We start from the raw sequence: 72,089 nt of genomic DNA on the forward strand, positions 1-72,089 counted from the left end.
CAGGCCCCAGATCAACACACTAGTTCTGCGCTGACTGGTGGTGGTTGTTGGTTTTGTAAATTGTTTTCATCATGGTATCAATGGATGATAATATTTTAGCGGCTGTCGGTTGTGTGATTGCAGTGCACCACGATACATATTTACATCAGCTTCTTTTATTGGTCACCCCTTTTGTCGCTAAAGAAGATACGATAATGACAACACATATACGCAACAAGAGACTGGGAAAATCCAGCCTCAGGGAGGAAATTTTGTTTGGGATTTTTGTGTCTCTCCCATCCACCGCGGCCTCAAGGACGCCGCCACACACGTTGAGGAATTCCTCAAGACTTGGACTGTTCAGGTCGAACCTTGAGGAAATCTCACTCGTATATGGCTACCTTAATCGAAATCTTTCGTTGAATTCATATTCAGCATGGAAATGCAAAATATTTCTTAATCGAAAATTTCTTGGTCTTAAAACTAATATTATTTCTTGAACTTCCTCTTCGCTGCTGCTGTCATACATTATTTTTTATATTTATGTTTATTTTATTCATTTCATCCTATTTTATTTATTTAAGCACAATTGCAAATTAAATATGACAATTTATTTAAGTTAGAATATTTAGTAAATTGTGGATGATTATTTTACAAGATTAGTGACAATTTAATTGTCATTTGTTGTTTGTCGTTTGTAAATTGTATATAATCTGTTTCAAAATCAAAAATCCACCAACAGTCCATTCTACCTCGAAAATACAACCGACAACGTGGCAGACTTTTGTTTTTAGTGTGTCTGCAAGTGTCAGAAAAATGTGGGGTTATGAAAGTAAACTATTGGACAGTCGTTTTGGTCGTAGTTCATCGTGTTTTTTATTCTTATTTTATTATTTCACTCAAAAAGTATGATATGGTAGCTAAAACCTTTTTGTACATAATAATTATTTTGTGTTTCGTAAATAAACTCAACAGTTCAATGTCAAATTTTGGCGGAAGGTTGAGGCAACCCAAAAAAATTAAACATTTTCTAGGGCTTTCTTTTTTTCTGCCAACATAATTCAACAGGTGGTGGATTTTTGATTTTGAAACAGATTATATTTGTCAATTGTAGATTTATGAAACGAAACTTTTGACAAATCCAACAAATTTGTCGATTTGTAATTGTCATTTGTGAATTGTAATTTTTATGAAACGGGCCCCAGAAAGTTGTTTGGAAAATGACAATTACAAATTATACGGGGTGATCAAGAAGGACTGTTTAAGTTGGTAACACTGGATCGTATTTTAAATCGTATAACAGGAGTAACTTCCGGTTGTTGGTGGCTTGTCGTTGTTCATAATATACCTGTATCAGATATTTGTCAAATAAACCAACAAAACATATCCAGTTGCAGTGTTATAAATAACCGAATTAAAAAATTTTCTTAATTGTACTGCCAACTTAAACAGTCCTTTTTGATCACCCGGTATTATATAGACACTGACAGATATATTGACAATTCAATGGTCTGATTTACACAGATTAAATTTTAAGTGTCCCAGTTTTATTTGTCCACCGACCGTACATTGTTGCCGGATCTCTTAAATCTGATCTATTCTTTTTAAATTGGCAATTTTCACTTTTTCTTTGGCCAAAATTAATTATTTTTACACACTTAATACATTATTTACTTTCTTACGAATATTATAATAATAAATCTGGCAATACGGTGCCAAGAAAATGTCGAACAGACACTGACAGAAAAAAAGTTGCATTCGTTGCATCACTGAATCAGTTAGTCCAACATGAAAAGAAAAAATCATAGCCAACTCGGTCCCAAAAAGATCGTGAATGCCTTATACCTATGTAATTTTTAATAAAAACACCTCACTCTTTAACTAAAACAACTCTACACGTGGGTTAAATACTGTCACAGCTGACAGCAAACCTGTCCGCTACGGGTGGCTACGAGTTTTTCAAATATGTCTGCCGAAAGCACTCCCAACATTAAGAAAAAGTTGGTTAGATAGTTTAACCCGTAACTAAGCACTGAAATACGCATACAAAATTAAAAATTGGATTAAAATTTAAGAGCGGTTTGTAAACCCAAATGTTAACCCTGCACTGAAATACTGGGCCTTAGAAATACGAAGATTATCACCGCATAGGGTTAATTTGAGTGGGAGACAATTCGCCTCTTGTTGGGAGACAACTCACCTCTTGAAAAAACTGCCTGTGCCGTTCTGGGAGACAATTCGCCTCGTCCGAAAAAAAAGAAGACAAACAAACAAAAATCCGACTTAAAACTAAAACTAACTTGAGATACCTGCTTTTGAATTCAAACCAATCGCCAACAAAAGCCATGATAGTACCGATGTCGGTACCGTCAGCGACCGCTAGGGGCGGGGGTGAAAGTCGACAGGGGATGAACGGTCATGTTTTTTTTTAGGGACACTTTTGTCTTGACTGCAGAGGAGTGCAGAAGTACGGTGTATTTTTCTGTGTTCAAATTGTGCGTTTTTAGTTGTTTTGTTTTTGATTATTGAACTGTGCTAAATGTTGCTGTCCAGCTTCTGTTTTTGAACTGGGTATGTGTTTGGGGTACTAAAATTATTTCTGTCGCGCGAAATGTAGTTTAACAATAATAAGACACAGATGGGTCGCACGTGGTTTTGTGATGCTTCCACCATGTTTTAAAAAAAATCTACAATTATCTCGACCATCCCCATGTATTACGCTTTTAACATTTATAAGCTTCCGAAGGAGCGTAAGGCTGCTGGGTTCTAGCTTTGAAAATTTTATAAAATTGTACGGATCACGTTTTCTTTTGTTGTCAAATCAGGTTTTACAATTTACTAACTTTCCTAAAAAAAAGGACACCAAGTTTTAGCGTGGGTCCTTGGCTTTCACTTTTTATAAGCGCACTCCCTCATTTTTGATCCCCTTTTTAATTATTCCGAGTGACGCTTTTGGTGTAATAAATACCTAGTTATTGCTCAACACTTTAATTAAAATTTCAAAGTTTTCACTTTCCAGCCCGGTAGCAACCAATTGTGTTTATATTTCAGGTGTCTCCGTGGGTTTTTCCTTAGCTAGGGATCTACTATATTTCGTTATTTACACCACTATGTCCCGGGGCGCCCTCCATATTATTCAGGGCGCCACCTTGTCGATGAACCGGCAAAGCTAGGGTCGACCGGACTGTGTTTTTATTTTTATTTTTATGTATGTGTTATTGGTTGTTACCACTTTTCCATCCCAAACTGAAAGTGTTCTTAGCTTACTCCGTCAACAAAGCTTTGTCGCGGTTTCGTTTGCATTTTCCAGTTGCTGTAAATGTCAATTCTTCCTCATCGCGAGGGTCTCTCTCTGTTTGAGGGGTCTAGTTTCTCCTAACATCCAATCGTTGAACACGACCCCGCGACCCCTCGTTTAACATGTTGCGCCCAAGAGAGACCAGAAAACCATAACGCTTGGCGTTATTCAACTCAACCGATGAACTTAGAGTACCTCAATTTGTTGACTTAACGTAAGGCAGTTAGGACTTTTCCCTTAGCACTAAATCATGGGTAGGCGGGAAATGTTAAAGTCGTAAGGATAGGTGTCACAGACCACGGGACCACACAAAGCCACTCGCTCCTTCTATAGCGTATCTACCGCACATTGTAAATTAACTTTAAAAAAAAACATGCTAAAGTTCTCGTCTAGTGCTCGCTCCCGTTCGAACGGTCCGAAGTAACTGTTTTGTTTGTAATGTACATGACCCTTCTGTTTTTTTTTTCTGAATTTGAATTGTGTTGTTTATGAAATCAGGTTTGCTCAACTTACAATAAATGTGGTGACTTCGGATTTGTTCGTATTTTCAGGAGAGGTTTTTAGCGGAGCCTCAATCGGGGGGTCTTGGGGAATGGCCAGAGCTCACCATTTTCCTAGAGTTCTAAATGAGTAGTCTTCTCACATTTGGGGAGACTTGGGTGCCCTCTCCTGAGACGTTTATTAATCATAACATTGAATAAATAGCTGGTTTTAATTATTGTGTTGTTTTATTTGCACTCTTCTGAGTGGTTCACAAACCCTGTTGTGTGTATTAAAAAAAAAAAACACAACGTAGGGAAATTAACGAGGTACTATCACACGCTCTTGGCCATTTATTTTTAATTTTCGCGGGTTTATTTTCATTGCTTATGTTGGTAGAGAAAAAAATGAGATGGCCGCTTGGTGGGATTTTTGAATTGCCCACTTGGTTCATCACAAACATAAACTAAACACGTACACATATAACACGGATGCGATGTTCGTCCAGCCTGTTTGGCGTCCCTGGATGTCCGGGCTTCGCCGCGGGTCGTCTCCTCGTCTTGTAGGGCCTGTCGCGAGCTGCAGGTGGTCCGACTTCTCGGCGGGTCCCTCTGGATCCTGGGAAACCAGAGCTGGCCTGGTGGACAACCGATGATGCGGGGAACGCAGCGGCGGAGTTGCTCATTATCGGGTCCCCAGTCGTCGTCTCGGTGCTCTCGTTGAGGGGCTGCCGCACGGCCCGGACGGCACGTGAAAAAAACTACATGATCCGCGGATTCGCGCACAAACTGGGCACCCACCTGTCTCTGACACGTCGGAGTCGATGTCCATGGGCGCTGTGGGCTCCTTGGGGTGGACATGGAATCCTCGGTGGCGGTTATGGTGGTTCAGGGACTCAGCGGCCCTGGGGTGACGTCCTAGCTGGGATGACCGTCGGCTAAGAACGGCGGGGTCCTCATGGATCCTCTTCCGACGTGCAGGCTGGTGGTTGAGGGTAGCCAGGTGTCTCGAAGGTGGTCCGGCTCCGAGATGAGACTGTCTGGGCTGGCTGTCGGGTCCGAACGGTGACCGTAGACGGCGTTGGACACTGCCTGACTCCTGCTGCTGCTGGCCTGGCGGTGATGTTTGTTGTCGTGGTGCTGGTCCTCCTCTCCCTCTGGGTGACTGGCTTGACGATCCGGCCGAGTCCTGGACACGATGGGCAGCTGGCTGGGCCGACGATGGGCAGCGGCTGATCCACGACTTCTTCTTCTCGTCTGGCTCTTGTTGCCGAACAGAACGGCTTCCTGCTGCCGGGACGTTGGCATCGGTCGGGGATTTGGGCTCTCTGACGCCTTGTCGAAAGAGAGTCCCACTATTTTTAGAAAGTTAGGACCTAACGCGACAAAAGAACGACCGGGGGTGGTTCTTTGGGACCACCCAAACGGCCCAGAGGTAACACTGTCAAATAGTTATTTTCGTTACCTTGGTTACTGATTACATACATGCATTGACCTGTGGTTTTTAAAACTGAACATAGGGAATAAGTATGGACTATATTCAGTATTAAAAAAATTCTAACAGAAAGATACCTGTCTCAACAAAGTATGATTTAATAACAGTAATAAGCAATTAAAATCACAGAAGCAATGGGTAAGTAGGTATAAAACACGTAATAATAGTATACTAGAGGTCGCCCAGCGGTCGAAATTCGACCGTTTTCATTAAATTTTTAAGTTTGAACGTTTCTAGTTATTTGAAAAATACGAACGATAGGAAAAATGAGATATACTCGTAGTTTGGCTATGCCATATTTAAAAAACAAAAACGCGTTTTTTGACATTTCCTTGGGTTTTTTATTGCTATACTGGCCAGGTTCCGCCAAGGCTACACACTTGATTTGCCTATCTTTTTCAAATTATGTAAAATTGAAATAAAAAGTTAATACAAAAAATGGCAAATGAAACACGTGTTTCGTATTTTTTATAGGTACCTATATTTTTTATTGGAACAAAAAAAACGGGCGGTTAAAAAATAAAATGTTGTCCATTGAACTTAAAATAAAATTTCATCGTTTGCTAAATGCCCCTGGCAGTTATATTCGGAAGTATAAAATCTCAAATCATTGAATGATCGAACTCTACTTGCTGCGACGTACAATTGAAAACTGGCTGCCTCAATAAAATAGCAATTTTTTCGAATGTTTGTTTTTGAGACTTATTTATTATCATCGCAAATACAGCTATAATTGGATATTGACTTCTTTGAAAATTAAATGGTAAAATAGTACCCGAATACGTTAAATTTATACGTGGAATCAAAATTCTCTTATTGCGTTCGGTTCCAGTTAAATCTTCGGAATCAATAGCATTGCGATGCATAAACTTGATGCGTATTCTTGTTCCATAGACTAATGCTTCCTTTGCATTTAAGTTTCTGATCAGTAAAACGTCCAATTAACTTTCAATACTAACTTATGTGGTGGCAAACCACTGACAGTCAAAGAATTTTGTATTTCACTCCGAAGAGTGTTTTTATGAATAATCTAAATAAACTCCCTTTTGGAGTGGATTTCACTGCGGGGGGATTAAATCAATTACAAATCATCCACTCCGCATTCGCTCCAAATTCACTCCGCATTTACTCCGCTAATTTTTTACAGTGTATGAACGTAAACAATGAATGTTTTGATATTTGTAACACACAGGTGTCCCCGAAAAAGAAGATGAGTTCATAACTCCTTTATTTATCAGAGGATTTTAATTATTTATACACCAAATTAAATGGCTCTAAATGGGCTACTAAAGGCCCTAATAAAATCACATATAGGTCCAAGGGCTTCAGGACTAAACTGTCAAAATATTTTTTTTCAAATGCGAACACATAATTTTTTTAACACTTCTGATAGATATTTTTATTCTAAAAAGAACAGTTTATCACAAGTGTACACTTACCTACCCAAAATACAAAAAAAAGTTAAAAAATGCTACTATCGTTGATGCTTAAACTACGCACTGTACGTGCAATCCCAAATGTTATTACATATTTGTCATTTGTTTTTCCAATTAACTTAATTTGGGTAATTTATTACATTGTAACATAATGAATTTTGATAGCCTCTCGCTTGGTGCTCGTCATTTGTTTCAAGAGGTAGTGTTATTTTTTTTTATTTTTTTTCTTATATTAGGTTACACATGTCATACATTATTGTTTTCAGAATAAAAATCTCTATCAGAATTACTAAAAAAAAGTATGTGTCCCTATTTGAAAAAAATATTTTGACCTTGAAGCACTTTGGGTTTTACATGAATTTAGTACGCCGTTTTGTAGCCTATTCACAACTATTTAATTTAGTGTGTAGATAATTAAAATAAAATTTTTTTTATCTTTCTGCACTCATTCTCCACATAAACTTTAACTATGCCAAATCTCACACTCCTCCGTCCGCGCAATTTGCCTAAAAAGGGGTACAAAGGTTTTCCTTCACGTATTAATATATAGATTATTTAACGAGTTCGTGTGTAAATTGGGCTCTTTATGGCGTGAGTGGTCCAGTTTTAAACGCCAGTGAAACGAGCGTTTTAAAGGCCAACGAGTGCCAGAAAAGGCCTGATGGGAATTACTCAATTACCTGATAGGAATTCTTATATTACCTTATGACAAGAAATATGTCAGACGAAAATTCGAATGTGCTCGCAAAAATGTTACAAAACTGTAACCCACTGAGTGTTCCCTTAGTTTACGGCCAATCACTTATGTCAGTTATAATAATAATACGAGCCCTGTAGGAAATTCTGCTTGTGTCATTATGCTTTACCTGAATTCCCAAGTAATATTTGTACTAATCTTACAACTTAAGTTGTGTACATATGAAATATACCTAATGTTTACCACGGTTTTATAACCAAATGATTTGCAGTAGTACGTAAAAATGATTACAATTTGATAGCCCATGGTTTTTGTCGTACGTAGGTGGTTTCATTCTTCTTTACTTTTTTCCCCTTAATAGCAGTTTCTCCAAGTCAGAATTCCATAGGTTTACTTTATTGATTATATTATTGTGCCTACAATGTCTGCATGACGGAAAACACCGTCCGTTAACAGTTAAATTCTTTTGAAAGAGGTTGAATTGTAGGTCTCCACATCTGCGACTTTTCAAAAAATTGCCTATATTTCGGCTTAAAATTAAATTACTGTTGTCCAAGCGAGTAAAAAAAAAAAAAAAAGCGACTTATTATTATTATACACTATCCCACCTCCACCCGGCGGCACGGCAATTTTGCCGGAGTACATACACTATTACCGGCGTCTCGCCTCCGCATTTTGACTTTGTTGTGTATTATGTTCTGCGTCAATGTTAAGGAACTTCCTCACGATGTCACATGAGTATAATAATATACCTTTTTGAATTTCAACTACCAATGTGTTATTTAAATCCAGACTTTTTTAATTTTTAAAAAGAGATTGCGGTACTATTCCCGTTGCTGAAATTACAAGTGGTAAAATCGAAATTTTTTCTAAACACCAAAGATTTCTCATAGCGACGGACAGCTCTAAATATTTATTAATTTTTGTGTTATATGTCTGTGTTATATTATGTGAATTTGGAACAGCTATATCTAAAAGATATGCTTGCTTTTGTTGTTTATTTAAAATTATAATGTCTGGTCTGTTATGCTTAATATGAACGTCAGTTAAAATTGTTTTATCAAAATATAACTTGTAACTGTCATTTTCCAAACAACTTTCTGGTGTATAACTATAATGTGGTTGTGTATTCTTTAATAAATTGAATTTAACAGCTAAATTCATGTGTATAATTTTAGCGAATATATCGTGACGTTTTTTATATTCGCTTTGAGCCAAAACGGTGCAAGAAGAAATGATGTGTTCAATTGTTTCCCCTTCAGTTCCGCAAATCCTACATTTATCAATTATCGATTGTAAACCGCATATGTGTTTTTTATAATTTCTTGTATTTATTACACGATCTTGTATTGCAAATATAAAACCTTCCGTCTCAGGTTGAATGTTTGATTTCTTAAGCCATGCATGAGAGGCCTGAATATTAACTTGTGGTTGTTCCAGTTCTTTAAAGTATCTCCCATGTAAAGACTTATGTTTTAAATTTGCTATTGTGTCAGGTATATTTGGCTTAACAATGTCTGAAATTATATTATCACTTAAATTTAAAGGTGTGTAGCCTTTATCGGCTGAAACCATAGCATTGAAAAAGGTGTTATCACGAGCTCTATTGAGGAAATAATTTTTTAGTGAAGCAATTTGATTTTTTAGCAGTATTTCTAGATTTGAAAAACCCCTACCACCGTTTTCGCGTGGTAAATTAAATCTTTCAATAGCAGATTTAGGATGGTGTTTACTAAATTTGGTAAAAAGAACTCTAGTTTTAATGTTTATGTTCTGTAAATTAGTTTTGGACCATTTTATAACACCGAAAGAATAGGTCAGTAATGGAACAGCATATGTATTAACTGCTTTAATTAAATTATTACCGTTTAATTTTGATTTTAAAATAGATTTAATTCTTAAATAAAATTGCTTTTCTAAATTTTCTTTTATAATTGAGTGTTGAATATGATTTGATTGATTAATACCTAAATATTTATAAAATTCTCCTTTATTTAAATTTTTAATGATTTCTCCTTCTTGAGTTATATATTCTAAATGTTCGTAATGACCGCGACATATTGATTGCATTTTACACTTATCAATACCAAAACTCATCCCAATATCATTTGAGAAATTTTCAGTTATTGTTAGTAAAGATAAAATGTGATTCTTTTTTGATGCATAAAGTTTTATGTCATCCATATAGAGAAGGTGATTTAATTTGGATACTGTAGTATTATTAAGTCTAATATTGAAACCATATCCAGTGCTATTTAATAGATTTGTCAAAGGATTAATGGCTAGACAAAACCATAAAGGACTTAAAGAATCTCCTTGATAAATCCCCCGTTTAAATTTAATAGGCTCGGATTTTAATTTAGTATTGTTTATTGATAAATTTAAAGTAGTTCTCCAAAATGTCATAACATGAGATAAAAAGTTAATCAAATCCAAATTAATTTTATAAATTTTAAGAATTTTAATTAACCATGAATGTGGTACTGAATCATAGGCTTTTTTGTAGTCTATGAATGCGGTATAAATATTTCTATTATTTTTTCTAGCTTGTCCCATTATTACCGTATCTATTATGAGTTGTTCTTTACAACCAAAACACTCTTTAACACAACCTTTTTGTTCTTCATTAAGTATATTTAATTTTTGACAATGGTCGTAAATTATTACTTTAATGCAAGATGTCATAATTTTATAAATTGTAGGCAGACATGTGATTGGCCTATATTTTGATGGATTTTTAGTATCGAAATCTTTTGGTTTCAGATATGTTATACCATGGGCCAAAAACTCTGGAAATGTGTTAGGTTCCCTAATAAATCCGTTACAGTGATCAAGTAAGCATTTATGAATACAAGTAAATTTTTTTAACCAAAAGTTATGAATTTGGTCACCTCCAGGGGATTTCCAATTATGTGAACTATTAATATTTTTAACTAAAATTTCAAGGCTAATTTGAATATGATGTCGATTATTACTATCTGGTATATCATTTTCTAAATGAGGAATCCATTCTGCCTGATTATTAAATTGAACTTCATTTGACCATATGTTTGACCAGAATTCTTTAATTTCGTTTATATTTGGTGTACCATTATTAGTTTGAGTTTTATTATCTGTTAAATTTTTGTAAAACAACTTCTCATTATTTCTAAATAGTTTGTTTTCAAATTTCCGTTGTTTATTATTTTTATATCTTTTGAGTCGTTTAGAATAAATATGTAACTTCTGTAATAAAGTGTCTTTGATTTCTATTAATGTTTTATTATATTCATTATATTTTAAACAATGTATTCGGTTGTTATTTAAAATTGATTGAATACAATTATTTAGATGATTAGAATTTATACCCTTTAAATATTGAGTTATTCTACCTAAATCTCGTCTGATATTATTAATACGTTTATTTAGTCTTTGTTCCCATTTTGGTAATTCTCTCGTTTTTATATTATTTGTCTAACCAATTTCTTTTGATCCATTTAATCTGATAATTGTTAAAGCTCCACTGTATATAATACTGTGTAATTTTTTAAAACTTGTGGTGTTATTTACAAATTTAGGTAAAATGAATTGATTTAAAATTTCAATCATTGCAAAGAATTTTTTGGAGCTTTGTTGTTTAGGTAATAGTGGTCTATTAAATGGTTCTATATGTTCAAATTCGTTCAGAGTTCTATTAAATTCATCTTCAATTTGTTCTTTAAAATTTTGATGGTAGTAAAAATTTTTATTAATAACATGTATATCATTATAACTCAAGTCTAAATTATGTATGTCTGTTTGTATGGTGTTTGGTGAATCGATAATTGGACAGAAAGAGTCATTATGATTAGATAAACTTTGTAAACTTTGCGGTTCAACATAATTTTGGAGTAAATTATTAGAAACTTCATTATTGTCAGAATAATTAATTGACAATTCTAACTTTACATCATTTTTGATCTTTTCTAAAATTGCCGAAGGGATATAGTTTTTCTTCATAATGGCTCTCCTCTGGTCAGCTAAATTTTGAATAGTAACAGGAAACTGGGGGTACTTACTTTGGAACGTTTTAAATAAATTAAGCCTGTAAGTACTCACAACATCCTGTAGTTTTGTGATCCGAAAATATTCCCGTATAATGAAAATATTCATTTCCATAGTCCATTTTTTGCGTTTTTTAACTTCTGTAGCACCATTGGATTGCAGTGAAGCACTTGCAACAACACTTGGCGCGTTTTTATTAGAGAGCGAATTTATTGACATTTAGACAGTTGTCACGGCACTCTCTAATTACCATTATTAGTTTGAGTTTTATTATTATTTTATTATTATTATTATTATTATTATTATTATTATTATTATTTGGTATGTTGGTTAACAGGTTGTACACCCAAACAAAAACCAACAGTAAACAGCGTTATACAATGCAACAGCTCAAAAAGCGACTGTGTACCCGTTACGGGAAACGCTCAATTAAACCTCTGAAATGCAGGTAATCAATCTCTTAAATTGTCCAAGACTAATCACAAAAATATCGCACTCACTACAGTTGCTATTGAATAATGTGCAGGCAGTATAAAGAGGGGAACGCTGCAGTATATTAGTAACTGCTCGCGGAACATAAAAAAAACGACCAGATCTAAGATTTGCCCGAGGCACATTGAAATAAATTTGGGATAACAAGAAGGGAGAATTAATAATGCCGTGTATGATCTTATATAGAAATATCAGAAAGCTATCATTACGTCTCATATTGAGAGAACGCAGATTTGCCATATCATAAAGAACAGAATTAGGAGTACCTCTTGGAGGAAATTCCGCAATTAACTTGAACAGAAGATATTTGGCAAACTTCCTCTGAACCGACTCCAAAGCATCAACACCTCTTCGATAGATCGGCGACCATATAATTGAACAGTACTCCAATTTAGATCTGACCAAGGTAAAATAAAGTGCCCTTAAGCAACTCTCAGACCTGAATCGTTTGCACGATCGAAAGATGAAACCTAAAGTTTTGACTGATGATGCCACAATAATATCAACATGTTCATTGAAGGTGAATTGAGCATCAAATGTAACGCCTAAATCCTTGAAATTGAAACACCTAGTCAATAAAGCATTCCCAATTCTGTAATCGAACATAAGCGGCTTGGTCTTACGAGAGAAGTTGAAGCTAATATGAGGAAGAACAAGGAACACGCAGTCGAGGCAGTGAATCTCTGAGAGTTACTAATGAACGTAAAAAACGTCACCTTCGGCGTCTGCCAAGAAGAGATCTCATAGAGACATCGCGAGTGGTTGGAGTCAAATGGGTGAGAGTCTTATGTGCGTACGAGTATGTACAGGGTTATTCCAAATGATTGTAGTCGAAGTAGGCCATGCTCATGTTATTACATTTTTGCCGCTTTCATGTGAACTGTCAGTTCTGTCGATGTCACTGTCATTTTTTGGGTGAAAAGTGCGGTGATGAGGTTTTTATTTATTTTTGTTAAATTAACGATTGAATCCAGAAATATTGAGTTGTTTTGCATCCAATTTAACTCCCGTGTGTGAACGGTGTGTAGAGGTCTTTCAATCCCTCATGGGTTTTGACCTTGGAAATATCTGCGCGAAGGCGGAGCCATAAACCAGCGAAGAATCTGTAAATGAAAACTATTTTAGCATCGCGTTAAATTTTAATGGAATTAAATTACGAATGGAATAAAAAGTCGCCGAACACGTGATAAATTTGCAAACTCGATAACATGTGGAGGAACACCACAGAACACTATCTAATTATTTACTCTTAGAGACGTAACGAATGATGATGATGATGATTTCCGATCGGTTTGTAGCGCTTACTAGGAACCGATATCCGTCGTTTCCGCAGATATGACTCACAACCCGTGAGAGATTGAAAGACCTCTACTCACTTATTCACATCATTTTGATGTTTTTTTTATGTGGAGCGGCAACCATAAATTTTACATTCAATTTTCACGCCTACTTCGACTACAATCGTTTAGAATAATCCTGTACAAGAATGGCATTGGTTGGTTAGATTTAAACTTAAGGGTGCTGTGAAGTCAAATAAAATTCTGGTTTCGCGCAATGTGGGTTGCATATTCTGCAAACGTTGAATCACATTGAATCTATCATGACGTCTGTCAATAATGGGTTTCCCATCCGGGATCCCTCTCGCTCTCAGCGGGAGTTATTGTCACAAAATGCACCTAAAGGGCCCCACAGACTGCGTTTTTTTCGACGGTTTTGTTCGACGAACAAGTCTGTTCGAACAAAAACGATGCAAATCTGAAGTGTGTGTCTGGAAAACCGTCGTTTTTGCTCGCGAACAAAAATGAGGAAAATTATCAGGTTTATCCTGATCATGTCCCTCGAACTTGTTCAACAGACTTGTCAATTCGAGCAAATCTAAAGTGTGTGCGGTGAACGGTTTTAAAAAACGGCGGTTTTTGCAGTGGTGTAGTACCAATAGTAATTTACGTTATAAGTCCGGTAGGTTACTTGTAACAGTACGAGTTAGCCATTATGGACGAGGCGACGTTAGGAGCCGAGTCAAGAATGTCTAAACGAGTACCTGTTACAAGTACTACCGGATGTATATCGTAATGTATTTTATTTCATACTGGAAGTCTCTTGTGCATCATAATTTTAATTCAAAAATTAAAAAATCACATTATTCTGTGAAAATAGCATCACCTTTTCCCTGTGGCAACGGCCGTTGCTATTGTTTTTTTAGATTGAATAATTTTTGACTTTTTCACTTTTCAATGTCAGATTTGATGGATAAAAATAAAACAGTCCGGTAGGTGTTGCTTAGTAACACTTTCCGGCTCTGATACTGTTATAACTCACCTACCGGACTCAAATTGATGATGCAATCGAACATCTACTGGACAGTATGAAATAAAATAATAATAAAACCAGATTTTGGCGATTTGTATTTCGCGACAAATTATTGTTTGAAAATGATGGATTTTCGCCAGATTAACAGAAAGTTCTTACTGGAATTTATAAAACTCTTCGCAGTCTTCCGTGTTATGGAAAATATATGCTTTTATAACTAATGCCACCGCCGCTGCATACAAATATAACTCGATATTTATTTACTCATGAAAACCTTTAAATAAAGCTGAAGTGTGTGTGCAACTCGTGTTCGTCGTTTTTGTTCGAAAAGACTTGTTCGTCGAACAAAACCGTCGAACAAAAACGCAGTATGTGGGGCCCTTAATAAATAAAGCAGCACTTCCTACTTTTACAAGGGTAATCTCCAGGCTTTACTGTCCAATGCCTGAATTTTGCTTTACGTAGGACTGTAATGGCAGTAACATTAGAATAGGATGCAGTTTATGCTAATCTGAATACCTACCTGCCGGACAAAAGAGGAATATGAACCTCTTTTGTTGAATTCAATAAAAGTGTATTTAATAAGTAATATTTATTTATACGAGTAGTAGTAAATGATGCATACAAAACTCCTTTAATTTTGGTAACATTTTTTAAACAAAATTCTTCATCTTGATATACAGTGAGGAGGAAAAGTAACGTAACAATTCTATAAATCATAAACTGTTGAGTTTTGAAAAAAGAACAAAAACAGGTCGATTTTTAATTTCGATTTCACGTTTATTGACATAACATTATTTTATACAGGGTGTTCCTTGTATTATATCAAAATGAAGAATTTTATTTAAAAATGTTACCACGAAGGAGTTTTGTTATGCATCATTTACTAATTAATTTTTATTCATTTAGAAAAGGAATTAAAAACAGATTTTTGTTAAAATAATTCCTCCTACTGCTGTTTTAGTACTTAGCCGGCCAAATTGTAGTAAGTAATAACTTAATAAGTACCTAATAACTACGTCGATATTCTGTACCTTCTTGTTGAAACCCGTTTTACTTACCGAAAACATTTGGAAGAGTCGTTTCACTTATTCTTATTACCTGCTGAGACCATCATAAATCTACCCTCTTATCGTAAGTTGTGTTGCCTATCTTATTTTATTTTTAAATTCGTTATCTATAAATTCTAACTTTGCTTACAATATATCACCTTAAACAAAAATGTACGATGTAGCTAAATAGGTAACATTAACATTACATATTGAAACATTTCGACTTCCTTGACTTTTCCTCGATGAAACTTTCCTTCCTCATTCGGTGTATTGTTGGTTGCCGCATTTCCTCGGATGAAATTTTTGCAGAAAAATACGAAACAAAAATAAAGAGAAAAGAAATATTTATGGATCCTACGTTGTGTTTTATTTTTCATTTTGTTTAATTAGGTTCTAACGAGAGGCCGTACCTTCGGAAGGTTTTTTAAAAAATGGAATTAAAACGATTGAGCACACTTAGATTTGACTCGCGGCTCGCGAATAGAGATTTGACTCATGAATAAATAACTAAGCTAATTGAGAACGATGGACCGAGAGAAAGTCCCAAAGCGACGGATAATGAATTAAGATGTTATTTTTTATATAATAATTTAAAATAGATCGCCTTGGCGAGAACGCGTTTTCCCCAACGGTAAATGCAAAAAGATCACATACTTCGCGATAAAGAATTTAAGCCATTATTTTGAAATGATAAAGAACTAAAGCCGTTTGAATAATTAGATCGCGACTACAATTAAAGTACAGAAATTAGAGAAATAATTTACCATGTAGATGTAAAGCACGTGGTCACAAAATGGTTGCTGGAGGTACCGAACCCCGAGTGAATCAAAAAAGCCTCGTTTCCCGTTCCGCATTCGGTTTTATCATTTTTGGCGCACCCCACTTTCGCAACCCCAACTTGACCGAAGTGGCCAATCAGCTCCGTTCTACTTTAACTACTTTCATGGCCAACTTCATCTAGCTTCCGCTGCGCTCCATACGGCCGTCCCAATAAGGGTCTAAAGTTGATTCAGCTAACCTAAAAAAATCGTTTGGTAACTAGCCCCATCTGTTGCAACATTTTTAACATAAACCTTTGTGGGTTGATGGGGAAACCGTGTTTTTTTGTCAGTTTGGCGGAAAAATGTGAACCGGACTTGATACTACCCTTTCGACTGTTAGAGAAAATTCGAAATTTAAGTAAACCAATTATTATTTTTATATACATATTCTCAGTTAGAGTTGAAAGTACGAATATGAAAAGTGTAAATAAATTTATTCAATACATTATTTTGACTATTTAACCACAATTAAGACGATACTCTTATTATACAGTTCCTCCACAATTTTGCACACACCACCTCTACATTAATTTACACATTGAGGAACACCACTTTATTTATTACTCATTCATCTCAGTCTACAAAATCAGCTTTTGTACCTAAATAAGCTGGTGAATTAACGCACACAGTGTACAGCGTTTTTTTCAATAAATGTCATTAATTTGATTTAGTTTGTCAGATTTGAGATTTGTCATAAACGATTCAGGTACCTATGTTACTTAGATACTGTCATCCTTACAAACACCAACAATTAATTCCTGAGTAGGTACGTATTTTTGTGGTCAGCAGCGTCGAATGGGTGTGGATAGGGGTTAATTTATCCCCATTATTTTGGACCTAATGAAAGGGGTTTTTTTGGACTTGTTAGATCCTTCTAATGACCCAGAATTTTTTTGGCAGGTTATATCGGGACCACCCTGTATATATATATATATATATAAAACTGAATGTCTGTTTGTATATTTTGTATGCAAATCTACAGTTTTAGTCCGATCTTGATGAAATTTTGTACACTTGATCTTCAAAACAAGGAGAAAATAAACTGTTTACTTTAATTTTATAAAAACCAACCCCTACTACCATTTTCAACCCTGTTAGGAAAAAAAGACAGTTTTTTCGAGTTGGAAATACCCTCACCTTCGCCGCTTCACCCCTATTTCATCCTCTGAGTATATCGTCACCTTCGCCGCTTGACACCCACAAAAAACAACCCCTATTATCATTTTTAAGCCTGTTAAGCACAAAAAAAGTTTTTTCGAGTTGGAAATCGCGTTTGCATGATATGTTCAGGTGTCATAGTTACATTTGGTTGTTTATAAAAGTAGCAATTTCGCAAAATGTGTTTGAATGATTGTGTTTTACCGGAAAATGTCTTAAATGAAGCAGAATAAGCTTCAAATAGCTTAATACCTGAAAAATCAAAAGGCAGGTATTTGAAATCAAACGAGACAATCAAAAAATAGGAGGATCTAAATAAGGTTACAACTGGAAATAAAAGTGTTATGTTGGGGTATTTTCATGAATTGGTAAGTGATCATAGTGTTAGTTTCTTATCGTATTGATCTTTTTGTTTATATAGTCGAAGAAAAAAGTAGTCTACAGTAAAGTTTTAATTATTATTCGTAAAAAGACAAACTTCATATTGAAATTACTGCGTTTATCACAATACATGAAAGTAAAAACATAATTTTAAAACATTCTGAAATTTGCGGGCAAAGCCGCGGGTAAAAGCTAGTTGTTAATAATAATGTGTTTTCTTCAAATAAAATCTCTGATTTAACTAACATCTTGAGGCGGAGAACTAAATGTCTCATTATCACGTAGCCAAATGGTCCCCGTAAATGTAAAGGATTCAAGAATTTCGTGGTTTGGAAATAGTGCCATGTACAAATGATTTGCCTTTTATGCGAATTAGCCAAAGCTTCCGCATACAGTAACACAATATGGGTAAATTCGGCTACAATAAAGCTTACCAAAACTGGGACGTCCAAAAAGTGACAGATGCAAGTCATTGAAGAAGGACCATCTTTGAGTATAAGAAAAACTGTTTTACATTTAGGTGTTTCAAGATACGAGTATATGATTACAGTATATTTTGCCCGCGGCTTCGTCTACATTAATCTTAAATATAAAGTTTTGTTGTTATTACGAATAGAAAGCTCTTAATTAATATTAACAAAATTAACAAAAAGTTAATTCAAACCGTATCTCGTGTAAACTTTTCTGTCTTTGAGAATTCTTCTTGAAATGATCTATTTTGATTGTTTCTACATAAAAAAAATGTGACTCACAATAATTGTATGGCGTTAAAATTTACCAAAAAACCTTTTGGATGGTGTTCCTTTGGATACACGAGGTGATATATATGATATGATTAGGTGCACGACAGGATTCTATCACACTGTGAAACGTCGCAAAATGAATTCGTCAGTACAAACTCATTTTATGACCATCTTGATCTCAGATTTAAATCGGTATGATCTTTTTCCGTAGGGACATACGATGCAGTGTACGATGTGTATTTGACAATCTGGAAAAAATGACCCCTCATATAACGCAAGTGGTCGTAACTACTCCTATTTGTGAAAATCCAGTGATGCCAGTGCGAGTACAAGATTCTTTAACAGAAGTGAGTAGTAATAGTATATTAAAGTATGTGTAAGTGGATATTAAGGTCTTTAAAACACGCGCGATTTTTCGGGCACGACGGCACAGCCGGAGTGTTCGAAATAGAGCAAGTGTTTTAAAGACCAGTTATCCACGAATACTTTACGCTATTTTTTTTTATTGGTACATTTTGAAATCATAAATACTGGTGTTAATATTACAAAAAATGGAAATAAGAACATGAATACATTAGTGATGTAACATGAAAATACCTTTCATTGTCATGGAAAATGAAAAAATCCAAAATTAATTTGGAACTGTCACTTAATCCCAACTGTATTATTCACATTCATTTAAAAAATTAAGGTTGTTGAATATTTAATTAAAGCTTTGGAAACATTTGTTAGTAGTATTTTATTTGACGTTACAAGGTACTCCTGTCAGATCAATCATTAAAAAGTTAACATTTAGACTTCACGTTGCTCAGGTCCTCTCGGGTTGTTGATGTTGCCATGGAAACTTAAAAAAACGCGCGTTTTTTAAAGTTGGATTTATACACGCTGAGGCGTGCTTTAAATAAGCAAAATAGGTTACCAATTAAAAAAACTTATTATGAAGCTACCCTATCGCATATGGCAACTATCTAACTTTTTTAATCTAATAAAACCCTTGAAGAATATTATAAAATGTTTTATTGATGAATAATTTAGGTATATTCACACAATTCGAAATAAACAATTTTGTAACAACTGTAATAATTATTTTTGAAATAAAAACGTAAGTATACCTAAGTATACAGGGTCTGTCAGAACTGGCGGACCAAAATAATAGGGTGAAATCATCATCTTCTGGGAATAATACGAAAAATATTTAAAAAAATCCATCATTGGATTTTAAAATAAGAACGTTGTTAATTGACCAATGGCGTGTAGATATAAAATTACCTGAAAAAATTATATTAGTAACTATCGAAACAAATTTGATTGTTGCAAAGACATAATAATTGAATATTATGTCATAATAAGTTATTTCTGACAATTACAAAAGTCATTAAAAACACTTAATGTTTACTTCTTCAGAATATTTTGATATGCTTGTCTTATATGGACAGTGTGATCAGAGTGCCACAGTTGCTGCTCAGGAGTACGCAGTTCGTTTTCCCAATAGGAAACATCTTAGCAGAAATACTATAACCTGCAAAATACTATAACCTAAAAACGTCCGTCATTGCACAAACAATGCGGATACCCAACAATGAATATGCATCATTTGAAATGCATCCATAGTTACAAATAAAGCAGGAAAACTAATTTATAGGTAACTTAACATCAACAACAGGATTGGTCAGTTTAAATTCCTTCTTTCCTAATCACTATTTAAGATAGATTTTTTTGAACATTTTTCCTATTATTCCCAGAAGATGATGAATTCATCGTATTATTTTGGTCCGCCAGTTCTGAGACTCTGTATAATGACCTAAAGTTATGAATGATTAAATTTTTGCTTACTAAATTCTTAACTGTCTTTCGCAAATTTTGCTTGATTATCAAATATGTATTTAACTAGCTCTTTAACAAACACTTTTAATAGATCTTGCCTCATTTTTCCGACATCCATAACCTCTTCATGATTAGGCTTATCGTAAGTTTCGTAATTTGTGATACACATATTTGTAATTAAACTAAATGCAAATACTATCATGTCACAATGTCTTGCAATAATCACTTCATGGACAGTCGACATTCCTACAGCATCGGCGCCCAACATTTTCAACATCCGTAGTTCTGCAACCGTTTCAAAATTGGGTCCTCCTAAACAAGTGTAAATTCCTTCCTGTACAATTTCAGGTATATTAAGTTTTTTAGCCAGTTCTTTCCCATATTCGGTTAGTTCTTTATTATAAGCTTTATTCATCGGAGGAAAGCGTGGACCAAACCTTTCATCATTAGGTCCCTGTAAAGGGTTGTTTCCAGCAAAACCCATCATATTTATGTGATCTCGTACTATCATTATATCTCCGACTTTGTAGTTTGGGTTTAAACCTCCAGCAGCATTCGATGCAATCAAATGAGTGACTCCAATTAGTTTCATTACTCTAACAGGCATGGCGCATTTCCATAACGGATAACCTTCATAATAGTGGAAGCGACCTTGCATACATACAACAGGAACGTCGGACAAATAACCAAATACTAACTTTCCTACGTGCCCATCTACTGTGCTAGCCGGAAAATGAGGTATTGTTTCGTATGGAAATTCCTTAGTGTTTTCTAAAGCATCTGCTAAACAGCCTAGAATGTAAATATATTAATAAACAGTCTTAATAGTAAAATGAATATGAAAATTATAATATAATAAGTAATAACCTTCATTCCAATACGCACCCATGCCGGATCCACAGATTATGCCAATTAAAGGTTTAAACGGCACCCTTTCTAGTAGATACTGAGCTGTTTCCAGAAGTAATTCATATGTGTATCTGAAAAAAAGTTCTTTATATTATTTAAATACAGTGACTTGCCAATACAATTTTGGTCACAACCCGTGAAATAATGAAACCTTGTTGATGACTGTGTGTAATGCATACCATTATTCATTACTTTACAGTTAGTACATACCGGGTGTCTGCGCAAAAATTTCGAATTAGGTAGTTTATATCTGTTGTTTTTGACGTTACAAATTGAAGTTGAAATTTTAGAATATTAGTCATGACAAGGGTCGTAACTTAGTATAATTTTTAGATCACGATTTGGATTATAAACGATTAGAAAATAGCTATTATTTATGTAATAAGTTGCAAAATAAATGTCTTTTTTCTCATTAGACGTGAAGATTGCCCGACGAACGTAGTGAGTGGGGCAACACGTCGTATGCGAAAGAGACATGTTTTTGCAACAAATTACATAGGTACAAGATTTTTTCTAATTCCATAAAGTATTGGGCAAACGACAAGAAAAAGAAATAATTATCCCACCTCCACCCGGCGGCACGGCAATTTTGCCGGAGTACATACACTATTACGGATAATACTATCAAGTAATAGTGCAGTGCTTATCAATGTTCTGTGTCAATGTTAAGGAATTTCCTCACGATGTGACATGAGTATAATAATATACCTTTTTGAATTTCAACCACCAATGTGTTCTCTAAGTCCAAAATTTTTAAATTTTTAAAAAGAGATTGGGTTACTATTCCTGTTGCTGAAATTATAAATGGTAAAATCGAAATTTTTTCTAAACACCAAAGATTTCTCATAGCAACGGAGAGTTCTAAATATTTATTAATTTTTGTATTATATGTCTGTGTTATATTGTGTGAATTTGGAACAGCTATATCTAAAAGATATGCTTGCTTTTGTTGTTTATTTAAAATAATAATGTCTGGTCTGTTATGCTGAATGTGAATGTCAGTTAAAACTGTCCGATAAAAATATAATTTGTAATTATATTAATTATTATTTTTGTAATTTATTACTCCTATCATTCTATCATTGCATTGAATTCACAACTGTTACCATGGGAACATGTAAACAGAAAAAATTACTCCCATTCATTTATTACAAAAGTGTTATTTATTCTTACAATTTTGTGGCAATTTTCTTGCAAAATAAGTAATTCTGAAGAAAGTGTTGGATCAGAAATTGAGGCATGTGCGGAAGCTGCTATACAGGGTGATTGTGAAATAAGTTTGTGAAAAACAACTGGTAGTTGGTTTTTTTATGTCTTTTCTATTTACACTATTTACACATACTCTAATTTACTACATGATGATTTTCTTTTAACTGCTGATGATGATGATTGACTATGGTTACTGCCTTGTGTGATCATTTTCTTTTAACTACTGATGATGATGGTGATTGACTATGATTACTGCCTTGTATGATGATTTTCTGATGATTTTTGTCTTCTTCGATCGATTTTGTGGGTCTATAATGATGATGGTATCTGTTTTACCGACGCCGTCTTTGAGCCTGCGCCATTTGAAATTAGCGGGAATTTCAAACATTCTCCCCGCCTTCTCCAACAGGTTTGGGGAATGATTTCCAGCTATGAGACGTCTAGTTCTTATTGATGATGATGATTTTCCAGAGAATTGTCTGAGTTTTCCTCGTATGTTGAAATTGGTAACAAAGCGAGCTTTGTTACTGGTCTTGTTAGCGTGGCGGTAGCTGTCTTGATCGTCACTACCCGAGTTAACCCGTCCACACCTGGGTGAATTTGAGTTACTCTGACAAGCGGCCACTTGAACGGTGGGTACCGCTCGTCTGTGAGGAGAACTAATGAGCCTTGCTTGATGTCGTTGTCAGAGTGTTTCCACTTTAAGGTTAACTGGTGAGCTTGCAGACATTCTGTGGACCACCTGTCCCAAAATGTTTGGAGTCTTGCTTGGATTCTCTGAAGATGAGAAAGACGTGAGTCTGGCAAATGAGTGAGAGTTGGCTCTGGAATCGTGGTGAGAGCAGCACCACGAATGAAATGCCCTGGAGTGAGTGCTGAGATATCTTCTGGATCATCTGAGAGTGCACTGAGAGGTCGTGAGTTGAGAATTGCTTCTACTTGGGCCAACAATGTTGAGAAATCTTCATAGGTCAGCACAGTTTCTGCGATTGTGCGTCGAAGGTGATGTTTCACCGACTTGACGGCGGCTTCCCATTTGCCTCCCATGTGGGGCGCACCTGGAGGATTGCATATCCACCTTGTCCCATCATTGGTGAGAAGACGTTGAAGTTCCTTGAATTGATGCGTTGACTGATCGAAAAGTTTTTTGAGCAGTACATCAGCACCTTTAAAGTTCGTTCCGCAGTCGCTGCGTAGGCTTTTGCAAATTCCACGTCGACTGATAAACCGTCTGTACGCTTTGATAAATCTTCCGATGAGTAGTCTGTTGCAACCTCCAAATGAATCGCTGATGTTGAGAAACACACAAATACGGCTATCCAACCCTTGTAAAAGCGAGTGCCTCTACCTTGATTGAATTTTAACGACACAGGTCTTGCGTAATCAACTCCTGTGTTTTCAAATACTAGTGAAGGTGTAACACGTGATGCAGGGAGTTGAGCTCGAACTCCACGAATACGAGCACAGGTGAGACATTTCTGGATGAATAACTTTACAGGAGCCCTGCCTCCTACGATCCAACAACTTTTTCTGATCAGGGAGAGGGTGAGTTGATTACCTCCGTGCATTGTTCTGGAGTGAGCATGGGAGATGATGAGTTGAGCTAGTTGACTTTCTTTGGGCAAAATAGCTGAGTGCTTACTGTCTGCATCTAGCTGTGAGTTCTGAAGTCGACCACCGACACGCAGGATGCCTGCATGATCAATGATTGCAGTGAGTCTTGACAATGCGTGAGATTCCTTGAGATGTTTTCCAGCTTGAAGAATCTTGAATTCCGATGAGTAATACGCCTGTTGAGTTGTCTTTATCCAAAAAAGCTTGGCATTTTCTAGATCCGCTGGGTTGATAGGTGAGACGGACAGTTTTGAGTTGGGAATCCATTTGAAGCATGAGCAGGCACGTTGCACTAACGCTGTTAGTCTGAGAAGTTTCGTGAGTGTTTTGTTGAAGGTCTTGACTTCTTTCAGTTCAATGAGATCCCAAATTGCTGGTGAATCTGGAATAACTGCTGCATATGAGACACCTGGTCTCTGTTCTAGGCCGTCGTGGAGATTTTCTGGGGGTATTTTCGATGGCCAGAATTCTGGCGGTTGAGATAGCCACGCAGGTCCTGAGTTGAGTTGCACTGAGGCCCCGTGACGCACAGTCAGCTGGGTTCTGCTTGCCAGAAATCAATTTCCAGTGAGCTTCAGGCAATGTTAACTGAATGAATAGATTCTGTTGCCTACGAATTCTTTCCAACGAATTGGATTGCTCTTGATCCATGCAAGAGTTGCTGATGAATCTGTCCATGTGAATACGGGCACGTTTTGCAGCTCTAGAGTGACCTGGACTCGTTTCACGAGTTTGGAGAGGCACTCTTGAAGATTGTCATTGCTGACCACATGAAGTGATTACTGTGATGACTGTTGAGATGGACTTGATACTTTGCCAAAAGTACACAGCCAAATACTGTGTGAAGTCCTATAGGTTCTGAAGGACCGCCAATGAGTGCTCCTGGTGATGTGATTACGGCTACACATGAGTCAGCACCGATGAGTAAGTGGATTGGATCTGGTTGATTGAAATCTGCATCTGCCAAGTCCAGATTTTTCAGATGTCTCCACTGTTGCTTTGGGACTGCCACTGAAGGAATTTGCGCTGTGAGTTGCGGCAGGACATGTGCATCTACTTGAGTTGACATGAGACGATACCGGTTGTGCGACCGGATGAGACGCTACTAACCCCAAGAATAGGGATTGTTGAAGATCTTTGCTGAAGATGTAGCTTGTTCACGAGTGTGTCCGCAATGAGAGTTACTTCCGACCCTGGGTCGATCAGAGAAGTCTTATCCGATGAGTTGATCCGCTAGGAGAATAGATATCTGCCTGGCTAGTCACCAAAATGACTGCCGGCCTAGTTGCTGTCGCGCTGTGAGATGATCTGATTTGAGTTGAAGGAACCACGGCTCGTTGAGATGTCCTGAGTCGAGCGGTGTCCAAGTCCGTTTGAGTTGATGCATTGATTTTGAGAATACGTTTTTGTGAGTGATGAGAATTCCTGCTGACTAGTCATTGTGTTTGAGTTGGAGGGCTACGAGGTGAGTGGCCTTCTCCCAGTATTGAATGGTGAGTCATGCAACATCGTGTGGTGCTTTTCGTTGCACTTCTTGCACGTGTGTGGGGATTGACACTTGTAAGCGTTGTGCGGACCGAGACAATTGAAATATAAATGCTGCTGAATTACCCAATCGAGACGTTCTTTTGAGTCATACTGTCTGAAGATAGAACAAAACACGATGAAGTGAGGTTTTGAGCAGCATGCGCAGTTCTTCCTTGGGTCAGTTGAGACGACAGGAGATCCATCGGGAGACGGCGATGATGATGATTGACTATGGTTACTGCCTTGTATGATGATTTTCTTTTAACTACTGATGATGATGGTGATTGACTATGATTACTGCCTTGTATGATGATTTTCTGATGATTTTTGTCTTCTTCGATCGGTTTTGTGGGTCGATAATGATGTCGATAATGATGATGGTATCTGTTTTGCCGACGCCGTCTTTGAGCCCGCGCCAATTGAAATTAGCGGGAATTTCAAACAAAGTTTTTCGTTTACAAGATACAAATTTGGTCAAAATTGCTAGTACGCTGCTGAGTTAAAGGTGATTAATCCATTAACCTAATAGTTTAGCAATAATAATAATCAAAGGTAAAAGGTGCCCGTCAGTCACAAAGGTGACATTATTTCTTTCGATCATTTCTATAGAAACATTTACAAAGCAGTGTGTTTGCACCTACGATTTTTTTGTGGCGTTGATGTAACAATAGTTGCTAATGAAGTGAACAAATTCAGACAAATTTTTTCTATTTATAGGCGTCGAAAATACACGGATATGGGGTAATTTCCATCCTTTTGATTTCCCCCTTCAAAAGTCATTTACGCAGAATTATTTTGTGTCAAGGATACTCCACTTTTTTTCCAAACTTATTTCAGAATCACCTTGTATCCAGTTTGTTACCTGCAAAGTCGCGACCAGTTTATGTATTGTGTTATTAACGATTTCAGCAAAGGCTTATGTTGCGTAAGTTGGAATTTTTTAAAGTCTCGATGAATGATGAATTGATGAGATCAATTCAATACTTTGATTGCTTTAGTAAAAGAAAAGAAAGCTTTTCTTGTAATTTTCTACTTGTCACTTTTTTTTGCCCTAATGCGAAAAAGTGACAGTTAAACGCATTAGTGCGAAAAAGAATGTCATTGTGACATTAAAATGACAATCAAAAACCCACCTATTTTGCAACGGAATTAGAAAAAACAAATTAACAAAGTACTCAAAACATAAACAGGGAAGAATTTTTTTAAATTATGCGATTAAAAATAACACCTAACAAAAATATTACAAGATTTGGTACATACAATTTCAAAATAATTAATAGATAATGAATGTCTTAATTTTAACTACATTAAGGGCCAGTTTACAGAAGCGAAATTAAGTTAATCGTAGTCAAATGTGAGATTAACTGAACACGTGATCAGATTGAACCAACTGAAGTTTCGGATTCATAGGTTAATCGCGCACTAAAATTTAATTCAAATTAGATATTTAATTCTCTTTCTATGTATAAACTAGCCCTAAGTGTTCAATTCTTAAATTCATTTTGAAAAATGTAAGGTTTAAATCACACCAACTTGATATTTACAATAAATAAAAATATATTGGGTGTGTCAAAAAGGACGGACAGGCGTTTTAGTAGTATAGCATAGCATAACCTAGACCCCGATTTTCTACCAAAAACTGTTCTGCAGCTTTCAGATAAAGAAAAAACTTTCATAAAGTGAAAATGAAAATGGCAGCAACTCAATAGGTAACTAAAAATACCTTCTGTAGTTGTCATGGTTATTTTTTTTCTCAGTCTTTCGTCAAAGCGCTTTTTTTTCATTTCGGATGCCTTTCGTAGGAAAACGCATAGTGAATGTCTATGCAGCTAAATGTCGCGTTATTTTTTGCCATACCAAGAGCTAAATACATATTGCAATATTGATCTACGGTAAATCTCATTTTGAAAACAATTTGAAAACTGTCACAATTTCATTGACATTTATTTCATGAAGTTGTTTTTTTTTTCGTTGCTATATGTTAGTATTGTTGCCGCGTTTGAAAACTGCTCCCCACATTAAATTTCATCATATTTAACACTGACGAAGAAACCGATTTCAAACGTATTCCTGAAAGGAATTTTTGGATATCTGTTAAGGACACCTTTGAGAGTTGACACATACAATTATGTTCCCACATAAATAACAGGATCATTTAGTTTTAGAGGTACTTTAGTTGTAACTTCCAAAATCTCTTGCACGTTAACGAAAGGCCAAAAGTAAAAAAACAAATCCTTCATGTTCCAAAATTACCCTAAATTATGTACCTTCTTTTTTTCAGGTAGCCATCGACCAAATGATCACTTTTAATACATCATTAGATTCAGAAAAAAAACCCTACCAGACGGCCTAAAAAACTATGTGTCCATTTAAAAAAAAAAGTTGACTATCGTTAGCTATAGAAGATAACGTCAAAAAAAATTGTTATGACTGTTTTGTAGGGCATGAAAAACTATATCTTTGTTTTTTTTTTGTTCATCGAAATCGGATAATAAATAAAAAAGTTATGGGTTGAGGGGTTTTTTTATCAAAGAGCCTGTATATTAAAATACGAGAAGGAAAAGCTTTGTTTAGTTTTCCAGCGAGAGATTGGTTGACATAAAAATCACTAAATTCTATACAGGTGTCTCAAAAATGGCGCCCAATCCCCAAAGGGTCTTAAAAAATAGAAGTTTGGTAAGGAATCTCAATACAAAGTTTGATCAGAACAATAGATTTTTTACAACTTGCTCTTAAATATGCTGATTCCAAAGAGATGTATCTCCTTCATTAACAAATTTTACAGGTGAATTATAAATTACTTTACTATTTTAATTTTTCCAAGACCCATTTGGATAGTGAAACAACATAGAAGTCCTTTTTAGAGTAATGACCTACCAAAATACGCTAAACTAACACTGACAACACTGACTTCAAAGAACAATTGGTTTAGTTGATTGTGCATACCAACCGATGTTGCCATATTTGTTTACTGTGTATAACTTGGAACCTAGCCAAGGGAAAAAAAAATTCACAACGAAATTAACTCAACTCTTCAAATACAATGTTAACCATTCAAGAGATTGGGCGCCATTTTTGAGACACCTGTACAGAGGAAGTAGCACTTAGCGCACGTAAAATTTGAAATATATCCTTGAAGCAGTAACATTTTTGCCCTGAAATTATGCTCTAATTAATGTATTCTAGTGCATTTTGTAGTGTTGGGTTAATTTAATACAATTTAAAATCTTCCAATCTCTCGCTGGACGAAGTTTACGCCTTTTTAAGCAAATTGCGCGCACGGAGGAGTGTGAGATTTGGCATACTTAAAGTTTATATGGAGAAGAAGTGCAGAAAGATAAACATTTATGTCTAATATGCAGGTGTCTCCAAAAAAAGACGAGTCCGTAGCTCCCTTATTTATGGGAGGATTTTTAATTATTTATACAACAAATGAAATGGTTGTGAATAGGCTACAAAATGGCCTACTAAATTCACGTAGATCCCCAAGGGTTTCAAGGTTAATTTGTGAAAATATTTTTTTCAAATGCGAACACACTTCTTTCTAGTAATTCTGATAGAGATTTTTATTCTGAAAACAACAATGTATGACAAGTATAACCTCAAATAAGAAAAATGTTTTAAAAGGCCCAAAAAGAATACAAGTCCATAGCTCCCTGATTTATCGGAGGATTTTAATTATTTATACACTAAATTAAATGGTTGTGAATGGGTTACAAAAGGCCCTAATAACTTCACATATAGCCCCAAGGGCTTCAAGGCTAAACTGTCAAAATGTTTTTTTTTTCAAATGTGAATACATAATTTTTTTAACAATTCTGATATATTTTTATTCTGAACAGAACAATGTATCACAAGTAGGTATACACTTACATACCAAAAAGACAAAAAAAAAGTTAAAAAACGCTACTATCGTCTATGCTTAATTCCCTCGCAGTGAAATCCACTCCAAGAGGGAGTTTATTTAGATTATTTATTAAAAATATCTTTGGAGTGAAATTCAAAATTCTTTGACTATTAGTGGTTTACCACTACATAAGTTAATAGTAGTATTGAAAGTTAATTGCATTAGTCAATGGAACAAGAATACGCACCAAGTTTGCTATAGATTGCGAAGTTTTAACTGGAACGACACACAATAAGAGAATTTTTATTCCATGTATAAATTTAAAATATTCCTATTTTACCATTTAACTTTCAACCTTGGCGAAATCTGGCCAGTATAGCAATAAAAAAACCCAAGGAAATGTCAAAATACGCGTTATTGTTTTTTAAATATGGCTTACCCAAGCCATACCTCATTTTTTCCTATCGTTTGTACTTTTCAAATTACTCGAAAATTAATGCATAATGACGTATTTGTAGATACACGCTCGCAGCTGACGTAATAGAATAAAATTCAAAAAAACGAATTTCTAAGGTTCTCGATTATAAAAGGTAACGACAACGGTTGCGCCAATATTTCCATCTCACTTAATTTGGAGTCAATGCAAGTTAATCTGTTCGACACGATACAAACATCCCGTAAAATTGTGTATACTTCTGTCTTTGTGACACTCACGGCATTTGTTGATAATGTCCTCTCTTTTAATTTCGAGTCTCAAAAATGAACAATGAGTTGTCGCTACCTTATTTATCATCGAGAACCTTACGAATTTCGACCGCTGGGCGACCCCTAGTAAACTACGTCCACTGATAGAATGCAGTTTTTTAAATATCCTTAGATAACAAAATCCCCAAATCATAACATTGAAATATTAACAAAGTATCGTAGATTGTGTTGGTAATATCTTGAAACATTCGCGCCACTGATTCTTATTGGTTGTTATGAAACCCACGCGAAAAATAAATTATGTATATGACATTTCAAATTTGAAACTGTCAGTGCTGTCAAGTGGTTTAAGCATTTAGATTTGCGATTTTTCATCTTTAGAGCTTTGGTTTGCGTTTCCCTGGTTTTAAAAATTATTAATTTTGATCGTGTTGCTGTTTTGATCTGTTCCGTTACGATTTTTTGTTGATTTTTTTGAATTTGTGAAGTGAGTGCGTGCCTCAAGAATCTTGCATAATTATTATTATTATTATTATTATTATTATTATTATTATTATTAATGACTGACTCAACAGGCAAGAGCCCATTAAAAGAGACAGATGAAATGTAAAGTAAAAAGAATAGGTAACAAACACGACACAATGAGAAGAAAAGAGAAATGTAAAATAGAAGAGAAAAGAAAAAAAAATAACTAAATAGAAATTTGAAAAAGTCAATTGAAGCGGAGACAGACGAAACTAACAAACATTCAGAGACCTCAACCGCACCGTAGGCCTTCCTAATGTCAGACGCTCGACAGACAAAAATGTCAGCTTCCTGCTCAATCTGTGAGAAGTTCGAAACAGCATGGAACAAAGGCGACCTTCTCAGCAGATTGGTTCTCGGTGTTGGAACCACGAACGTACTGGCACTCCTCAGGTTGGGCCTTGGAACACGCAGCGACAACTTACCCAGCAAGTCAGGACAGTCCACACGGCCACCGACAAGGTGGTACAAAAATAAGGCCGAATTTATTTTCCTTCTGAGCGAGAGACTTTGGATGTCAAAGCTCTGCAGCAGCTCACCGTGGGGGCACCCTCGACACGGATAAACCCCGTTGAAGACGTATGACAAATACTTGAGGAAACGTCTCTGAATTCCCTTCAAGCTGCTGACAGTAACACCGTATATGGGATACCACACAAGCGACGCATACTCGAGTCTGGACCTGACCAGTGCAAGATACAGAGCCTTCAAAGCATCAACCTCTTGTATTCCTTTGGCATTGCGTACCACAAAACCCAACGATCTGTACGCTGCCGAAAGTACGTTGTGAGTGTGCTCATTAAAAGTCAGGTGAGCTTCGAAAGTCACTCCCAGATCCTGAACATGAACACCACAGAACAAATGAACACTTTAAGTGACATTACAACCATCGAAAATGATACCGAGGTAATTTTTGTTCATGCATTAAATATTAATCTCTTGTTTGTGTTTAGCTATTTCCGAAAAAAGCTGGATATTTTAATTTCATTAGCCAGATTTTTTCGGAAATTCGAAAATGTATTGTGGGTTGCATTTTTAATTCCGTCGGGCACATTATCACTCGTGAAATACACTGTATTAATAAAACCTAATATATTACTCCTACTATACTGAAGTTTTCTTTCGTCTTTCCTAAGTGCAAACATGCAGAACAATAATAAAACATCACGTGTAAACCTACTCTTTCCATTTTTTTAAATTTCGCGCCGAATCTATTTGTTGTAGCGTAGAGTGAACCTTTTTAGTAATATTTATGTCAAGCAATCTATGAGTGGACAGAGTTTAATAATTAATAAGTCATACCTCATGAATTTTAAACATTGGAATCATAATTGTGCATTGTGAAAATGTACAAAATAAACAAGAGTAACATTTTACTTTCGTAAAATTGGGTAATTTATCAGCTTTATTGCCAAACGCGATATTACTGGTAAACAGATTTTTCAGTGAAATGTCAAACACACATCGGTTTTAAAGCAACGGTTTTTACGTACGTTTCCTTTAATTGTAAGTAACAATAATTCCAGAATAAGTGGTAAAATGAGTTTTACCATTGAAGATAAACCATTAATTATTAGTAATAATTAATTAATTAATAACATATTTTTCAAGAGGTAGGGAACCAATATAACTACTGTCCATAGTAAATATAAATCAGTGTATGATCAAGCTAAGACGAACGTTTTGATAAAACAAAAGATGAGGTTTGTTTTCTTGTTGAGCACTCTGTATGTACCTCATTAAAAATGAAGAGTGTCTTAATATTAAGACATCCTTTCACCTACCCCTGCCACACAAACTTTAATATACAGGTTGTCTTACAAAAAATAGCCCACGCCATAACTTTGCTATTGCTGATCCAAATGAAAAAAAAAATTACAGGAAACGAAATGGTTCTAAAAACACTACAAACCTGAGCGAGCATATCATTTTTATACCGTGTACACATTTTGTGAGCAATTTTTTTTTCAAATGGTAACCTATAATTTTTTTTATTGATTCGGTAATTTTTTTCTTTGATTGTAATGGAATTAAAAAACTATACCCTTTGATAACAAAATTTCCGAGAAAAAAAAGCAAAATATGTTGCTTCAAAATAACTCTTATTGGAATATTAATGAAAAAATCAAGTTAGCCGACCTCCCTTATTCAATTTAATTAATGAATTAAATACAATTTCCAACATGAAAAGTGCGTAAAACTGACATTTAAGTGAAGTCAAGTCCACTACCTACAAATTTTCCTTTATTATTTTATAAATAATTTAATTTTCTAACAACATACATTCCTCATTTTTTTGGAAATTTTGTTATCAAAGGGTATAGTTTTTTTATGCCATTACAATCAGAAATAAAAACTCTAACAGAATCGATAAAAAAATATAGGTTACCATATGAAAAATAAAAGTTGCCCATAGCCCATAAATGGGTAGACCGTATAAAAATTATATGCTCTCTCAGATTTGTAGTGTTTTTAGAGCCATTTCATTTCCTGTATATTTTTTTTTCATTTGGGTCATCAATAGCAAAATTATAGCGTAGACCGTTTTTTTTTAAGACAGCCTCTATACAGGTAATCAACTACTCCAAGTTCAAATGAAATATTTTCAAAATGGTGGCACTTCCGGAAATACCGAAAATCGACGCCGTCTTTATTTTTTTTAATGGAAAGGCCTCATTTTGACTTCACATTTCGATTCTACGTTAAATTTTGAGTTTAGAACGTCTTTTTGTCAACACTTAATGTCATAGTTTTTGACCTATGTCATCTTTTTTGGAAAAAAGCGAGGTTGCAGGGCTTCATTAACAAATTTATAAGTCTTGAACCATCGGAAATAAATAATTGATTTTTTTTAGTTGAATTCCTAAGGGTGGTATTTAACTGTTTATCAAATTTACCAAATTTATTCATACAAAAAAATACTTTCGTTTCCCAAAAATACTAAATGGTCACCAAAATTAAAACCATACATAATCCTAGAACGATAACCAGATATTGACATCCTGCTAGTTTCTTATATTATTTGCTACTAAAAATAACTTTTGTTACCTAAAAATGCTATATGTTCACCAAATTGTATTCCATATTTAATTCTGAAATGATAACCAGATATTTAATTTTTGTTAGTGTCTCATACCGGGTGTATTATGAAAAACCTTTGGTGCTATAACTTCCTTATTTTTTATCCGATTTTAACAAATGATACGTCAAACAAAATCGTTTTAGAAACACTATAGCCCGACATGCCATGATTTTTTTTAACATTATATTTTTTGATAGACCGCAGCTAACTTTGTTTTTTTAAGTTGCACTGTATATTTTTTTATCTTTATTCTGATAGATGTTTATCTTCTGAATACATAAACATTAAAATAAAAAATCAAAAATTTGTTTTTAATAAAAAAAATAGAATTTCCAAAAATCAAGTAACCATAACTTTACTATAGCAAATGTTTGAAATTATTTCCATTCTCTCTAAGGCACATTTGACACCTTCCACTGAGGCCCATTGCGGCGTTTAATAAAAATTCTGGTGGTATTTGTTCACATATTGCTACGATTCTTTTTATTAAATCATCTCTGTTATTGGCCGGAGTCAAATAGACATTGTCTTGAATATCCATAGCTCTCTTAGTCACTTTGCAAAATTAGAATGCACTTTTATTACTGTTTAATGTGACTGCTTAATTTAAAAAAAATACATCGTTTTTTAATTTCTTCTTTATGCTTCTATGCATGAGCATGGTTGTTTACATTTTCATATTTAAAATAAAAATCTCTATAAAACTGAGCAAAAAAAGTTAATAGTGCCATTTGAAAAAAAAAGTTGACTATTATTTGTCAAAAACAGAACTCAATAACAAATATTGGATCAATTCAAATTGCAGCCCATTTAAAACGATTTTGTTTGACATATCATTTATTAAAATCGGATAAAAAATAAGGAAGTTATAGCACCAAATGTTTTTCATAATACACCCGGTGTTTATGCAGTAAAAAAAAACTTTTTGTTTCACAAAAATACTAAATGTTTACTATATTTTATACTATATTCAATTTCAAATGGATACCCAGATTTAGACTTCTTATTAGCCTCTCATACAGAGTGTCTTATAATTAAAGCATTCCGACTCCAAAGCGTTGCAGGGACTTGTTGAAAAAAGTTGAATAATTCTTAAGATGATATATGTGATATAACTCTTCTAACTTTGTTCAATACAGCAACCGCATTCCTTACTTTATAATTTTCAGATCAAAGCGATGCTGAGATATGTACAAAAATATGCCTAGGTTGATACCGGTTCGAATTATCCGTATCCAAGGTTACAAAACAATAATCTAGCCCCATTGCCGCCTCTTTTTGAACAAAAATTGCAAAAATTAAATGTTTTTTACTCCGCGATAACGCTACTTTTCTAAGACAATTTTTTGCATCATTATTTTCTCACGATAAATAAAAATAAACGGCAAACATTCCTAATTTCTATTTGAACAAAATTTGATGCAAACTCTACACCTTCAGTATCTTTGCAAGGAGGGGTCGCCGAATTTTATATAAAGAGCGATCAAATTAATTTGTAATAGAGTTATCCATGAATCCGAAATCGTATGTCATTACTTGAATTCCACGCTCCAATAAACACAGCTTGAAACACAGGTTAGATCTCGAAATATCAATCGCAAAGACAAACGGAATCAAATCCATGGATGACTCGATTACAAATTAATTTGATCGCTCGATAGTATATCAATTGTAAGAAAAATCTAAACTCGGTACAGGTTGCAAAGGCACACTTGTCATTTGCAACAGCGCTTTTATGGCATTAGTCATTTGAAATTACTTTAAAACTGTACTTATATGGAAAATATTCAACCCAAACTATGGTTTTCTGGTCCCTTTCTGCCTTTCTTTGGTTCAGAAATATGAAAAAAATGCTGTTGCAAATGACAAGTGTGTCTTTGCAACCTGTACCGAGTTTATCAATATTTTATTAGGTCTCCTCTCAATAAGGACATAGAATGCAAAAGAATTTCGCAATCGAGTATCAGCCAACGTTTTTTCGAAAACTGCACAGCTCCACATTAGCGGAATTTTTTTTGTCTACAATTATCTTGTTGTTTTAAATTTGGAATGCTCTGACCAACTAATAATGATAGCAACCGTCAAACAAACGATATAACTTCTAATTTTGTAAGGTTTGGTTGCGATTTTGGGAGAATTACTGGTGTTTAATAAAAGAAAGAAGAAAAAACAAAAATGAGTTCCAAAAGTGATGAAGATGATCTGCCTTTGGATGTATTAGAAACGGCACGAAGTGCAGTTTTTATTCTTATCCCGGAAAAGCCTTCAAGACAATATCTGCAATCTGCTTAGAAGGATTTCATGAATTGGTGTGGCTCTAAGAAATTAAAGAACGTGTCTGAAAGTGTGATACTGGCCTATTTGGAATATAAATCTAAGAATTTGCGAAATTGTGACCTCTTCTTCAATCAAAAATTGCTGAACGTAAAAGTCTTTTTTGTTCTAGATTGTATAGTCCGGACAAAATAAATGTGAATCCTGACTTTATTAAGTCAAATTATTTAACAACATGTTCAAATCAAAATGAAAAGAAAACAATAATAAAGATTTATGATGGGAAACAGATGGATATCCACCATCAAAGTTGCAGGTAGAATTTCTAAAACTCGCTGCATTTATATACCCACCCCTTTTCGAGAACGACCTACCAATAAATCTTTATTATCGTTATCATGTTGTTAAATAATTTGACTTAATAAAGTCAGAATTCACACTTATTTTGTCCGGACTATAAATCCAGTGAACAAAAAACAGTCACTTTGACAATCGATTTAGGTCATGTAAATGTGAACATATTTTTATCAGTTTTCGAAAATAGTATATTGTTATATAAGTGAGGAAAGGGATGCATTGCTAAACGAGAATGACAATTGGATCACGAGCGATAGCGAGTTGATCTAATCATTCAAGTTTAGCAATGGACCTTTCCTCACGTATATAACATACTATTTTTTCCAACGTCAAGAGCTTTCGGTTTATCTTGCATAGGTATTATCAATTTATTATTTTATACAAATCAACATAGAAGTAAAATTTGAAAATCACGTTTCCATGCTCACAGTAAACAATAAAATTTAATTAATGAATGTCAAGTCGTGTTTTTACCAAAACTTGAAAATTAATCAGAATTTACTAAACAAATAGTGATGGAAGTAGAAGATAGTGTTGTAAATTTACCAAATACAGAAATTAAAGAAGCAGCGAACTAGGTATCTTTGGAATTATTACCTATAAAATCTCGAGCACGCTACGGAAAGGAATACAATGCGTTACTGAGGTGGAGACAAGTAGTAAGAAGCGCTAGTTTGGCGTCAACGTCAAGCTCTGTACCGACACGTTATTTAGGAAAAAAAATCAGGAACATTTGGAGTTTTAATTCGTGCAAAAAATTGTACATTTAGTTTCTATAATACTGATAAAAAAATTAAGTATCTTTGTAAGTGCTATTTGTTAATAAAGAATTCTTAAAAATGTATATGTATGTATATTTGAACGTTATTTTAAAGAAAGTATGTACATACCTAAATGGGGATCAAATTTTTTTTTTACTTTCCCCACTAGTGAGGGAAGTGATTTACTTTCCTCACATATGATGCAAACGCCTACTTTCATCTCTAAATTGAGTGATGAAAATGTCATTTTCAGACTTGACGTTGGAAAAAGTAGTTTTTTTAGCAAGTGCTTAATATAAATGGATAGCGTAAATATTTATATTTGCAGTAAAGGCGCGTAACGTGAGCGTTCCACATTTGGTGAACATTTAGTAAAATAGGTAAACATATTGCATTTACAATACAAGCAACAGTAAAACAATACGCAACATTCCTATTTTGGTGACGCTGTTCTCATTTTCCAAAATGTCATTATTTGGTGTCCACTAGGAATTTTTGATGTTAATTTAATTTTTTGGAGAACAGCGCTAGGGGTGTATAATTTAATTTGGTGAACATTATATTAATACCCAATTCCTAAAGACCTGGCCGATCTTTGCCCCCATTAGTGAAATTTTTACGCCTACTGAAATTTTTCAAAATTGCTAATAAAAAAATGTCAAAAACTTCATTTTTTCTAAATGGAAACCACCATTTGTGACACTAGATATAAATGTAAAATTGCGATTGGACTTCATAAACAAGTTGCTATAATATTTGCAGTGAGTTTTGACATTATTATCATTCCACTAGCTGTGGATAATGAGTCCTGTTATCCAATGAAAAACACTTTAATAATTTTAATAATTACCGTATTACCCAATTTTCCAGTAAATTTTTAAAGATATGTAATCAACGGATCATCTTGAGGGAATTGGTAGGTACTTTTAAAGTTAGAAATGCTTGTAGAAGAAATTGCTCAAAAGTGCATGTTATGTAATAGGACACTGAAGTCAATATTAACTAAAACATTATATTCTTTCAAATATATGTATTAATAACAGTAAATTTGTAAACGGTCTATGATTTGTATGTATCTAGATAAAAATCTTAACAGAAGAACAGATAAATCATGCAGATAATAGATAAAATTATTTAAAGATTTACTATGTACAATTTAACACTCTGCTCCAAGCGATTCTGTAAGAGCGGTAAATTTAAAATATTTCTCATCTTATCAGAAAACGAAAATGACGCATTTTATGATGTTTTGTTAAAGAAAAAATAAACGACGAATCAAAATTTGTCAACCTGTGAGGCTTTGGCCTATTTAGATGACAAGAAAGCAGATTTTTCTGTCCTGAAAGGTAATTATCCTACCATTAGGCAACTGGCTCTTAAATTTGACACCCTGTAACCCTGTGGAACGACTTTTCAGCAGCGGGATGATAATTTTAACACCCAGACGAAATTCCCTGGGGTGACAACATGTTTGAAATATTGTTAAGATTAAGAAACTCCATGTAAAATAAATGATTGATTTTTTCATAACAGCGTTTCTTTGAAATAGGTTTCTAAAATTTATCTGCAGGAGATAAACCCCTTATTGCCATCTGTATCTAGACAAAAAATAGGAAGTTTAGCTATCATCTGTATCTAGATGGATTCACCCTTGATTATCTTTATCTGTTCCTATGTTACGACCTGGAGCGCAACTGTCCTGTAGGACTCGTAGATTTTTCTGACTGTAGAGCGCAAGTGATCCATGGTCAATAAACCAAATGAGGTCGAAGAGATAAATGGTTATATTGATAACAAATTAAGTGTTAATACATTCTTATCTTATTTTTCGTCACTGATAAATAATATTAATTTTTCCTAACCAGTTGGAAATATAGTAACGTTTCGAAACTTCAGTCAACCTTGAAAACACATTACATTACATCTCAAAATGAGAAAAACATAATTTTTAAAAGTGGTGCAATAGTAATTATACACCAAGGTAGAGAAGACATTTTTTTAAGCCGAGGTAGTTTATTAATAAAGAAGCGAGGCTTAAAATTGTCTTCTCTAGCGTGGTGTATATATTATTTTTTTCACTACTAGATACGTTCAAACCCTTTCTAATAATAATTATTAATTAAATTTGTTTGTCCGATGCGACGATCCGAGTTCTCATTTTTCAACGGTTGCTATGAAAATTGAAAATCGTCTCTCTACGTTAACCAATAAAATCAAAGAAAATCTTTCGTTGCAAGGTGACGGCTGTTCATTATTGACTACTGGTTAATAATAAAAAATTATTAACCTAGGGAGAGAAATTCTACTTCTGGGGTCGATTCGAGACTCAATAATGACGCCTTCTAAGACTAGTAGTGAAAAAAAATACTTATATTTATTCACAATCGATTAGTAACGTACAGCTTTTCGAAGCTCTTAAAGGTTGGAAAGTCGCGATTATACGCGTACACTTTAACCGGTTAGAAATAGTAAAAAATGAGTCAGTAATGGGACCTAATCGGTCAGTAATAAGTAATAACCCATTACGCGGGGGCGCGAAAAAACGCGAAATCTCTGTACGTTTTTTCGTATCGTAGTTTGTTTTTCTCAGGTAAGGGATTGAATGTTAATTTTTGTGTGGATTCCCGCAATTGTGGGGGAGGGGTGTACACTCTATTGTCACTATCACACATTTTGTTTGTTAAAAAATCTGAGCAAATGTCAATTTAGTATGACTTTTGTGAACTCAAATTTAATTCAATCTTAATCGTGTCCGCCTACGAAGTCTTAATAGTTTGCCGAAATAAACGATAATATTAGGAAGGTTGATTTTTATTTATTTTTTGTAATTATAATGTTGCTTATTTTATTAAAAGATTGATTATGAATCACACGAGTAGTATATTATACACCAAGGTGGAGAAGTTCAGGATTATAGCCAGAGCGTGCCGAGGGTTCTAAGGCGCGAAGGCTATAAGGGACTTCTCCACCGTGGTTTATATACTATTTTTTCCACTACTAGATACGTTAAAACCCTTTCTGATAATATGATATGCTATGAAAATCGTCTACGTTGTTTATTATTATTATTCACCTCTGGTTAATAATTAAAATTATTAACCAGGAGGAGAGAAATTCTGGGTTCAGTTCGAAAGTCAATAATAACGTCTTCTAAGACTAGTAGTGGAAAAAATAGTACACAAACCTCAACAAAAGTACCATTCCTGTGTCTTGAGGCAAGCCTCTCCGTAAACTATTCTTCTCTCTACAGTATTTTCCGCTTCAGTATGTAATGTTGAAATTGATTGGTAAAAATTTTCACGCAAAAAATATAAAGATATAGGTAATAGTAGTTTATTTAATGAGTTCGTGTTTAAATTGGGCCTTTTTTCTCACAAGTGGCTCATTATTACACACCATTATTAAAGGCCCAATTTACACACGGACGAGTTGAATACAACGTTTTTTTGTTCTACGAGCCCCTTAAAGGCTCCAAATCGCTTAAAATCTTTAAAATTAGCTTGACGTTTCGTTTTGACAAGTCTTAAAAACGTAATTTTTACTGACTTTTTAAAATGTTGAATCAATTAAGATTTATCCAGAGCGCCCAGAAATGTGGTAGCAAGTTTTTCGATTGGTCCCGCAAGATGACACTTTTTTACAGAGACCTTTTTCATGCATGGCAACTCCGCTATCTAAATTGAGATAAATAAATGTCAAGAATTGTCAAACGTAAAACATTCAAATTTAAATTTTATTGAAAATGTTCAAATTGACCACCATTATGCTCAATGCATAACTGAACCCTTCGAGCAACATCTCGACAAATTTTAGTGCAAGAACGGGGGTAAAAATTGTTCGGAAAACCTCCTTAACATATTCTTTTGAAAAAATTCAAAAATTGAATGTTGCAAGATTGAACAAATTTGGCCATGACCAACTTCATTAAACTATGTTATGGCCATTCCAATTCCATTAAAATGCGCTTCGTATAAAGTATGTTATGGATAGTCATAGACAACACAGTAAACCTGATGAAGTGGTGCCATCTGTTTGTTAGACATCAAGGTAAAATTGCCGTCAAATTTGAAATTTTGTCAATCAAAAAATTCTGAAAATGCTCATTAAATGCATTATTTGTGGCAATTCTGAAAAACCTTTATTTCAATTTCCCAGCGACAGTGGAGTTAGAGCTAAATGGTTTGAGGTTCTTCGGGAAATTTGTGGTACTAGAAAAGAAATTCATTAACATAGTTTAATGAAGTTGGTCATGTGATCGAGATGAAGTGGCGATATCTAGAGAAAATTTAGAATAACCACACATTTAAAAAGTTAAATATCAGGTTATGTTATATGCCATTTCATTGCCAAAAACTGTCAGTTTATACTTTTATGACGACGAAAACGTATAAGCTGACAGTTTTTGACAATGAAATGGCATATAACATAACCTGATATTTAACTTTTTAAATGTGTGGTTATTCTAAATTTCACTAGATATCGCCACTTCATCTCCATCATCCAAGGCCATCTGAATCAAAAAGCTACGCTTATAAGGCCGTTTCAATGTACATAATAATTGTTTCTGCAGAGTGGCCATAAAACAAAAGAAGACAGAACCTTATTGCGCGCCCTCGGTGGCCGATTAACGAATCAAAGCTACAATATTGGCGGCAATTTGAAATATTAACCTTCTATTTTACATGAAATGGTAAAAGCGTGTTTCATTTGTGGGGCAAAAGATGTTCGCTTATTTGAAATTCGCAGCAATATGAAACAAAGACGAAAATGGTTCGAAGCTTTTGAAACGTTTTGCGGTAAGCAAATTTATGGAGACAATGATAAGCACAACAAAGAAAAAACAGATTAATTAAAGAGGAAATGTGCAATCCAGAACAACAAAATCCTTTGCAGAAAAATATTAAAGTTATAAATTGTTCTAACCTACCTTGTGTTGTGATTTCATGTTTTTTTGCAATTTATTAGTATTTTGCTAGTCCAGAATGTATCCAAAATAAGCTCGGATCTTGGATATTTTATTGCATTCATGTTTTAATTGACGTTTTAAGCACTTAACCTCAAAGTAAAAAGTGTCAATCGACTGCGTTCGAAATCGGTAGATGGAGCGCAAAAAGGTTCTGCCGCCCGAAATGTCACAGAAACAAAGTTTATATGGAAAAATCGAAAATTGAAACGGCCTTATAAGCGTAGCTTTTTGATTCAGATGGCCTTGCATCATCATAGAGAAAATAAAATACTATAGAATGAAAAGTCCCTAATCAATTTTTGGAAAATCGTTTAGCGCACCCTCACCACACCGTAAAAGGGCGCAAATATTTTGAAAAGTCAAAACTTTAAAATCAAAGTAATCTCAATAATCAGTCAAAGCAGTGTCAATCTTTATGTCACTATCTTGTAATTCAAAATGAGGCTGTGTCACGTTCACAAACAATGTAGTACCGCTGCTGAGATTGTTGAATTTGTTGTTGAGAGAATCAAGCAAAATTTATATAGAAAACAATCAACAAATTGATAGAAAAATAATACTTCAAGACCAAGAGATTGCACCATTATTTGATACACCTCATCTTATTAAAAGAATTAGAAATTATAGGATAACAAAAGATTTGGTTTGGGAAGTAAACGAAGAAATTGTAAGTGTGAAATTGGACCATGTAGTGAAGGTTTGTCTTTATGATTCAGCGTGGGGCGAATTAAGAGCCCTTCACAAAGTTACGGACCTGCAGATAAGATCCAAAAGATGTCCTATGCAACTCAAGTTTTGAGTCGTCATAATCATGATTAATTCAACTATCACGCTATTAGTTAACTGTGGTAATTTCTAATAACATTGTTGTTAATAATCTAATATATATTTTAACTAACAGGTAGAACAAACCTAAATGATGAAGAATTGGGAACTGCAAAAACAATAACTTTTTTGACAAACTCTTTGATAATAATCTGGAGGGAGGGACATTTCGCCCACGTTGCGAGAAACCTCTTGCTTGTGGAGTTTACAAAAATTCGGGGCACACAAAATTTTGGCAGGAAGCAGTCCTACACTTACGCAATATGTACCTACTTTTGAAAAATTTTTGGATTAAAAAAACAGCACATCCTTCCATAAAAAAAAATTGAATGAAAACATTGGAGGATTTTTGGATTTGTACTAAAATTTAGCAGAAAGTGGCAAGTGTGAGTTTTTTAGAGTTTGTAAAAAATGTTAATAAGATTCATAATATTTTCAAAATTATATTGAGTAACATAACTTCGGCCGATAATATTAAAAGCAAAATTTCAACGGGAATTCAAACATAAGTACCTAATGTTAATTTTTCGTTCACTTAAAAATAAAATTGAAGATGAAATTATTGGTAAAATAATTCATTTAACCACATTTACATTAAGGGGTAAAATTTAATTTTAAATGTTAGGATACGAGAACGATAGCATTTAGGAATAATATTTATAAAAATAAAGTAGAACTGTATCAAAGACGGTTGAAAATAAAATATCGAAAGTACCTATTGTTGGCGTTTTAATTTGTTGAGAGAATTTGCAATAATAAAAAATCAAAGGAAAGGTAAACACATCCAGTAGGCTGTGATTTTGCACCGTCACCAGGATAAGAGATGGCGGTAAACGCTTTGTGTCCAAAAAATGTATAGGGAGTTTGCGTTCTATATGTTCTTATTTTGTCTATGTCCATCATCGACTTGTCATTTGGTTTACTTTTTTCGACATTTGGGATGGCCATAACATAGTTTAATGAAGTTGGTCATGATTTGGCTTTTCGAAAGTGCCATCTTGTGACACTTTGTGTAAAAGTTGCTACCACATTTCTGGGCGCTCTGTATAAAAAATTGATCGTCAATAAAAAATGCTGTAGGGAAAAACTCGTCCTTGAAAGACGTCTGGTTTGCAAGAAAAAAGCAAAAAACTGTGTTAAAATAAACGTGGCTGCAAATGCAAAAACCTAGACGCGTATGAAACAAACGTGCACTATCGCCGAATTTTGGTCACGCATTTTCGCACAAACGCAGGTGACATATTTGACGTTTATCTTGCTAACCTTACAAACACTTACGAAGTTAAAGACAACATTTGGACGTAATTTATTATACTGGATACTTTAATTCTTCCATAAAGGACAAAAGCACGATCGGGATATTTTAGCAAGGTAATTTAGTTCACGTACGCTTCCTGTGACTTCAAATAAATTGACGACTCTCTTAACTTTACATTTTGTAAAGCCTACATTTGGATAGTGTTCCACGAGAAAACGAACTGTGTCATTGAAGTTCTTACGACACTCTCCATAGGCAATTTTTTTCCTTTTTCAAAAACATTAAAATGTCTGCCGCTGTAGCCTATTTTTAGAGTATTTTCAAGAAATTTTCATAATTTGACGTTTCTAATAAAGCGCGCCCAATTTTGACAGACTTTAAAGGGTGTACAAAATGTTGCTTGGCAATTAATCATCAGTTGTTTCAAAAGGTAACTGCTCAAATACCTTCAAATTTTACATAAAATTTTTAACGACAAAATTTAATCTCTCCGTTGAATCAGACGAGTGATTCAGTTAATTGTTTGTGTAGACCCCTATTTTTTAATGTTTAACAATCTAATAATAATCGCGCATAATTTTCGATAAAGGAAACATCTGTTAAAATTACATTTTTTAACTTGAGATAATTTCATTATTACTAATTGAACCTTCACGGTCTAAAATATCTGTATTTTAAATTTCATAAAAATCCGTTGGCAAATAACCGAGATATTAGGTTCGAAAATCTTAGCTGAGACACCCTGTATACATGAATTTTTTAATGGCACAGCAATGTTTTTGAAAATTTCTTTCGAGGAAACAGAGAACAGGAAACACCAGCGATATATCGGAATCTGAGAGATAAACGACAGCCTTATGTCCGGATTTATAAATTTATCCGCGTACAGTCTACCTCAAATTGTAAAAATGGCCCTTATTGCAAGACTATCGGCTGCCTTTTGAGCAATGTGTCCTAAAACTATTAATTTCTACATTAATTAAGTAATTTATTGTTAATTCATTATATGAGGTAGCTACTTTTGAATTTCAAATAAGAAAATGAATCTACTAATTTTTGCAGGGAGTGTATATTTTTAGTGAAACATTTTCTCGCAACTTTAAGATATTTTATAATTACATCGCACACCACAAAATTTTATTTTAATAAATTTCTTATAATTTAGCAAATATTTTTCTTACGATTAAGTTTAAAGAATTGAATATTTTTTTCGAAGTTGAGGCGTTCCTTCTAATATGAAGTACTATACATTATTCTTAAGAATTTTATCCTAAATCTTTTTAGTAAAATGTTTGTATTAACGCAGATAATTGATTGTATATTTTTATTGTTTTCTAAAATTTTGAGTCCGGTCCTGTCTATTTCTCCGCTGTACTAGATTAATAACTGACGTGGCCCAGGATGGTGTCTTTCCGGAAATCGCTCTGCATACTCTCTGGACGCCGCAGCTGCATTCTGATAACGTGATAACATTGCCCATACATTAGCAACATATCTGTGAGCTCATTATTTTCGTAATGATAAAGCCATTCTGACTAATTAGATGACAACTCTGACAATATTTTTGACTAACGTCCATGCTCATTTGAATTTTTTTTTGGTCAATTCTAATTTCTAACAAATCAGCGCAAATTTGAGCAGGACCAGTTTCAAAAATTTCAAAAGAAATAACTTATTGTATCTTCATTGCCCTACACATTTTACTAAAGTGATTTTGGCTAAAGCTCTTTAGAACAACGCATACTATCACATGTTAAAAGGAACGCCTCAATTTCGGAAACAGCCTTTATAAAATGACAAAAAAGTTCAGAAATTAAGATATAAACATGGAGTACTTACTTTTCATTAGAAGCGTGCCCAGATGAACTTTTGTTTTTTCCTTTTTTGGTAACCATGACATTTTTTAACGAGTTTTTTTTCAACTGCGACATTGCAATCAAAACGAATAATACGAAATGCTCTTAGTTAATTGTAAGACTACTTTTAAGTAAACATGGATTATCATTGTGCATGACTTATATTGACATCACAGAGCTATGAAGAAATAAATTTAAATACGAAAACATTATGATGCAATATATGATAAATGAAATTAATCGTTGTTTTTGAAACTAAAGATATTAAGCGAATTATTTTTACCAATATTATCAGTTAAAAGTTGAAAATAAAATATTGTGCCAAATTAAAGTTAAATCCAAAAAACATTGTAATATTTTTAATACAACTCATTGTACTATGCAATTAAGAAGAGATAAAATTTTATCCATACAGGGTGTATTAAAAATGACCCATACTTTTATGTCACGAGAATCTACGTTGAACAAACAAAAAATTCTAATTCGAATTTGGTCTCAGAAGATATTTATTAAGTTATTATTATTATCAAAAATGACATTAATCACAATCGTTGGGCGCGTTCAGCAGGTTGGAGCGTTGAGCGGTAATTGTTTTCCGCTCCATACTACCCGCTCCAAATTTATTCTGGATTCTGCTGAACGGTTACGCTATGTTTTGCTACCCTGAGCTCTGAGCCGTCAAATACTGCGATAACATAACCCCACTTTTTGTGCGATGTACAGGGCAGAGACGTTATCTCTGATCAGGATTTATTAAAGTGGTGTGTTTGAATAGTGCATAGTGTGTGAAATGGATCCACAAAGACGTAATATTGTTGCAAACATAATTTTTAATGAAGAAGCTGACCTCATTGTTCAAAATAAAATTTCTTCATTACCCACTTTGTAGCGTTTGAAAATCTCCATAATTTATTGTATTATGTACAACCAAAAAAAAAAATCTGCAATAGCGTATACCGGTAATTATCTCGAAACAGCTGAATGAATATTGAAGTGTTGGCGCCGTTTACAGTATTTCAGAAGAGTACTGCGCAAACGCAAACATCGCTCCATTGGTAGCGCAGCGAACCAATCAAAGCAGCCGAATAACACAATCCAGGTAACTCCATTTTTTTTTAATTGATCGCACGTTATATTGGAACGAAAAACAGATGATCATTTATAACCAGTTTTAGGACAGAATAGTCCCGGACAAGTTGACCAGTACAACTTTGCGTAATACCCCACTCATATACAGTGTGGAAACCACTTACGGAATAAATTCAGTATGTAATTTCAAAACTAATGACATTTGTCAAAAACGCTGAAACAGGTCGATTTTTATTTCTCATGGTGCTTATTTTAAGTTGCTTCACTTTTTTATGACGTCATCCATTTTTGAGCTGACGTCATCACCATTTTTTTAAATGACAACACTAACTTTTTTCTTCTTTTTCTGATAGACCTTACTACTACCTAAACGACTAATGAAAAAAATTGGTACCTTAGATAACAATTTTTTTGAGAAAATGACAAATTTTACTTCAAAAATTTAATTTAATTTTTAATGTAAAAATTTTAATTGGCCTTAAACAGAAAGAAACAAACATCTAAGGTTAACAATAAAATGTAACGCAAATGTTGAAATTACCCCCCGCCAACTTTTGGCACTGTACACCGCGCTCAATAATGTCAGGGTTGATTTGTTCCATTTCAGCGCGAATTCTCTGTCATAAATCTTCTAAATTGTTTGGTCTATTAAAGTAAACCCTCGATTTTAAATAACCACATAGAAAAAAAAATAAGTACATTAAAAATTAAATTAAATTTTTAATAAAATTTGTTATTTTCTCAAAAAAATTGTTATGTAAGGTACCAATTTTTTTCATTCATCGTTTAGGTAGTAGAAAGGACTATCAGAAAGAGAAGAAAAAATTGGGGATTGTCATTTAAAAAAATTGGTGATGACGTCATAGCTCAAAAATGCATCACGTCATGAACAAGTGAAGTAACTTAAAATAGGCATTATTAAAAACAAAAATTGACCTGTTTCAGGGTTTTCGGCAAATGTCATTAGTTTGGAAATTACTGAATTTATTCCATAAGTAATTTCCACACTGTATAAACACTATTCAGCTGGTTCGCTTTAAATAACAGGCGAACCAGCTGAATCGTGTTTCTGTGCCAGCGAGGAATTACGCGAAGTTGTACTGGTCGACTGTCCGGTACTATTTTGTCCTAACACTCTTTATAACATAACATCAACTGACATACAAGACAAAAGACTGAATAAAATGTGAGGAGAGAGAGCACAACAACACTCTTTCTTATACAGGGTGTTTCTGAAATAAGTACATTAATTTTAACTGGTAACTCATCAAAAGGAACAACTTTTCTCTCTGCCATTTTGGCGAAAAAATTTGCGTAGTGGCTTAAAAAAATAGGAAAAATTTTCCTAGAACCGTTCATATCTCCAAAACTAAGCTACCTAAAAACCTGAAACAACCAGATTCTTACGAAGTAGATTTTTGCTATACGGGTAGATTTCTTTGAATTTCGATTTCTGCGTTAAAACACGTTTTCTGGGTGAAAAGGGACGTTTTTTTCATATTAGCGCTGATCTCAATTAGCCATTGCAGTATTTAGTGGCGTAGGGTTATTTTAGTGAAAAATCTTTCCAATTTTTTTTTGGAATTAAACATCGTTTTTCGGCAAAATGGTAAATAGAAAAGTTGTTCCTTTTGACGAGTTCTATTACCAGTTAAAATTAATGTACTTATTTCTGTTACACGTTGTATACAGATAAGCGCTGGTTTTTGGTCTCGCGCACCAAGAACCCCCGATAAGGGTGACCTAAAGTTCCAACACTCTCGTCGAGTTGAAGGTCTCACAACCCACATGACAGTCTTTGATACACACCACGAGTGCTTCATCCTGGGCAAACCTTTTGTGAGAAAGTCGGTCACTTGGCGATCCGTGGGCACGTGCTTCAGAGTCACCTTCTTCGTTCTCAACACGTCGCGTACAAAGTGATGACGAATGTCGATGTGTTTGTTCCTGGCGTGGAATGTGGGGTTCTCCGCCAGTCTCAATGAACCTTTATTGCCGCAGAATACGACTGAGCCTATCATTTCGTCGGCCCCCAGCTCCTGCAACAAACGTTGGAGATATATGGCTTCTTTGATTCATTCAGACAGCGCCATGTACTCCGCCTCCGCGGTGGATAGGGCAACTGTCCGCTGCTTCCTCGAGTCTCCATTAAAGAGGAAAATGTATCCGGTGAATGATCTTCTGTCATCGGTCTAGCTTCCCTAATCCGCGTCGACGAACCCTGGCAGGGGCTCGGATTCGGGCTCGTAGACCGGTCCCAGGTCCGCGGTTCTCTTCAGGTACCGTAACACACGTTTTGCCGCCGTCCAGTGTTCTTCGCCGTAGCAGTTGTTGAACTGACCCAGATAACTTACGCCAAAGGAAATGTCGGGTCGCGTAGTGGTACTCAGATAGGTGAGGCTCACCAGAAGTTCACGATATGGAAGTTTCATTTACTCGTTACTCTGCCTCCCCTGCTTGATCAACTTTGTCCCAGGTTCCACCGGAGTCGCGACTGGCTTGCACTCTGATATGTCGAATCGAGCCAACACGTCGTTGATATATCCTCGCTGGTGCAGAGTCACACGGCCGTCGACCCGACCGAATTCGACGCCCAGGCAGAAACTTGCGTCACCAAGGTCCTTTATTTCAAACTTCCTGGATAGGACCTTACCAATCTCGACAATTTTTTGTTGGTCCCGGGAGGCGATCAGAATGTCATCGACGTAAATTGCTATCAGAGTTGCGTCTTCCCTTGAACCAATTTGAAATAGGCACGGGTCCGAAGCTGTCTGCTCGCCACTCTCAACCTCACTTGAGTCTGCTTTTGCCGGAGCGCGGCGAAAAACCTTCTACGGTCTCCCCTTGCGTTCGGCTGTTTGATCTATTTATATCTAAATGAAAATATGCCATGCTGTCAACATCATCTGATAATTCGTTTGACGAAAATAATAGTTTTGTTGAATTTAAATATCCTCAAGACTCACGATTTCATTTACGAACTACTCAGTAGAAAATTAGTGACAAAGATTTAACCGACGCAGGTCCTTCGAACGCTAATATTAATCTTGAACAGAAATTCGGAAATGTCAAGAAATGTCATCATACAATTTCTGGAGATAAATTAGTTTTTCGATGTGAAGACTGTAACTGGGATTTTAAAAACGAAAAGGACCTTAAAACTCTTAGGACAAGAATCCATGGACTAATGAACCAATCGTTTTTGTGTGAATCATTTTCCTCAAAAATTGATAAAACAAGAAGGAAAAATGAAACAATTAATCAAACTCCATCTACTTCCATGGATTATGAGAAGCAATTCGGTTCAGAAGATAGTCATCCTGGTTAATCTCAACGATTACCTTGTATTCTATGTCCTGGAAGGACTTTTAAGGATAATAGCAGATTGAAAATTCACGTAGATAAGTATCATGTCGATAATAACCTATCAACTTCTTCTACTTCTTCTTCAACCGATTCAGTAACAAAATTGCTTATTCATTTAAAACATCAGTTACCAACTATTAGGAGATTACCAAAAGCTTTAGACATTTAGCTGCAGATAAATTTAGCTCCATTATTAATAATTGTCTTTCGACCAAATCTATCTCTTCTTTTGCTTTTCTCCTATAGAGCTTTCAATGTAGCAGAGAAATCTGATAAGTCGTTGAATAAGCATATAAAAGAATTTTTTTCTAATTTTGAAGTACCTCAAATACGAACTGGTTATAAGAAACGTACAAATTTATCATTAGCTAAGAAAGTGGAAGCAAAACTAGCCGATTTTGACATCAGAGGAGCGATTAAATTATTGTACTCTGATGACTCATTAGCTTCATTCAATGAAGATGTTGCTGAAAAACTCAAAAAAAAACATCCTTCACCATCTCGCGAACTTTTTTTCCCAGACCCTTTCAAACCAGGAGACATTTCTTTAATAGTCAATGAGCAAAACGTTCGAGAAACTATCTATTAATTCCTTTCCTGCCGGTTCTTCATTAGGTTTAGATGGCATGAGACCACAATACTTGAAAGATATTATATTTTTGTCAGCGGGTGAAGCAGGTCAGCAAGCACTAAGAGCTTTAACAAAACTGTGCAATTTTTTATTGTCTGGTCAACTTCCTTCAGAAATTTGTCATTTATTATATGCTGGGTCTTTATGTGTCCTTCATAAGAAAGATGGAGGAATTAGACCGATCGCTATCGGAAACTGTTTGCGAAGATTGACCTTAAAGCTAGCCTGTTTTCAAAGTCGTAATATTGTAAATTCGTATTTATCTCCACACCAATTTGAAGTGGCAACTAAACTTTCTTTTAAGGAAGACGGAATTTATCCGCCGATTGGTGTTGATTATGATTTTTTGTGTTCCAGGTTTAATTTTACCCCCTTAAAAGTTAGACGGGTACTTGATACGGTGACCTTCCTTTTTAAATTATTCCACAATAATGTAGACTGCTCCAGTCTTTTGAGTGGTCTGTGCATCAGTGTTCCTCAGATTTTATCAAGATCGTATAGATATTTATGATTTTTCGCCAATACAAATGTCAAATCATTCTCCTTAGTTCAGAATGTGTTCCATGTTTAACTGTTTTAATGATATTTGTGATCTTCATGCTATGCCACTTCCCAGTATACTGGTTATTATATCATGTAATTTGGATCGATTACAACGGCTTACTTGACATGGTTTTTATTCAGTGTTATCTCCCGACATGGGACAGCAGTAATAATTGTAGCTGACTGTTGCTGAACTCGGTTCATATTTTTCCTGTTTTAGTCAACTTTTATTTGGACAGTAGTCTGTTAGTTGACTTATTCAATAATAATAATAATAATAATAAACTAGGATGCAAAGCAGCAATTCATACCAGACGAACCTTTGTTAATAATGACAAAAACCGTGGCAAAGTTCTTCATAAATTAGATTTCAAAAACGCCTTTAACTGAGTCGAACGGGATTGTATTCTAAAAGAAGTCCAATGTCATACGCCACTTCTTTACCCTTATCTTTATCAATGCTATAGAAATCCTTCAACTTTATTTTTCCGTAATCATTTAATTTCTTCTTCTGTTGGAGCCCAGCAAGGAGATCCCTGCGATCCCATGATTTTTAGTCTTCCCATTCAAGCAATTATTTTATCTTTGGATTTTCAACTGAATGTTTGGTATTTATATGATGGAACCTTAGCTGATTATCCAGAAGTATTTTTATCAGACTTTAAGAAAGTTATCAATTTATCCCGGGAAATTGGCCTTGAATTAAACTTTAACAAATGCGAGATTTCTTGCTGTTCTGGAGACACAGATTTAAAAGTCATAAAGGAATTTCAAAATTTAGCACCAGGTATTAAAATTTGTGACTGAGGAGGTTTATCTCTTTTAGGCTCTCCAATCTTTGCTCAAGGTTTCAAAAACACTATCGAAAAAACTTTAGTTACAGTTGAAAATCTTTTAAACAAAGCTGAACTCCTTAGCAGACACGTGGCTTATACTTTAATCAAGAACTGTCTTTTCATACCAAAATTTAATTTTTTATTAAGAAAAACCCGTTTTGGAAATTTTCTAATTATGCTAATTTAATTGCTTCTTCTTTAGAGAGAATACTTAATTTACGTTTAACTTATTTACAATGGTGTCAGTCCACTTTACCGATTAGATTTGGTGGGCTGGGAATTCGTCGCATTTTCGATATTTGCCTTCCTGCCTTCCTATCTTCAATTCATGGTGTTAAAAAGCTTGTTTCTTTATTACTAAATTCAAAGGATAATGAGCTTATTATTCACCATTATGATGAAGCTTTAGCAGTCTGGGATGTAGAAAATGAGAACGAAAGACCACAATTTCAGAATTGGGACCATATTAATTATTAATATTAATCTTTAATTCACCTGGAGACTTGGCTCGATTTAAGGTTTTTGCAATGCAGAGAATTAGGATCTTCGTTACATGCAATACCTTCTCCTAATATTGGTAATCTTTTAGATAACACTTGCTTCCAAGTTTGTAATCTCCGTACACCTCATATTTGCAAATGCAATGCGAATGTTGACGAAATTGGAATCCACTAATAATTAAAGAATTTTGTATTTCACTCGGAAGAGAATTAATAATCTAAATAAACTCCCTCTTGGAGTGGATTTCACTGCGGGGGGATTAAATCAATTACAAATCATCCACTCCGCATTTGCTCTAAATTCACTCCGCATTTACTCCGCTAATTTTTTACAGTGTATGAACGTAAACAATGAATGTTTTGATATTTGTAACACACAGGTGTCTCCGAAAAAGAAGAAGATGAGTTCATAACTCCTTTATTTATCGGAGGATTTTAATCATTATACACCAAATTAAATGGCTCTAAATAGGCTACAAAAAGCCCTAATAAATTCACATAGAGGTCAAAGGGCTTCAAGGCTAAACTGTCAAATTTTTTTTTTTTTTCAAACGTGAACACATAATTTTTGCAACACTTCTGATAGAGATTTTTATTCTAAAAAGAACAGTGTATCACAAGTGTACACTTACCTACCCAAAATACAAACAAAAAAAGTTAAAAAATGCTAACCGCGCTCTGTACGTGCAATCCCAAATGTTATTATATATTTATCATTTGTTTTTCCAATTACCTTAATTTGGTTAATTTATTACATTGTAATGCAATGAATTTTTATAGCTTCTCGCTTGGTGCTCGTCATTTGTTCAAAATGTAGTGTTATTTTAAAAATAAATTTTCTTATATGAGGTTACACATGTCATACATTGTTGTTTTCCGAATAAAAATCTTTATCAGAATTACTAAAAAAAAAGTATGTGTCCGTATTTGAAAAAAATATTTTGACAGTTTAACCTTGAAGCACTTTGAGTTTTGCGTGAATTTAGTACGCCATTTTGTAGCTTATTCACAACCATTTAATTTGGTGTATAGATTAATTAAAATCCTCCGATAAATAAAGGAGCTATGGATTTGTCTCTCTTTTTGGGGACGCCCTGTATATGATATATAAATTTTATCTTTCTGCACTCCTTCTCCACATAAACTTTAACTATGCCAAATCTCACACTCCTCCGTGCGCCCAATTTGCTTAAAAAGGGGTACAAATGTTTTCCTTCACGTATCAATATACGTGAAGCTCGGAATAAATTCGATAAAATTGTAAGTATTAATTTCTGAGAAAAATCCTCGAAGAGATCAATTTTGTTTTTAAATAGTGCATGTTGTACAGTACGCAATTTAAGTTGACAGCTTGTCGTCTCCTAATAATGACGTCACCAATAAGTTTTTTAAATGACAACCCTAACTCTTTTCATCTTTTTCTGGTAGACATTCTTAGTACTTAAACGACCAATGAAAAAAATGGATACCTTACATGAGAATTTTTTTGAGAAAATGACGAATTTTACTTAAAAAAATTGACCTAATTTTTAATGTAAAAATTTTAATTCACCTCAAACAAAATCAAACAAAATCTCAGGTTAACAATAAAAATTAACGCAAATATTGAAATTGCCTCCCGCCAACTAATTGGCATTCACCGACACTTTGTACACTGCGCTCAATAATGTTAGGGCTTATTTGTTCCGTTTCAGTGCGAATTCTCTACCGCAAATCGTTCTAAATTGTTTGGTTTGTTAAAATAAACCTTCCATTTTAACTAAATCTATTGAAAAAAAAAATTATGTTAAAAATTAGATTAAATTTTTTGATGTCAAATTTGTCATTTTCTCAAAAAAATTGTTATGTTGTAACGGGTTAAAGCGCCCCATTTTAGACAAAAAAATTCCAAAGTCGTAATTTTTGTGTTGAGGGTTCCTTTGCGCTACATGCTGAAAAACAGTTTTGACTCTGCCTCAGAAACAATTGTTTAAAATACTCATCTCCGGTAATTCGATGGATACTTGATATAATTACATCATCAACCTCTTTCATTTCTGCATTTTTCTCTTAAAGTTCCTCATCTTTATCGCCCTGTGGTGAAGGACTGAAGAATATCGCCACCCTTTGTGATTTAGGGGAAGTAGGGGTCTTCCAAAAGTCAGAATAAATTTTCACCGTCACCTACGGAAACAGCTTTACTAGCAGGGTAGTTTCGCTACCTTGTTCCTTTTAACGTTACCCTGGAGGCTCACACTCGGGCACTGTGAGCCTCAATTTGAGTGCCTTCGTTCCTTCGTGCCGCGAACTAGTCGGTGGGCGAAACTAGTTCAATTTCAATGCCCATTGTCCTCTCCGTGTGACTCAGCGAGCAAAGGTTTGCTGATTTCTCAATTTTACATCCACAATTTCTTTTAACTAAACCTCACTTTGTTTATTTTGGTCTGTCAACTGTCTTCTCTCATTAAAATCCAACACCCCACTTTACCTGCGACCGCAGCATACGGCAGTACATCATTGGCCCACTCAATTTCACGTGGAGTTAACAAAAACACCGAGTTTACAAAAGGGAGAGATATGAGATTTTAGCTCTCTTTCCGTTTTGCGTGTGCACCAAGTTTGTTTACGTGGTGAACGTTACCGTCAGATTACCGTTAAGTGCCGCAAAAGGGAAAAGCAGCTAGAATCCCGAAGTCGCAGTCGAGAACACCCACGACTAAGCATCTCGCTGAACAATTTCCCGAGAAAGGGCAGAGTAAAAACTCAGGTGAGACCTCCAACCTTCTTATCTTCGACCTTCCTCCTTTTTTTCTTCATCTGGGTAATTTTCTATTGTCTTTCCCAGGCCTTTTTTTTATCTCGTCATTCTCGCTTTTTATCTTCGTTCTACAGGAGCTACCGCCGGATCCTTGAGGCGAGCTACCTAGAACGCTCCGCGCAGGCGCAGTCATCACCGCCAGAGCTCACCCTCACCGGAGTCCCGGAGTCCAGCTTCCGGCAGCGACTAGCACCGCAGCAACTACGGTCAGAGCTTTTTAATTCTTAGCGGAAATTTGCCACCAGGAACAGACGATTTTTTCCGTTAATCTGCGCAATCCAAGCTACCTAGTTGACGCGCAAGTTCGCTGAATTTTTATGAAACAAACTTGTAATAAACTTTGTGAAGGGCTAGCTACCTGACGCGTGATTGTTCGCTCGTATCACTCAAATATTTTTGAAGTAATTTAACGCCCTGTACGACACGTGGCCACGCGCTGTAATATAGGACAAATTCCCGGGTCAAAAACCGAATTGAAATTAATTTTTATTTTTAAATGGTAGCGGTTTGCTAGAATAATTCATATTTAATTTTCACAATTTCATTTATCAAACCAAATACTCTTTTTATGTTCATTTTTTACAATTTTTCATCAATGCACGTTTATTTCAACCCTCTTGTATAATTGAATTGCTGGAATTTTTCTTCTGAGGTTTTCGGATTTGGACCCAAAGTTAAATTTTTAAACTTTTTTTACAACCAAATCCGTGGCGCCCTATTTTTTTCGATAAGGAACCCCCCAATACACAAATTGCTCTACGACTGATGCCGAGGCAGTGGACCATCCCCTCAGGTAGGTTACAATGTAAGGTGTCAATTTTTTTCATTGATCGTTTAGCTAGTACGAAGGCGTACCAAAAAAATAAGAAAAAATTGGGGGTTGTCATTTAAAAAAATTATTGATGACGTCATTATTAGGAGATGACAAGCTGTCAATATAAGCAAAGTACTGAACAATATGCACTTTTTAAAAACAAATTTGACCTGTTCAAAGATTTTTCTCAGAAATTAATACTTACAGTTTTATCGAATTTATTCCGAACTTCACGAACGCACTGTATAGATTTCTAATGTTTGTCATAAAAATAATTTCGTAAAGTGAGTCACATAAGATTTAAGCTGTCGATTCTACTGAGTACGAAAAACTCGAGGCAGTATTATTCTATTGGATAGAGATAAGTCATTTCGCAACATTACACAGTTTTTTAATCATAGTATAGGATTTTTTTCAATTTTACATATTGCAAAATTTCACCTTTTGGGGGTTTCATTTCCTTCTCAGTTGATTTTTTTTAAATTAGTGAGAAAAATAAAACCTTTTTTATTTATTGTTCTTCGAGAGAAGGCGCGTTGGTAGAGTTCACTTAAATTTTTATTAACCAAGAAAACGTGATTCGTAAAGTTTCATCTAAACAAAATTTGTAAATAAATAAGTGAATTTCATAATTTAATTTTTTCCATGATCATTGAATTTTAGTGGTTTCTGCTCACTGAAAATAGTGAGCAAAAATGGCAATTGAATCACTAGTGAGGAAATAATAATTTCAAAGTAGTGAGCAAAGTGAATGTTTCGCGAGTTTGTCGATAAAGGGCGCCAAATATGTTGTACTAAAAGTTTTTTTAATCTGTTTTTAAAATACTTTCTGAATATTAATAACTAGAGAGCGGATTTTACACAGTATAAAATGTTAAAATATGCGCATAGATATGCAGTCAAATTCTTTGAAATATGTAGCGATATGCACTATTAATCCAAAATATGCAAGTATATCGAATAACCTAAAACTAGGATTTTGAAGTTTTTTTTGCGGAATATTGGCTTTGACAAGAGGATTACATAATGAAATTCTTGAATTCTTCTTGTTAATTTTTTCTAGTTCTAGGTTTCCCCAAGTAACGATTCTCGTAACAATATTTGAGAAGGTTTGATTTTCTTCAAAGTTTCTAATTTTCATTTTCATTCAAAAATTAAATTCTAAATCAAATTAATTTCGTAATATGTATTACATTTAGAACTTTTCATTATGATATTTTGTAAAAGCTTAAATTAAAATATTCAAACACAAAACAATAGTCAACACTAATTGAATTAATATCCGGTCTTCAAATAAATATATGCAGGTGTCCCAGAGTTGCGAAAAAGCTCCATAACTTGTTTGTTATTAAAGATATCAATTTTTACGTTTTTCTAGATGATAGCTACGCTTCTACTGCACATTCGGAAAATATTGCGGTATATATACAGTGTGTCTCAATATTATAAAAACTCTAAAGTTATGTTTTTTTAAACGGAACCTACCCAGTTTGATTTTATTTTTGAATTCTATGCTAAATTATGAATCAAATTTATACAAGTCGTTTTTACTTATCTGCCATCGTTTTTGATCAGTGGCGCTTTTTTACCAGCATTTCGAATTGCACCGGTCCCTTCGAAAATTCCTACCTTCCAAATCGTTGCACATAAATTAAAATTATTGAGGCTGTTTGATTTCTGAGTGTTTGCCGCATCTGCTGAGTGTTTACTCAACAACCCGCTCAGTCGCATATGCCTACTGCGATTTTTTAAACATAACGAACTAAAAATGTCAAAAACTCATTTTTTTCAAATGGCACCCCGTATTTATTATTGCACTGGTCGAAAGCTTTTTTGACAAGCTGACAATATGAGGTTTGTATAGTCGAATCTGAAAATCTAGGGTGCTATCCTAAAATCGCTAACTTTGGTGCAATTTTTCCGTTAAAAAGACAATACAAAAATCTAGTAGGCCTATAATCACACAATATGGTCACTCCATAAAGATGAATCAACCAATAAAACAGTGTTTAACAATTAAACATTTAATTATTTTAGTGATTTTTAGTGATTTTAAGATAGCACCCTAGATTTTCACATTCGACTATACAAACCCTACACCGTTCGAAAGCTTGTCAAAAAAGCTTTCGACCAGTGGAATAAAAAATGCGGGGTGCCATTTGAAAAAAATTAGTTTTTGACATTTTTAGTTTGTTATATTTAAAAAATCGCAGCAGGCATATGCAACTAAGCATGTTATTCAGTAAACACTTAGCAGATGCGGCAAACATTCAGAAATAAAACAGCGTCAATTATTTTAATTTAGATGAAACTATTTGGAAGGTACGAATTTTTGAAGGGACCCCTGCAATTCGGAATTCTGGTACAAAAAGCGCCACTGATCAAAAACGATGGCAGATAAGTAAAAACGACCTGTGTAGATTTGATTCACAATTTAGCATAGAACCCAAAAATGAAATCAAACTGGGTAGGTTCCATTTAAAAAAACATAACTTTAGTGTTTTTATAATATTGAGACACCTGTATATATACCGCAATATTTTCCGAATATGCAGTAGAAGCGTAGCTATCATCTAGAAAAAAGAAAGAGTTGATATCTTTAATAACAAACAAGTTATGGAGCTTTTTCGCAACTCTGGGACACCTGTATTTAGAGTAGGCATAGGCGACATTCTAATTCTGTTAACAGTCTAAAGTAATTTTTGTAGGTTACCAATTATTCTCCGGAGTTACACAGGTGACATTGTAAGCTTTTTCCCAATTTCATATTGTCATATTCCGTGGAGGGGGAATAGGGAGAATGCACTACAAAAATGAAAAATATTTTCTAACCTAATTTTATTTCGTTAAAATGTAAGACGTTTCTTGTGTCATTTTCTACGCTGGAAAAATGTTGCAAACAATTGAATTTCCATAGGTTGCTCTAAATATAAATTTATTTGAAGGCCCGTTATGACTTCATTATCATTTTACATTTTTATGAAAACCACTAAAAACAATAACGTAACGTAGGTAGGTAACTCACCATTTTTCCACATGCTGTAGAAAACACCCTTTCGTCGTCTATAGGGAGCTCGTTTGTATCTTTGATCCACACCGCAACCAAATTGTTTTTCACTTTCGGCAGCTTAACGTTAGAAAAACTTCAAATCTAGACTTCTTGTTCAGATGATTGTTTTCGAATGAAAGCTTAAATTTTGTGCAAGAACATTTTGTTCTTGAATTGCGACAATTTTTTCCCGAAATTAAAAGTGGAAGTGGAAGATCAAAAAATGCCGATACATAAATTGTTTACTGCAGGGTTTGTGTCGTCATTTCCGTGGCCGCCAGATTTTGGGGTCCTAAACAGGTTTTTAACAACATATGACTCAGATTTGCAGCAACGTGAAAAACGCACGTTTGCTTTTTACTAAAACAGATCCCGTCGAAAAAATTTGAAATGTACTAAAATATGCTAGAATATGCATAAAAAAGCGAAATATGCATGAAAAATCAAAATATGCATTATCTCATTAAATATGCAAAAATTAATTAACACCAAATGATCACTTTTAGTGCCATTCGTCTGAAAAATGAAGGAAACTGATTAACAATTAAAAATAAGCGATATGCATTTTGCATAAAATCCGCTCTCTATTAATAACTAAAGCTTGTTTTATTTTTGACCTGTTTGTAACCTGTTAGTTAGATTTCAATTGACGAAAAAACGTGAAATTGCTTGGGGTAAACTTCTGAAAATATTCATGCTAAATGCATTATGTGTTGGTATCACTGATTAAACTAAAATTAGTAAACCAGTCACAAACACGCAACCCCTAACAACATAACCTCTTTTGTTTGGAATTTTTTGATCCACGTTTTGTTGTGAAAAACTGTTTTCGTGAGTTCCCTGTTGGGCTAATTTTGTAGAAGTTATTGTTTCAGTGCTATTAACAGTTATGAAAAATAGTGATGCAGACAGATAATGATAGGTATTGTTACGTTTCAAAAACTCTTCCTGCCAACACCATCTTGCGAAAGACACTCGCGCCTGAGGGTCTTACTTCGGTGGCTACGGAAACACTGCGTGCCGTGGGCACGTTAATCGAACATCCGAGAATATTATAGAAATTGATTTTGTGGGAAATTTAAATCGTAACAGTACTTAATCAATATTTTTTTTAAAGAATTCTTATATGTTGAACTTTTGAAGTTTGCCGTTTTTTTTTAAATCTTATTTGTTATTTGTTAGCAGTATAACTTGTAAATGTAGGATTGTTCCTTGCCTTTTCAGGTTCCAGTTGTCTTTTTCATTCTCCCCCTCAGGTTCGCATTCGAGAGACCCTGTCGTCGGACACGTCTCGCCGCGACGCTGACACCCGTCGTTAATTTATTTCTGCCGCCGGGTGGAGAGAATTAGTTAGAAATAATACAGGGTTATTATAAAAATAATTAATTAATCAACTTAAGTACATAATATTTTTGATTTACAATACAAAAATTTCCGATTATAATGCGGAATCTGGAAATGTGCCCCGAATGCTTGCAGCGTTTCCACGTTGAATGGCAAGGGAAATCCTCCCGAGAAGGAATTTTTTTGATTTTGAATCGCCTGATTCCCCAATAAGCCGGTTTCCGATGACATTAATGAAATCGATGACTTCTTTGCATCAAGGGCCTAAGGTTTCAAAGGCTAAACTTTTAAATATGTTATTAAATATGCAATTTGACGAAATAATTGAACTAAACTTCACAAATTTTCAAAACGTAACTGTCTACAAGTGTATCTATAATAGTAACGTCCCAAACTAAAGGTTGACCTTTAATCCATGGTACTAAAGTCATCCCATCTGGGCGTTTTCCATCATCCCGAGACAGTCCGTTTGGTTCTAAAGTTGAATTAACATGAATAAAAGTCAAAAAGAAAAAATGTTTCTAACATCCTAGGTGGCTCTGGGCCTAACTAGATGTTAGAAACGTTTATAATAACCCTGTATATTGAGGCCGAAAGTATTCCACTCTTGTTGAGAGAACTACGAGTATAGTTTACCGAAAAGCTTGCCTTGAGGTGAACTAGATAGTTTTCGAGACACAGGAATGGTACTTTTGCCGAGGTTTGTATATTATTTTATTCACAAAAATCATTTCGTAAAACAAGTAATATTATAATAATAAAAAATAAGTATGTAAAAAGCTACCTCCATAATATTATCGTTTATTTCGTCTAAATATTAACACTTAGTAGGCGCTGCACGATTGGCATTTTATTAAATTAGTTAACAAAAGTCACAACAAATTGGCATCTGCTCAGTTTTTTAAGAAATAAAATGTCCGATAATGAAATAGAGTATATTCCCCACCTGAGAAAAGCTAACTATGTTTCATTTCTGACCAATTGTGTCCAATTAATGACTCTTTTTTAACTATTTCTGACCGGTTGAAGTATAGGCGTGGAATCGCTTACTTTTCAACCTTCAAGGGGTCGAAATAGTATATTATTCAACGAGTGAGAAAGTTGGCCATTTCCATGAGAATGAAATTTGCGACCACGACCCGTAGGCGAGTGGAGTAAGTTATTCGAATGGAAATGGCCAATTCTCACGAGTTAAATACTATACTTTTTCTAATCATATTGACAATTGAGTAAATAATTATATAAACTAGCCAAAAATGAATAGGGAATTCCACAATTTTTCATGGAAAGCAAAATAATTGCCCCATTCCTCCCACGTATTCTTAAACACTGGATAAATTTAAAATGTTACAGGTGCTTGAAACATTACATTTAATGTGTATATTAATATATTTCTAACACATTTCATTACAAATTTTAAACTGTATTTATAAAAAATTCAAAAATGGAAAAATTCCCTATTCAATTTTGCCTAGTTTATTTTTTATTTCTACGTTTTATTATGTACATGTACATTAACCGTGGCATAATTAACAATAGTAAAGGGAAGCGATTTTACATCTACATTAGTTTTGGTTATTTCTTTTTTTTTTTTTTTTAATTTTGCCATTCCCGTTTTTGCCATACGGCTTTTACGGTACCTTTCGGTCGGCCGTTTTTCAATTCATTTTCCTTTATCATTTCCATTATCCTTTCTTTTTAGGTGATGCGACGGGGCTCCGGGGCACTTTCCCCAGCCACCCACTCCCATTCCACCTCACATTCACAGACATACTGTTACGTTATATTTTTCTATCCGGCCCTATGGCCGAATAAAATAACGATTTCGGTGTTAGCGTCGTGACCAGGAATTTGACCGAAGACGGTGTCGCTGGAACGCAAACAGAAGGAGAGGCTGAATGATACTAATCTTACCCCAGACCTCGCTATAATGAATTCAAAATATGATAAAGTTTACAAAATTAAAAATTATTAACATCAAAAAAAAAAATCTGACTACAAAAATTGAAGCTACAAACACAATAGTAAATATTAAATAAATATAATGGTAAAGTTTTCAAACAAAAGTAATCCTATCTTGAACAAACAATAAGAAAAGAAATGTCGAAAGATGGTATAAGAACTTGGTTGATCGGTCTTATCGCGGGCCGAGACCTCGCCGAGATAAGACCGGAAAAAAAAATGGTTGGTTTGCTATTGGTGGATGCTGTCCCTCTGGAGGCAGCGAGGACGACAGAACGGGGTGCTCTCAAGTACGTCCTTTCGACTGAGAAACCTCCCTCGTACGGGTCCTGCTCAGGCGATGATGTAGGGCTTGAACGGCCAGCGGACCACGTAGTTAGTTAGTCGAGAGAGATCTGGCGACCTGGTGGAGATTCGTCGCAAAGGTGGAGCTGCCACCGATCGCTTATTGCCGACCTGTACGCGTACACATGTGTTTTAATCTGAGGTACCGCTTGCACCCGAAAGGGGAGAAAATGTTAAGCCAAATTTCTTACCAGGCCGAAAGGGGAGAGTGATTTTTATCTGCAGCGAGCGATTCGTCCCACAAAGGAACCTCCTGGCGGCGCGGTCTCTTAAATCCATCTGTGACGAGCGGGGTGGTTCCTACTTGACTGTGACTGCTCTGGAAACGCCACCCCTATTTGGCCGCACCAACCTTCACCCTCTTTACTCACGGCTTGCTAGACGAAACTCGCGTACCTCGTTAAATCGCGCAAAAAAATTTCCTTTTCGAACGCGCGAGCGCTTTCCGCAAAGAGTTGTCGGGGGAAATGCTTGGGTTTGCGCGGACTATTCAATTTGGTGTGATCAGGAATTTTTTAAAACGTAACAATACACAACAACATTTATACGTCCCGACGGGACTCGAACCCGTGCTGACCTCGCGGTGGTGGCCGAAAGAGTGTTGATTCTTCCTTCCACCACCCTACCGTCAGCCCCGGGGAGACATACACACACATCCATGGCCCGGCGGAGGTTCCTTCCTTTGAAAAAATCCTTCCCCTTCGGTGGGATTCGCACCCACTAGCATCGGGACCGCGACCTCGGGGTACTTTCTCCGACAGCCATGCGGCCACCGAGCTATTATTCTTCGTTGTGTTTCGTACACTGCTGCTGGAAGCTTGAACTTTTTTTTTTTACTCCAAGAGAGATCTGCAATCTGCCAGTGAGCAGCGTTTGTTATGACTAGGAGATGTCATGCAGTGTATCACTTCAGTAAGTGATCACCTTTAAAGATTACATACTCTAAATTTTAATATTAAATCTAGAGTTTATTTGTCCACGTGATGTTAAGTTTAAACTTATCTGGGTTCTGCAATTAGGTCGGATGGTTCCAGGCGTTTTAGCCTACGCGCTTCGCCTCCTTGATGGATTCCAATGGGATGTCGTGCTGGATCACTTCGTTTGAAACGTAATAGGGTGCGTCAACGATGGCACGCAGTACTTTGTTTTGAAACCTTTGCAGGATGTTAATATTGGAGACACATGCAGTTCCCCAAAGCTGAATTCCATACGTCCACACAGGCTTAAGAATGGACTTGTAGAGTAATACCTTGTTGTCCAGGGATAATTTTGACTTACGGCCGATGAGCCAGTACATATGGCTTAGTTTAAGTCCAAGCTGTTTGCGTTTGGAGAATATGTGTTTTTTCCATGTCAGGCGTCGATCCAAATGCATGCCGAGATATTTAGCATCTTCGACTTGTGGCAGCTGACAGTCGTTAATCTTCACAGGAGGACAAGTTTCTCTACGTAATGTAAATGTCACATGTATGGACTTGGTTTCATTAACTTTGATGCGCCATGTTTTTAACCAGCGTTGAATTTTATTTAGGCTAGTTTGCAGGTTTCTTGATGCTGACGTTGGATTAGTGTGGGAGGCCAAAATAGCAGTGTCGTCAGCATATGTTGCCACTGTAGTAGTTCTTGTTGTTGGTAGATCTGCAGTGTATAATAGGTATAATATGGGTCCAAGTACGCTTCCTTGGGGAACGCCTGAGTGTATGGGAAATAAGTCAGTATATTCACTCCCTTGTCTCACTAGAAAGTGCCTGTCTGTTAAGTATGATTTAAGTAATTGATAGTGGGGATGAGCAAGAAGCTTCTTTAGTTTGACTTGTAAGCCGCTGTGCCATACCTTATCAAAAGCTTGAGATATGTCGAGGAAGGCTGCAGAGCAGTATCTTTTGGCATTTAAATCTTTATTAATTTGGTTGACTAGTCTATGTACTTGTTCGATTGTTCCATGTTCATTGCGGAAGCCAAACTGGTGGTTTGGAATTATTTTTCTTTCTGCTATTATAATGTTGAGTTTCTTAACGTATAACTTCTCGAGGACTTTGGAGAGCATTGGTAATAAGCTTATGGGCCTGTAGGAGGATACATGTTCTGGCTTTTTCCCAGGTTTAAGAATCATGATGATTTGAGCGACTTTCCAGATGCTGGGGAAGTAGTTTGTTCTCAGTATTGCATTAAATATGAAAGTTATTAGTTTATAGCATTTTTCAGACAGTTCTTGTACTTTTCCCGAAATGAGATCAAATCCTGGTGCCTTTTTGATGTTTATTTCTTTCATTATTACCTGTTTTATTTCTTTAGTTTTGAATTTACAGTCCCATTTGAAATGGGACATCTAGGAAATTCGTTGTCTCATTTTCCTCTTGGGTCGAGAGCCCTGAGCTGCATTGAACTGCATTGATGATTTTGTTCGCTGAGTCCATCTTGTTATTCATGGACGTGTCTATATAACCTTCGGCTACCGTTGTGGACTTCCAGCCACCGTGTCTTTTTAAAGCGGTTATATCTACTAGTATTGTAGCTGATGATCTCCTGAAACTGTGTCCAGTATACTTTTCAGCTTCCGGTAGCAGTCTCTTGCACTTCTGGTGGCGTACAATTCTCTAGATCATCCACAATTTCCATTTTATTGTTGATATTTCTGAGAAAACAGATTCGATGACAAATGTCAATGTCAACTATTTTTTAGAAAACAATGGACCGCCGTATAATCGTTACGGTGGTGATAGATACTATCCGTTGAGAAAGTAAAATCTCGCCATCTCATTGGTCTAAGACAAAAATTTTCTCCACGGACTCGACCAATTTTCTCCACAGTTGAAAAAATGACAATTTTCTCAATTAAAAACGTAACGGAAAAGTACACATTTCTTAATATGATTAGAAAAAGTTAATTGTGAATAACATGTTACAGTACTTATACACGTGAAATCAATTCAATACATGATACCCTAATGCTTGATTCAAACGTATACGTCTATTTTTCCATTATTATTAGGTATCCTTTTTTTTGGCCAGATTCACGTGTGAGGGAGTCGAATTTTATGACTTTATTCTGCTGATTCGCTCCACACCCTACCGATATGACGCAGAATTTTTCAATATAGGAGTACCAATCGGTGACGCTGCAGTAGATGGTGACACCCGAAAATCACTGCTTTCTAGATTCTGCAGAATCTCAACTTGGTTAATGGAGAAGGTTCCGGCATATTAGGGAATGATAACAGCAGGTGCGTCAGAATGGGTGTAACAAACTCGACCCAAGTGTTCCGTATTGGCTGCTTTAGCACAGCGCATTGATAAACGAGACTGTTGACATGCTATGACGAACCTTCCCACAGGAGATTTTTAGCCTGCCGATTTCAGGACCCCATCCGTCAGGTCACTCGACCGGGCATGTTTCCGACATGTTTGAACAACACAGGGTGCAAAACTTTACTAATGTGCTCTCCAAGCAGACCTCACTCCTCCATCTTCCCGATATCGTTGTTGATCTTCCGGAGGAAACCGGGAGTGAAAGGCTTGCTCAGACGCTCTCGGCTCACCACAAGCTCTTCGGCAGCTCTACCGACAGCCCTGAATAAGGAGACTCCGACCTGTTCCCACTCATGTACTGCAAAGAAGTCAGAGGATTTCGATCTCTCAAGACTCAATCAGACACAACGAGGATGATGCGATCGTGTAAGATCTTCAAGCTCGTCAGTACACTTCCTCCTTTTTCTCTGGGGAGATACACACGCTGGATGGAGGATTTATGGTAGACTACGATTCAGTCATCAATTTCGAAGTGTCCCCGTCGAGATGTTTTAACTCATCGATGTTCCATTTCAGAACGCCGAATGAGTAAGACCGGAGAGAATTCTTGACAGAGATGGCATCACACCCGTTAAATTTAAAAGTGGACTCGGTCCGGTTTAAATTATTATTATTATTATCAAAAATGACATTTATGATGACAATCCTGATCGGCGCGACCTATTTTTTATAATTTAGCAGAAATGGCTGAGCACAAAAGCGTTGAAGACCCCCAGCAAGAAATGTTTAAATGCGGCCCATTTCTGAACCTTCAGTTATTTGAGTAATTTATGACGGCAGACAGCAACTAGTGTACCTATATAAAAGTTTACTAAGAGTAGGGCAAACGTGTATATTTGACAACTATTTTTGATCCAAATTTATGTCAGTTTAATGTCATTAGGTCAGTAGCGTCACAAGAGTTTCTTTTAACGGATCAGAATAAATAAAAAAATGAAAAATACTGGAAAACCAAACCAAACAATATTTTATTGAACAATAATAAATATTTTTGCTTAAACATTCATTTAAATACTAAATACGAATCTATTGTTTTAAATTTTGAACCATATCCCTCATGGCATGACTCTTTCTGGACCATTTAATTTTTTGGCGGATTCTGATTTCCCTTTTTAATTTCGCAGTATAAATTTTTAAACGATAAACCATCAATTTTAGTGCAAACTTTGATTTTATGTTACAACAACGTCGAAATTTGATTGCCTGATAATCAGGATCGGCAAAAACTCCATCCTTTAGAATTTTCAATATATTTCCGCTGTAGCTATTTTTCTTTAAATATTTTTTTAAATTGGAAAATGCTTTTTCTACTAAAACTGCAGTCTGAAATGTCTTGTCCGTCACATAAAACAGACATCCTGCTTTGTATTCCTTTAGAGCTACAAATTTAGAATAAGGTCTAATAGTAATTCGTTTAGTTTTTGATCCTAAAGCCAACATACAATCCTGACAAATTTTTTGTTTCCTCATTGTTTTTATCACATATAAAGCACAATTATACAAAGCATTTTTTTCTCTCAAAGAAAGTTCATTTTGATGTTTATTCCAATCGGACGGTAATATCAAGTTTCTTTCTGTTTCATTATCATTATAATTTTTTTTTTTTGATTCATTCTAATATAATTTAAAAAACCTGTCAATGGTGCTCCTTCATCATATTCATAATTTGTGTTGTTGTTAAATGGCATGTCTAAATATTGAAAAACAGACAACAATTTCAAATCCTGTTTGAATTGAATTGCTGTCGGCACGGGATGTCTGGATCTTATTTGAGAAAAAACGTTCTCTAAACAGTCTTGCGAAAATCTCGAAGTTAATAAAAATGAGTATTTTTTTTCATTTAAAAATAAATTTTGAAGGTCTAGAATTGATTTCGTTGTTAAAATTGCTCCCGTTTGAATAGGTTTCCATAAGGCCTTTCCATTTTTATCAGGAGCTACTTGTAAACTCGAAAATAATGTTATAAATTCGTCAAGAAATAATAGTGTTTCCTGATATACTCTCAAATTAAATTTACTTAAAGCCAGTGTCGTCGTCCGGGAACTTATCAGTTTAAACCACTTGGAAACCATATCGATAAAAAATGCTGTTGTTAAAGATGATTTATCTTCGGTAGATTCTGCAGCTAATCGCATCCCACAGCTAACGTCCCAATTTAACACATTTAATGCATGGGAAACTTTCATTTTGTTGAAATGTCCCGTATTCAATAAATCGACGCTTAATTTTGGTGCAAATTTTAAATCCACAGTTTCTTCTTCAACACAAAATGTTTTTATATCCTCAATTTTCACAAGATTGCTTGGTAATTTGTATTTTTCTACAAAATATGGTGATAACTGTATACTTTTGTTCTGCACCAAACAATTCTTAATGTTTTTCAATAAATGTGGCCCATCTGCTAAGAAGTAGATTTTTCGTCCATCAGAAGGATTTATAATAAAATTTTTAGTGGCACGATGTTTTCCAGTTATTATTCCAAATTTTCTCCACATAGCTTGATTTGCAGCCCCCATATCAGAAGTAACAGAATGAATTGTTAACCTTATTTCAGTGGTTTTCTGAAAAATTTCTAATAGGATATCTCCTAGAATCATTCCGTTGGTGCTGTCTCCCGTGTATTAGAATGCGGCTATTTGCTTCCACCTGGTTGAAATTCCTCCCAGCATAATTACCAAAGCTTTACTGGCTACACCTTTATGTTGAGGGAAAGTAATATTGCCAACATATGTTCCGGTTTGAACGCAATAGTCTAATCCAGGCTTTATATCCATTTCATCCAAAACTAACATGCAATCTTTAACAAAATCATTATTGAATATCTTAATTTTCATAAAATTTATAACACCATCTAAAACTCCCGACTTAAACTGTAAATTTTGTAAATGATAATTTAATGTGCGAATTGCTGGAAATGGCAATTTCATTTTTCTCAACATGGTATATCCACTAGTTCCACATGCAAATTTAAGTTTCAGTGATTTGGTTAAAGTTTCGTTTGAACATTTTCTGAATTTTTTTGTTCTAATGGCCTGAAGTTGATCTTCTGTAAAAACATTTTCCAATTTTTCTTTCAGTTCTCTATTTTGACGTTTTTGTAAGTAGAGAGCATTACTTAATTTTTTGTTATTTACTTTCAAAATCATCAATCTCTTCTTTAAATTCAGAATTTTTTTTTGGAGATGAACATGAGCAAAATTTTCTTTAAATTGGTTTAAATTATCCGGTAACGCAGCACACATTTTTTCTTCTATGTTCGAATTTAATGAGAACTTCGGAAAGCCGAAAATAGAAGGTGTAGCCTGCTTCTTCAGTACTTTCCCATAAATTTCCCACTGATCTTCTGAAAAATGGTCTGCACATATTCTTCCATTCTTCGGTGGCGTTCTATTCATGTGCTTTGTCCAAATAGAACGCTTATATGGGTTTTTCGGGATAGATTTGAAAATTATACCATCTTCGCTTCTGTTTTTACATCCTTCTACACTGCAGCCTGTCATTATTGTTATTTGACGAACGGCAATGAATGTCACAATGACGTATATTTTAATAAAATAAATAAATAGGCTGTGGTAAAAGTGATCCACCAATCAAATTGGATCACGCTGTTTGCCCTACTCTTAGTAAACTTTTATATAGGTACACTAACAGCAACGGCCTGTCTCAACCGTTCCAACCGTCATAAAAGTATTAGTATTTCATAAAGACCTGTATAAGTGGTTTCCTATATATTTTGCTCCTACTATTATACTCGTAGGTCCCTACGAGAACAAACAAGACCGGTCAACCAGGATGCTGTACAATCCCAGATCTCGAAGTTATGAGAGCAACAAACGCTCTTCGTAGAGTAAGCAGAAAATGTTTAGAGATCAACTGCGGTCGTATATTTGACAATTTAGTTAAAGAAGGCGCTTATTAAGACAATGTTAATATTTGCCAATTTGATTTTCTTCAAACGTCCGTAAATTATGACATTATACTGCTCCATTGATAATGCTAAAGTATCACTTCGTTGTCATGGCATTTAACGAGCTGACCAGCGTCCGTGAACGTGATTTTCCGAAAACTAAACATAGTCCAGTCAATATAAATATAAAAAAGGGTCCGACCTTGCAAAAGGTCATGTAGTTCTGATTTTTTAATATGTTGTTTGGATTTCAGCCAAGAGTAAAACACCAAATTTGCAACTTCGAAAGACTTGTGCGCTCTGCGTGGTAGCCAAAGAACAGCAACATTTTTGCACTATTTTTAGTTTTTGCTCAATATCTCCTAAGATATGAGTCTCACAGAAAAAGTTGAAGTTCCCTTTTTTAAACTAAATTAAATTCGATACAGTGTGAGGCCCAAGCGAACTTTGTGCATGCAGCAGTTCCGAGATAGAGCTCTTCAAAAATTGGTTATTTTTTCCAAGAAGTGAAAAATGTTTGTTTACGTCTCTTATTTTATTAAATATCGTCAAAAATACTCGCCCCATGAGAAAAGTCATGGGAAATGAACTTGAAGTGTATTTATTTAGCTTTAAATTGAGATCTGACGGGTAGCTGTAGATCCAATGCTTCTCTCAAAAGTGGCATATAACCGAAAACCTCGAAAGATGGAATTTGGGAAAAATAAATGAAAATAAGTTTTCAGCGCATCAAACATTACGTATAGGGCCTAAACCGATCAAATAAGTTATTTTAACGTAATAATTTAGTATGTGTGGTTAACAACTTGAAGAGAGTCTGTGAAGTTGGTGGAGAAATACTGCCCTCAGCGCCAGACTTGTTCTGGTTCTGATTGTATGGAAAATCATCGAACACCCCAAGTATGCTCGTTTGAAACGGGTTCATGAAGCAGGTGACAAGTGGTCTTGATTTTGATTGACCAATTATTATTTTCCTCTCATTCATTGGCGCGCTTTAATTTGAGCTCCGGCGGGTACATGTCCTGGCATATACGAGTACAAGTGCTAGCTCACTGCTGGAGATTCCACGCACATGTGTCAATCCACCGTAGCTTTTCATAAACCACATCAGCAATCAAATCTGACCATAGGCCGGGCCAAAATTTATCGGATCGGCGAATTGTAAAATTTTGTTCTATGAATATCTTAAACTCAGTTGGATCCATCCGCTGTTTTAGAGCCATCATATCTTGCAGATATAAGTGGGCTCTCTTTGTGAAGAAATAGTGACCAACTGAATGAAAACAAGGTAGCATTTTATCGATAGTATACAGGTGAAGGTTCTTAATCACCCTGACGCTCTGCCTGGATGAATAATTTTACGGGAGTAGACGTGTGAAAATATTGGTCCCACAGCTTTGATTACCTTCCAAATTACGCAATGCAGTTTTGAATTTGGCTCTTAGGCTTTGGTAAGTCCTATTTTCCTTTACAAACAAGATGAGAGACCTCTCACTCTCACGTAGCTTATTCTCAGTTTCGGCTCTTTCCTTCCCAGTCAAGTCTACCTCATCCAAAATAATGCCAGCCAATATCAGATTAGTCCAAATGTGTGCTCGTACAGCTCGTGAATAGGCATGACCATTCAGCATCTTGTCCAGGCCTGTGATCTGTATAAATAGTCATAAATAGCGCCTTCAAGCAACTCCCTGCCA

At 35.1% G+C, this 72,089-nt stretch overlaps 1 protein-coding gene across 2 annotated transcripts; it reads right to left on the reverse strand.

Annotated features, from left to right (window-relative positions):
• Positions 1–19,364: 19,364 nt before the first annotated feature.
• On the reverse strand, positions 19,365–46,078 carry LOC138134727 (purine nucleoside phosphorylase-like). 2 transcript variants are annotated; one of them, XM_069053181.1, is made up of 3 exons: positions 45,887–46,078; positions 21,074–21,168; positions 19,365–20,980 (listed from the first exon to the last, which is right to left on the reverse strand). In XM_069053181.1, exons 1-3 carry the CDS (start codon positions 45,976–45,978, stop codon positions 20,205–20,207), a joined length of 963 nt encoding a protein of 320 aa, XP_068909282.1. In that variant the 5' UTR covers positions 45,979–46,078; the 3' UTR covers positions 19,365–20,204. The 2 variants fall into 2 exon arrangements, with proteins under 2 accessions (XP_068909282.1, XP_068909281.1); XM_069053180.1 differs by having other exon boundaries at positions 21,056–21,168.
• Positions 46,079–72,089: the final 26,011 nt, after the last annotated feature.

The sequence above is a fragment of the Tenebrio molitor genome, chromosome 7, assembly GCF_963966145.1.
Source record: "Tenebrio molitor chromosome 7, icTenMoli1.1, whole genome shotgun sequence".
Taxonomy (NCBI): domain Eukaryota; kingdom Metazoa; phylum Arthropoda; class Insecta; order Coleoptera; family Tenebrionidae; genus Tenebrio; species Tenebrio molitor.

What these genes read in the sequence shown, in the direction of transcription:
- LOC138134727 (XM_069053180.1), bottom strand. Translation starts at nt 45,978, where the DNA reads ATGTCGCAGTTGAAAAAAAACTCGTTAAAAAATGTCATGGTTACCAAA. An exon ending in GGGCACGCTTCTAATGAAAA is followed by an intron (nt 21,169 to 45,886) that starts GTAAGTACTCCA and finishes ACTTTTTTTCAG; the next exon opens with ATACACATATGAATTACTTC. An exon ending in GGGTGCGTATTGGAATGAAG is followed by an intron (nt 20,981 to 21,055) that starts GTTATTACTTAT and finishes TTTACATTCTAG; the next exon opens with GCTGTTTAGCAGATGCTTTA.